At 41.3% G+C, this 72,089-nt stretch overlaps 1 protein-coding gene across 2 annotated transcripts; it reads right to left on the minus strand.

Moving 5' to 3' along the window:
- Positions 1-28,651: 28,651 nt before the first annotated feature.
- Positions 28,652-50,754, minus strand: C1D (C1D nuclear receptor corepressor). Of its 2 annotated transcripts, none has more exons than XM_079792097.1 (5): positions 50,688-50,754; positions 37,275-37,418; positions 36,495-36,561; positions 36,132-36,187; positions 28,652-33,188 (listed from the first exon to the last, which is right to left on the minus strand). In XM_079792097.1, exons 2-5 carry the CDS (start codon positions 37,407-37,409, stop codon positions 33,024-33,026), a joined length of 423 nt encoding a protein of 140 aa, XP_079648223.1. In that variant the 5' UTR covers positions 37,410-37,418; positions 50,688-50,754; the 3' UTR covers positions 28,652-33,023. The 2 variants fall into 2 exon arrangements, with proteins under 2 accessions (XP_079648223.1, XP_079648224.1); XM_079792098.1 differs by having other exon boundaries at positions 37,275-37,415; positions 50,688-50,713.
- Between the last annotated feature and the right edge of the window lie 21,335 nt (positions 50,755-72,089).

Below are 72,089 nucleotides of genomic sequence, written 5' to 3' on the forward strand. Positions count from 1 at the left end.
CCTGCACGCCCCCTACTGGGGATCGAGCCTGCAACCCCAGCATGTGTCCTGACCTGGAATTGAAATGTGAACTCCTGGTTTAAAGGTCGACATTCAACCACTGAGCCATACCGGCTGGGCAAGAGCTCAGTTTTAAGTCCTTTCTTCCCAAATCTCACCTGGGATCCTTGCCTCTTCTTTAATAACTCCACTGATGGGGAACTCAGTACCAAAGACATGGCAACTCCATTCTGAGCAGCCTTAACTGCTGAGATGCTCTGCCTCCTTCTAATTTCGCATGTGGTTTCCAGGGGTACCTGACATAGGTGTAAGTCCTTTCAGAGGCCATTGTGTCTCCTACTTGAAGATGATTATCTTTCTCAAGTCACTTCTCCTCCCCATTTCCCAGTGTTGGTGAGGAGTCTCACTCTAAATGCTCATTGTCATTCAGAGTGAGACTTCTTCCTCAAGTGGGAGTGTCCTGTGTATTCCAGGATACTTAGCATCCCTGGCCCCCTGGGAACTAAATTCCAGTAGCCCCCATACTTGAGGACCACCTTGTGACAGCCTATTCACTGTGACAACAAAAGTTCCCTCCCCAGCCCCATATTTCTAAAAACCTTTGGAGAAGGGAAGGACACTGTCCCTGACTGAGAACCACTGCGCGTCTAGGCCAAGGCCCGCCCAGTGCCCTCAGTCATCTGCTGTAGTGGACAGGGCACAGTTGTAGCGCCTGGTAGCCCATGCGATTCTAAAGCAGCCCTGGATGGGAGGTGTGTGTCACTAGCCTAAGGTGATCAGACGTCCCGCTTTTGGCGGGACAGTCCCAATTTTTAACAATTTGTCCCGTGTCCCGTGGCGTTTTTAAAAAGTCCCGATTTTTGGAAAGAATGCACGACAAGCTAGGGAACGGCGGGAGAACGGGAAGGGAATATACGGCTTTCGGCAGCCATGTGGCTATTTAGTCAGGATATGAGTTTTATATTATTTTTGTTAATTTTATAATGTTAAACTTTAATAATAACAAATAATTGTTGAGAACTGATTATCGAGAACTGCTTCTCAAAGTTCGCATTGTTGATCAGTTGTTAGGATTCAACCACCATTGTTTGGACTTAATGAACAATGGCATTTTTTGGGATTGGCAACAACGAAAACATTTTGTAACTGTCTCTCAGACGATATACATCGTACTGCGTGCTAGTAAGCTAGTTAAACAAGTGATGTCATTACAAATCAGCTATTCAGATAATTTAGGTAATTTATTTATTTATTTCATAAATACATAAATTTTCTTGAATTTAGCAGACAGTACTCGTATTATTTATATTTTATAGTGGCGGCAAAAAGTCTAGCGCCGGCCTTGAAAGTGACACTTACGACTTACGTTACGGCAAATTCAGAGGAAAAATAATACAAGTTAGTATTGTTATCATTTAGAAAGAAATATAGGATTAAAATAATTTTTAAAATATAGTTGCTTTAGTACCCATGGTGTGGGGAAGGGGGTTTACGATATCTAAATCCAGCCTACCACCAGGAATGCTCAGGACCTACTCAAGAAGGCAAATAATCCCTTCCACCAATATTTACAGGGTAAAACAAGATTATTGTTAGAGTAATAAATTTGACAGTAAAATAGTAGTCAAGTTTTCAGGCAAATTTAAATTGGCTAGTTGGAACAAGTGAATATTCTAGAAAAATTAATTGTACCAGACAAAAAGGTGTTCCTAAAGAGTCAACTGAAATTTTTATTGGTACTTCATCTCATGATAAAAGTGTGCACCATATAATGAACCTAAAACAGTAATATTATAGTGCAAAAAATTAAAATTTAAAAGCCATCAAGAATACATTATAAAATTTTCAAAAGCCTCCTAACATTTAAATCAAAAAAGGAGGGGATAGTAGAGGAATATCATGTAAGGAAAAATATCCTGTAAGTAAATTACATCTAGAAAATTAATACTTTAGAAAATTAATTGTAAGGCTAAAAGCAAGACACCCATGAAAAACACACAAGGTGACAAAACAAGCCAGAGGAAAATCATTTGGGCAAAAATTGAAAAAGGATCCCCAGTCAAATTTATAGAAAATATTCCTTTATTAACCTTTGGTCGAGAATATGTTTGTATATTTTCAGAAAACAACTCCGAGACCATGTGGATTCCAGCAAGAGAGGAATCGACAGGACTACTTCAGCCATGAAGACAGAAGAGAAGCAGTCCAGAGACGGAAGACGCTGATGTGGCCTTCCCATACTAGCAGTTAGTAGCTGTGCATCACTGCAGATTGCCCAGGACCAAACCAGACAGAGTCGGACCTGCATTACCACCATTTGTCCACCATCCAGAACTGAAATGTCAGTGCTGACATGTACACATAAGGAACTGTTGGACATTGAAATTGGGTCTCAAAAGAACTGTTGGCCCAGAAAGAAACTCACTACACACTGATTCATTTGCCTGTCACCATAACCATTATTGCTTGTCTCATTTTCGGTTCTTATAAGTGTATTTCTAATAGCACACGATCTCACTCATCTAGGGGAAATAATGAACAACATAGACTGATGAACAAGAACAGACCCAGAAACAAGGAGGCATGGATCAGACTGTCGGGCCTCAGGGGGAGGGTAGGGAAGGGTGGGGGTAAAGGGGGAGATCAACCAAAGGACTTGCGTGCAGGCATATGAGCCTAACCAGCGGTTAAGGACAACAGGGGGGTGGGGGCATGTGTGGGGAGGGGTGTGGGATGGGAATGGGGGGATGAGGACAAATATGTGATACCTTAATCAATAAAGAAATTAAAAAAATAAATAAATATAGTTGCTTTAGCCCTGGCCAGCTTGGCTCAGTGGATAGAGCGTCGGCCTGCGGACTGAAGGGTCCCGGGTTCGATTCCAGCCAAGGGCACATGCCTGGGTTGCGGGCTCAATCCCCAGTCGGGGGCGTGCAGGAGGCAGCCGATCCATGATTCTCTCTCATCATGGATATTTCTCTCTCTCTCTCTCTCCTTCTTCCTTCCTCTCTGAAATCAATAAAGAATTATTAAAAATATATATATATATATATATATATATATACATATATATAGTTGCTTTATAACAATAAAATTAATTTAATTTATAAACTAACAATAAAATATGTTCATGTAATTATGTACCTTACTGTGTTTTTAAGCAATATGTATATAATAATTTATAATATAATTTTAAATTATTTTTTTTAGATTTTTAACATGAGTAAGAAAAGAGGATGCAAATTCAACGATGATCTAAGAAGTGAATTTTCTTTTATTAAAAAAACCAAAAGCGATTACAATATAGACCAAATTTTTAATCAAGACCCCCCCCCCCCCCGGGGCCGAAACCAGTTTGGCTCAGTGGATAGAGCGTCGGCCTGCAGACAGAAGGGTCCCAGGTTCGATTCCGGTCAAGGGCATATGCCTTGGTTGTGGGCACATCCCCAGTGGGAGGTGTGCAGGAGGCAGTTGATCAATGTTTCTCTCTCATCGATGTTTCTGACTCTCTATCCCTCTCCCTTCCTCTCTGTAAAAAAATCATTAAAATACATTTAAAAATAAAAATAAAATAAAAATAAAAACAAAGAATTAATGACAAGAATTTAACATTGAATAGAAGGAAACCTTTCCCTTTGCCATCTTGCACCCTCCCATATGTACCAGCCTAAAACATCACCCTCCCACCTCCTACGGTGATTAGAAAGCATGTGTTGCCAATTAAGTAATTTTGCTGAATTATAAATCCAAATTACATTGTTTTCCACTCAAATAGCTGTTTCTCAATTATTCTGCCAACAGAAGTGCCTTGTAGTTCTTTAGAAATATTTTACCTTTGGCCATTGTTTTCTTAGCTATTAACAGACTACAGTCAGATCTTTTGATTTTGATTAAAATTGCTCAAGTCAGAATAATTGTTAAGACAGAAAATAACTGAAATCCAAATTGCCCTTGAAATTGCTTTGAAGTCAGAGCACAACACTGGCAAGAGATTATGATGTCATCAAATGTTAGACCACCGCACAGGCCCTCCAATATCTTGTCCACTCATTCCCAGAATTCCCTTGATTGCACACACGATAGCTGTTGGATTTGGGGCAGCAGTGAGCACTATGCAGGATGGTGGTAGAAGCACGGGCTTCTTGCTTTGAATCTTGAGTCTGCTGCTCAACAGCTGTGTGACCACAGGCAAGATAGTTAACCTTTCTGTGCTTCAGGTTCCTCCTCTAAAAGTGGAGATGAAAATGTGCCTCCTGTAGCTGTTGTGAAGGCTGGACGAGCTAGGGCAATGTAGCAGGTACTGTCTACACTCCCCACACCCCCTTGGGCGTTTGCACAGTTTCTATGTACCTGCCCGCAGCTACTGTGTTAGGACTGGTTTGATTTTGTTGTTGTCGGTCTTCCTCTTTTGCTAATTGCCTGGAACTCTCATCAGAGGACTGTTTGAAGGCTACTGAAGATGCTTTGTGATGAGGCATAAAGAGCCAGAAATACCTGGGGGTATGCCTCCCAACATAAATTGAGATTATCACCATCACCGGCTGGTGTGGCCCTTAGCCAGAGATAGAAGTATGAAAGCTGGGAGTGGCCAAGAGGAGCACAAATGTCATGATGTAGTTTACACTCCTGAGCACCCCCTGCAGTCAGACTGATGCTAGGAACTTCACCGAAATTACACCCTTGCTCAGTTGCTTCCTCTCTGTTCTGCTTCTTCCAATTCCTGGGAGAAATCCCACACAAGTCCCCTGCATACAAATCTTCTTCTTCAGATCTGGAAATTGAACCTGAGACAAGCACTTGCTATAATTCACATCTAGGAAGCATTTAATAAACATTCGTTTTTATTATGTTTGCCTTAGTAGCCACTATGAATTCAATAACACTTTTAAATGAACCTTGCATTGTATGTCAACCACTTCTACATACATCTGAAAAATAATTGCAATTGTGCAACTCATTATGTATTCCTCTACAGCCTGCAGGGGAGTCCGGACTCACTGTGATCTTCCTGAATCCTCCATGGCCCAGGGAAACATGGCCTTAAAAGGACTCCCTGATGTCACCGAATATTCAACCAAGAACAAGATAGTCTTCAAGAATGGCCCCAGGCCCAGAGCTAGGGAGTGGCAAGCAGAATTAGAAGTAGAACCCAGGTCTCCTGCCTGGTTGAGTGTAATTTTCAACATACCCTTTACACGCTCACCAGCCAGTTATCAGAGAAAGCTAAACCGCGGGACTTCAGAAGCCTTCTCAGAGCACTGCTGGCAACAATACATCGAGGGTGACTGAGGGCCTTGTGTACGAACCCATGCTGGCTGTTTAACAAAAATCAAAGTATATAGACGTTCCCTGCCTTCTAGAACCTTCCAGAAGCACACGGAGCAGTGTGAACAAAATGCATGAGAAACGTAAGAAAATATCCAGAAAGCATCAGGAAGTTGAGATTACATGGAAGTGTGAAATAAAATGAGAGATGGGAGGAAGCTTAGCAGACCTGTCACCTGGTGATTGGTGGTATTTTGTAAGCAGTAGAATCTTTCACTCAAAGAAGTCATACACCAAAGTTCAGATTATAGACAATGCAAGCGCAGGGGTGCTCAAACTGAAGGGGAGTGGAAACCAGGGGCTCTGTGGCCCCTCCTCCTCCCCTCTTTATCCCCACTGAGCCAGTCTGACACTCCATTCACTTACAAGGAGAAGACTAAGGTCGCCCTCCCCTTCCCTGGCAGTCCCCACCAGCTCCCTCGCAGAGGTTCTTATTTCCTGGATAACAGCCCTCCCTCACTGGGCCCCATCTCCTCCCACTGCCTGTCCACACACCCCCTTCCCTCCCCTGAGCCTGACACACACAGCGCTCTGTCTGCAGGGTCCTTCTCTCTCTGCACCTCCCACATTCACACCAACTCTGGCCAGTCCGGTCAGCTTGCTACCCAACCTTCAAGGTCCCAGGCCCAACAGAAACAGCCCCTTCTCCAGGCAGCCTCCTGGGATCTTCGAGTCAAGGTGCTCCTGCCCTGTCTTCCCAGCCACAGCCCTCTGCCAAGGCCCCTCTGGCCGCTGCTTCTCTCTGCCCTGCGCTGGGGATACCTGGGTGTGCCGCATCAGCACGGCCAAGGGTGAACCTGAGTGGGGGCGGTGAAGGATTGAGAAAAGACAGACAAGAGAATGAAAGCTGGGTCTCAGTGGGACACTGTCCTCTCTGATGGAGAGCCTTCCTAATGGAGAGCTAGTGACAGGGCCACGGACTAGAAGCCGTGTCTTTATTTTATAGCCAGATGCCACGAGGCAAAGTAAGGGTGTGGTCAAGATGTTTACAACATTCTCGTGGGTTTCAATCCTACTCAATTGCGTGCACCTGAACTCAATCAAGCCCACATCACTCAGGCACATGGGGCCACGTGTTCGGACCATAGGTTCAAGCTTACAACTACAGCTGTTGGCTATAATTGTGCTGGGAGGGCTCTGCCCTCCAAGCTGGTACTTGCACGTGGCCATGAGAGGACTGCGCCCTCTCATTAGTCCGAGGCTTGAACCTGTCCAAACACTGTAGCTGCTCTCCACACCTGGGAACACCTCACCGGCCCATGCTGGGTGGTTTGATTGGCTTTGTTTTGCCCACACACACTCACGCCTTAGGGCAGCACCTCGCCCACAGCAGATGCTCCTCAAAAGGCTCTGGAAGTGTCTGCCCATCTCGCTCCTCGGCATTGTGGCATCATCACCAGAGGGGACGGAATACCTGGGTCCAGGTGGGAAGCATTTGGAAAGACTTCATGAACAGTCCGCACACTTCCTTTCTGAGATTTGTCATTGTCTGTAGGAAAAACCAGGACACGAGCCCACTTAAACCATGCAGGCTTAGAGCCTTGGGACACTCTGGGGAAGCCACATCCAAGGGGGAGGGAGGTGTATAAATTAGCAGGAGGTATTTATCAGGGGAGGGTGCAGGGGGGTTCAGGAACATGCTTTTGAAGTTCAACTTCACTGAGAACAAAACCATCTCACTCAGTATTTTTCCTCCAGTATTTTCTTCTCTGAGGATGAGCAAGTCAGAGTAGATCCTTGGAGAATAGTCCCTGGGAGGGCCTGCCTGCCTCAGAGGTTCCCAGGACCAGCCTGTCATAACTGAAGGGGGGGTGGGGGGGCACACGATTAGCACAAGTATCCCAGGGCCAGGCTGGTGAGGTTCTAGACCCACAAACACAAACAGGGCCTGGAAGCCAGAAGCTACCCCCTTGCTGCCAAGTGCTCTCTGTGGATCCCTCCCCGCAAACCGCCCCCTTTCAGGGCAGATGTCTGTGCCTTTTCTGCCTAGTTCAGCTCTTCAAAACCCACCCAGCATTGCGAAAAAAATGCAGAACTGCTGGCATTCTCTACAGGGAGGGCAGCAGGGCCCCCACGCTAGACAGAGGATTAAGGCTGTCTCATTCTCTCCCCATGGCTCAGTCACTGGCTTTGTTTCCAGCCCAGAAAGGAAGGAGAAGGGCAAGGAGGCCACAGGAAGTGGCCTCAGGCCAGGGGTCAGTCTCTGAGGGCCCCAGGCTACCCCCTTTGACACACCACCTCCCAGCCCGTCAAAGCCTGCTTTCAGGAGGGATCCCAAGAGCCATATTTATGCCCAAAGGTCCACGGTTTCCCAAAAGATATATCGAAAAAGGAAAAGGATGTTTGGCCCAAATGGGTTTGGGAAATCCAAACTTAAAAGACATTTTCTTGAGGACTTCTCAGAGCCTTTAGAATCTGATGAGTACTGGAAAATTCCAACAATGTGATACAGTGTATTGTCTTTCCCAGCATGACTTGATCACGGAACCCTTTACCCCAGTGGCATGTCCTAGAAACAGGGGGATTTAATTCAGTCTGTTCCCTCTCTACCTCCAGGCATTCTCAAAGTCCATGGACCCACTTTCAAGCAGCCACAAGGTCAAAACAGTGTTCATAAAAACAGTAAGCCATTACTAGCCTTCTTCACTGTGTTGACATTCACACTAATGATACAATAACATGGAGGGGGAGGGTCAATCTGCTGGTGCCTCAGCCTATGTCAAGGCAGTGGCCTCCAACTGTGCTAATTGTACCCTAATCGCTTTGCCTCCGTGGTTAAAACTTAGGCCCATGTACTGACGGGTCCCAGGTTCGATTCTGGTCAAGGGCACATACCTTGGTTGCAGGCTCGATCCCCAGTCCTGGGTGGGGCGCGTGCAGGAGGCAACCCATTGATGTGTCTCTCTCACATCGATATTTCTCTATCTATCTCTCCCCTTCCCTTCCACTCTCTCTAAAAATCAATGGAAAAAAAATATCCTCGGGTGAGGATTAACAACAACAGCAACAAAAATTGTGCTGATGGTCATTGTACCCTTTACTGTCATACACTTTCAAAAAAGAAAAGTCAGTTTTACTTAATGTCCTTGATGAAGCTGAAAAAGCATTAACTTGATTAAGTCACAACTTTTGAATAGGAATGTTTTAAACACGCTGTGTAAGTGAGAACTATGTGAGAGCAGGTCCCCTGGGCACTGAGGCTGTGGCTGTCGCTGGGGCGTGCTCCTGCGCAGTTGTTGGAGTTGCAGCTAGACGGGCCCTTTTCTCAATGGGGCGCCATTTTACTTGACTGACAGACAGACTCTGGTTATACAGATTTGGGTGCTTGGCAGGCCTTTTCTTAAAAATGAATGAAATGAGCGGATCTTGACAAGGAAAACAACCGACAGAGTTTGATGTCAATTATAAAACTTGAGCTTTCAAAGCAAGACTTAGAATTTTGGGAAACTTGTGGATGCACCGCCATGAGCTTGACAGCTTAAAGACTCTTAATGAGCTCAATGCTGATATTAACAAATGTGATATTTTGATATGATACAAAATGAAATATGTCAACACTTGGGAGAGCTGAATAGCTCAGTGAACTAATATTTTCCAAATAATTAATGCATGATGTTACAAAATCTTCCATGGGGATAAGATCCATCCAATGTACAATTTAGACCAGTGGAGTTTAATGTAACAGAGTATGAAATTTTCATTGCTATGGTTTCAGATTCTACATGCGACCTCCTAGAAATTACCACTTGTCAAGATTTGTTGTAGTGCCAAAGAAGAATATCCATAAATATCTGAGATGGCTATTGAAATTCTCCTCCCTTTTCTAACTGCATACCTCTATGGGGCTGCATTTTTCTTCACCTACTTCAAACAAAGCGACATACCACCACCGATTACATGCCGAAGCAGGGGAGAATCCAGCTGCTCCTATTAAGCGAGACATCAAAGGCATCTGCAAAAGTGTAAAGCAATGCCACTCCGAGTCTCACTAATATTTTTGTTGTTTGGGAAAGCATAGAAAAAATATTTTTTTGCAATTAAAGAATGCAATCTGTTTTCTTGTGCTGGCTTTATTATTGATATTTTTAATAAATTAATAGATATTTTAAACATTTTTCATTTTAATTTTTATATCTGGGATTGGCAAACTTTTCTGTAAAGGTACAGATAATAAATATTTTGGGCTTCACGGGTCATATGGTCTCTCCTAACTAGTTCTGCCATTGTAGCGTTCAAGTAGCCACAGACAGTACCTAAAAAATGGGCTCTGCTGCGTCCCAAACAACTTTATTTACGAAACCAAGTGGTGGGCTAGGTTTGGCCCATGGGCCATTGTTTGCCCACTTCTACCTAATACAATAAATATTGATGTAACCAACTGGAACAATAGCTCTTCGGAGTCCGCATTAATTTATACTAGTAACTCTAAATGGGACCTGCAACCAAAGAAGACTGAAAACCCCTGTTCTCCCTGCAGGATGAACACTTCATCATCTTCTCAGGGAATTTCAGACCTCGGGAAAGGCCAGGGGAGCTAGTCGGGGTGGGGACCCTTCACCCAGGGGCCATAACCCTGCTCTGGCTCACGGTGGGACAGGTCCCATAGTCAACTGGTGGTTTGGGAAGATGAGCACAACAGCACTCCACTTGGACACCCCCAGTCACCTACGGAATCCACTTCATCTAGAACCGTGGTCAGCAAACTGCGGCTCACTAGCCACATGCGCGGCTCTTTGGCCCCTTGAGTGTGGCTCTTCCACAAAATACCACGGCCTGGGCGAGTCTATTTTAAAGAAGTGGTGTTAGAAGAAGTTTAAGTTTAAAAAATTTGGCTCTCAAAAGAATTTCAATCGTTGTACTATTGATATTTGGCTCTGTTGACTAATGAGTTTGCCGACCACTGATCTAGAAAAAGACTCAGGGTTTGGCAGCCAAGGCCACTGCCACAGCCACGAGCCCAACCAGATGGACGAAAAAATGAAATCAACAAAATTCCCCTCTTCATAAAGACGGAAGTCACGCTGTGCGGAAGCACACCTGTAGAATGACCTCCAACTGGCCCAGGAAACCGCAGGAGGTTCCCTGCCCTGGGCTCAGGGGACGTGAGGGTGAGCGGTCTGGTCCTCACAGACAAAACAACACACTCAGGCCTAGGCAGCACACCGGAGATTCAAGTAGCCACAGGCAGTTCCTAAAGACTCTGGCTCTGCTGTGTTCCAAACAACTTTATTTACGAAACGTAGTGGTGGGCTAGGTGGGCTCGGAGCATGTCGGGTACAGGAGGCTCACTGGGCTTGGCAGAGGGCTGGCTCCTCAGCCCTGGCTCCTACTGTACACCTTAGAGCAGGAACTGAGTCACACCTGCAAACCCTATGACAAATGATGTGCTGTTAACTTCCAAGAGTGCCAGCTCACTTCCTGGGTTCTGAGCCAACCTGACATAATTGAGTCCTTTCAACAACCGCTGGAGAAAGTTGGTATAATGTCGAAAATATTTCAAGAAATAAACACTTCTTAATTTGTTAATAAGTTCTGTGTCAATCAGCTTTAATAGGGTAAAAGCCCATCATTAAAGACTCAAGGCAAACTCAGAGCGGCTGCCGTCACCCTATTGCCCGCTGGGCCTTTTCCCTTGACTGTTTTTTGGTGTGTGTGTTTTCTCTTCTAGCAATGCTCTCATGACAAGCAGAGTTTTCTGGGGCCTCTCCCACAGTCGGCTCTCCTGTCCACGGATCTGGGTATTTTTATGTCATTCCCATGATGATTTATTAGATCAGCACATCAAGCTGTGAGTTTTGCAAACAGGAACTGTCAACACAAACACAGATATGTCCCGAAAAGCAGCATTCCCTCTGCCCACAGCAGCCATCACCCTCCACACACACTCCCAGCCTTCCCTCACTCACAACGCTGTCCTTCTCCCCAGAATCCCGCTGCAGCCCCACTGAATGGCACTACTCAGGAGTTCTAGTGTTGTCCTTGCTCTTAAAGGGGACAAGCACACCAGAGAAGCAGGACGAACACGGGCTACACACATGCAAAGAACTGGCAGCCCACCTTTTAAGGGACCTACAGGTGGCCTCCGTCTTCATAGACTGAGTAAGAGCAGCCTCAAGGCTAGAGAGCGCATGGTCTTGAAAGGTAGAGAGAACTGCCTTCTTAGAGCAGGGTTTGCGATGTGGCGCCTGAGCGAGTCATGAGGAGAGTGGGTTCATGGGGCAGCAGCTAGAAAGAAGGAGGGAATGGAGGCTCGTGCAAGCTGAGCAGGGTAACATAGCTCCTCCCTAGATTGACGACTTTCTGAAGGCAGCATCCAGGAACATTGAGCCCTGGATCGTTTCACTAAGGTTCCAGCCCACAGCTGGGATTTAACCCCTCCGCCGCCCAGGAAATCTAAGGCCTGCAGGTAGACAAGGATAGAATCACACGGGCCATATCTACAGGCCACACCGACTCTGCAGCTCACTAGTTGGGTGGCCCAGGACAGGTTCTCTGGCCTTTCTGAGCCCGTTGACTCATTTATAAAATGGGATAATCATCGTACTAATTAGCTCTGGCTGCCGTCACAAAACACCATTGGCCAGTGGCTTAAGCAACAGAAATTGACTTCTCACAGTCTCGGAGGCTGGAGTCAGATCAGGTTGCCGGCAGCTCAGGTTCTGGTCCAGGACCTCTTCCTGGCACGTAGCCCCTGGCTTTGTCCTCACATAGTGGAGAGGGCGCTCCATCCAGTCTCTTCCTCTTCTTAGAGAGCAATAATCCCAGCCAGGGGCTCCCCGGCTGGTGACCAGCCTTCTTTAACCTAATCACCTCCCAAAGGCCCCCCTTCCAATGCCATCACACCGGGGCTTAGGGCTTCGGTGTATGAATTTGAGGGGGGCACAAACATCCAGACCATAACAGGTACTTACACAGACAGCTGTGATGAGTAAGTGAAATGGATCCCTGCTGGGCTTGTGGGGCAGGGTGCTGGGCACATCACTGGAACTCACCAGCGAGGGCCGTCATGCTTACTGGTTGTAGGGAGTGGGCAGAGGAAGCCTTTCCACAGGCCAGAACCACCCGGAGCTGTGCTTGGCAGGCAGTGGCAATATTTCCAACAAGGGAGTTTTTAGCTTTCACCGGGAGGTAGCTGGGGCCTTGCTCCCTGGTCTCAGGAACCCGCGCTCAGAGGTCTAGGGTACTTCGAGGGGCATTCTTCCTCCAGGCCTGGCATCAGGGCCTCTCTGGCAACCAGGGAAAGATTAGGGCCCTCTCTGGTGCAAGAATCCAGGCAGGAGCCTGTGACTAGACGTCACATCCTCATTTGTCTTTTCTTCTGTAACATGGAGAACTTGAGTATAATCCAGAATCACCTGGAGGGCTTGTTAAAACACAGGTTGCAGGGTCCACCTCCAGAGTCAAGGGTTCAGCCAGGCTGGGATGGGCCCAAGAATTTGCATTTCTAACTAGCTTCCAGCTGCTGCTGCTGGATTTGGAACCACATGCTAAGAATCGCTAGTGTAGACCATGAAGCAGAGGCTGCAGTAGCTTATTTCCATGACAGTCCAATAATTTTATAAAAGATTGATATTCTGTCCAGCCGGTGTTGCTCAAAGGTTGAGCGTTGACCCATGCACTGGTTCAATTCCCAGTCAGGGCACATACCCGGGTTGCGAGCTCGATCCCTAGTGTGGGATATTTTTGTTTCTCCCTCTCCCTTCCTCTCTGAAATCAATAAAAGTATATTTTATTTAACTAACAACTTGTTTCAATTGCATTAACTAAAACAAGTTGAATTGATTGAATTGATTTAAATTACAGCACTATTCAGGAAAATGTCATATCCATCTAGGATTAATTGTAGCATCTTTCTTATCAAAAGGAAGTTTTCAGTTATTCTAAACGTAATAAAAAAAAACTTAAATTCAATTTAAAGAAATTTTTCAGATTTCAAAAGTACCTCAGAAAATAATATTTATTGATGTATCTATTTGTTTATTTTCTATTTAGCCTCAATTTAAAAGATGAAAAATAAATAAATAAAAGATGAATCATGAAGATCTGAGAAGGAGAAAATATGGAGTTTTTTGTGATGCCAGATAAGGATGGTAGTCCTAAAATTCAAAATAATACTTTAAGCACACACCCACACATCTTTTTAAATTAATAAATACATTTCAGACACTTTCATTCAGCATAAAATATGTATCATTTTAACTAGAAACACACATCCTTTTGAAATATTAACTATTCAATAATTCATGGAAGCTAAATAATAAAATGTGCTCTATTGAAAAATAGAACACGCATATATTATTTCTACATCAACTGGAGAACTTAAAATTCTGGGTATGTCATTACAAAGTAAAGCAGATTTCAGCAAAATCAAGCTTCATAGGACAATTTGGAAGCACTCTACCTGCCTCTGCTTGTTCCCAACACCAGATGTACAGGTCACCCCATCCAAGAATCTATGGGCATTACCTGGAGAGTCTTTCAAGCCAAAACGTAAAGAAAGCAAAATAACTGTGAGAGGAGCTAACTCACATTGTAGAATGAGAACGATACACATCTTCTCCAGCTGACCTGGGGAGAAAGGCACACAGCCAGCATGGAGTTCTGACCGCCAGTTCCTCCTCCGCTGTGGTCAAGATCACAGCCCGACCCTATCTGGGCACTTAGTCTCCTTACATGTGTCTCATGATCATGAAACTTTTGTCCTTTGTCATCATCACTGAAATGTCAGTTTGTTTAAAACGTCTTACAAATAGATGATTATTTCAAAAACTAGAAGCCAGGTGCATGAAGATTTGTGTAAGAATGGGCCTTCCTTACCCTGGCTGCCAGCACCACCTTCGCTCTGGCTGAAGCCGCCTTTCCACCTTCCCACACTGCCCAGAGGCCCAGAGCAGCTGGGGTGGTGTAGAACGCCCCCGGCCACTCAGCACCTGCATATGCAAACTAACCCGCCATCTTTGTTGTGTTAATTTGCATACTCACTCCTGATTGGCTGGTGGGTGTCGCTAAGGCATGGTCAATTAGCATCTTACTCTTTTATTAGTGTAGATTCTTTTAGCCTTTTCATTCAAGGTGGTACAGTGAGGCAATGCTTTGACTCAACACCCTGCCCCATAAAGAAAGCAATAGTAAAGCTAAAGACAGAAAAGCAAAAATAAAAGCTTGGGCTCAAAAACCAGATAAAAATCTCCATAGACCAGAAAAGAACATAAATGAGAAGCAGTGAACTGGACTGCAGCTGCAGATCCATTGGGGTGGTGTCAGAAGTAATGCCCCCAACAACTTGAAAAGGCCCCCACTGGCCAAAGATGGGACAATTCCCACCTATGAAGTGTTCTTGCCAAAAACAAAAAATCAAACCCAAATCTCGGAAAATCATATCAAATCTATCCCCATTTTACAGATAATAAAGGAGGTGAAAAAACATATTAAACCGTATCATGGAGAAAAAGAGAAGCTTTTCAGTACATCAGTTTTCTTGATAAACAAATTATAAGAAAACAGGAAAGGAAATGTCAAAACTTTTAATATATTTGATGGTTTTGAGATGTAGTGTTTATGCTTGAAAAAGGTCCCTACTAAAGTATTTACTGATGAAATTGTGCAATGTCTAATTTTACTTCAAAATAATCCATTGGGAGGGAGAAGGGGTAATAGAGGAAATGAGACAGATCAGATGCTGAGAATTGCAGAAGTTACATCACTAGTTGATATAGAGAGATGGGGGAGGAGGAAGTCTGCTCCAACACAAGGGGGATTTCATTGAATCTGTCCACCTTAGGTAGTCAGTGTAGTTCAAGGACAAGCAGCATCAGGATCACCTGCCTGCTTGTTACAAATGTGGAATCTCAGGCCACACACCAAACCTCCTCAATTCAGAAACTGCACTGAACAAGACCCCTTGGTAATTTGTGTACAAAGTAAAGTTTAAGAAGTACTTTTGTAGATCACTTTGACAGAAATTATTATCCTTCAATCCATGAACTTTTGTGCTACTCCATTTATTTAGGTCTACCCTAAAGGCTGTCATTCAGTTGAAAATATTTTCCGATTTTTATTGTTATTTCTTCCTTGTCTCATGGATTATTTAGAAATACATTTCTTAATTTCCAAATATATGGGAATTTTCTGGTAATCTCTGTAGTTAATTATCTGGTAATCTCTGTAGTTGTGATAAGAGAATATCTTCTGTTTCATTTCAAGTACCTGAAATTAGCTTTTATGGCCCACTATTAATTTTAAAAAAATATTTTCTCATATGTGGTTGAAAAGAATTCCACAGGCATTTGGTGCAGAATTCTATGTCAATTATGTCAAGTTTATTAATTATGTTACTCAAAATTACAACCACCTTTGCAATTGTTTTTCTGCTTGTTCTATCACTTACTGAGAGAGGTGTGTCAATAGCAACTAAGAGTGTCCATTTCTCTATTACTTTTAATTTCTGTCAATTTTGCTTTATACATTTGAGATTATGTTATTACATACAAAAGTAGAATTGTCACATCTTCCTGTGTATCAAACCCTTTATCATCCTTTTACTGTCAACTTTTCTGTATCCTTATGTTTTAGATGAATCTCATGAAATTTTCATACAATTGACCATTTTAGTCCATTTATAGTTTACCTAATGCCTGATTTTTTTTAAAGTCTACTGTCATACTCAGTACGCTTTACCTGTCCTGCCTATGCTATGGTTCTTTTCTTTCCTACCTTTCTGATTTGATTGAAACACCATTTATGTTTCTCTCCCATTAGAAGTTATGTACTCTTTTAGCAATGACTTTGGATAGCAACACCTATCAAAATTATTCTCTGATGAACAAAAGGCCTTAAAATACTTTTCTTAAATGTTTTTATTAGTTTTAGAGAGAGAAGATGGGAGAGGAAACATTGATGAGCGAGAAACATTGACCAGCAGCCTCCCGCACACCCTTTATGGGGGATCAAGCCTGCAACCCGGTCATGTGCTCTGACCCAGGAATCAAACTGGGGACCTCTTGGAACATGAAATGATGCTCAGCCAACTACTGGCTGGGCAGAACAGTTTAACTGCATGTATCTGTCCCTAACAATTTATGTGACATTCTGTCATGTATTTTACATATTTTATTCATTCATTCACTCATTTATTCATTCATTTAAAACCTCACAAGACAGCTCTGGCTATTATGGCTCAGTTCGTTGGGTATTGTCCCATGCACCGAGGGGATGACAGTTCAATTCCTGGGGGGGCATATGCCCAGGTTTTGAGTTCAGTCCTGGTTGGGGGCAGCTGATCAATGTTTTGCTCTCACATCAGTGTTTCTCTCTCCCTCTCCCTTTCTTTCTCTCTAAAAATTAAAAACTATTTTTAAAAAACCTCACAATGCATTATTGTTATTATTGGTGTTTTACATAATGAATATTAACTTACATTTACTCATATAGTTTCTTTGGGGATGGGGAGAAGGTCTTTGTTCTTCCCTTCATCTCCAGACTTACATCTGGATTCATTTTCCTTTTGTGTAAAGAAAATCCTTTAGAATTTCGTTCTGTGGGAGTCTGCTAATGACAAATTTTCTAAATTTAGTGCTTGCCCAAAATGTCTTTATCTTCATTCCTGAAGGGTATTTCAACAAGCTTAGAATTCTAGGTTGGTAATGATCTTTATTCAGGACTTTAAAATATGATTCCATTGCTTTCTAGTTATAACATTTCTGTCAGTTGTCAGTTTAATTGTTACTTCTTTGAAGGCAATCTATCATTTTTTTAAGCCTGGTTTTTTTTAACCTTAATTTCAGTAATATTGCCATAATGTGCCTAAATATAATCCTATATAATAAAAGCCTAATATGCTAAGTGTCTGGTGGTCCGTTCAAACAATCAAAGCATAATATGCTAATGATATGCTAAGGTCCCTCAACTGCCAGCTGTGATGTGCACTGATCACCAGGGGGCAGACAGTTGACCAGTCGACCAGTCGGTATGATGTGCACTGACCACCAGGGGGCAGACACTCTGACCAATAGGTTAGCTTGCTGCTGGGGTCCAGCCAGTCAGGACTGAGCAAGATAGGCCGGACATGCTCTGGAGCCCTCCCACGGTCCCTCCCCATCTGGCCAGCCCAATCATGCACCAGTGGGCCTGTGCCCTCTTGCAATCTGGGACCCCCTTGGGGGATGTCGGAGAGCCAGTTTCGGCCCAATCCCACAGCATAAAAGGCTAATATGCAAGTCAACTGAACGGTGGAATGTCCAGTTGCTATCATGTGCACTGACCACCAGGGGGCAGATGCTCAATGCAGGAGCTGCCCCCTGATGGTCAGTGCACTCCCACAGGGGGAGTGCCACTCAGCCAGAAGCTGGGCTCATGGTTGGCAAGCGCAGCGGCGTCCCGCCTCCACGGCAGCACTAAGGATGTCCGACTGCTGGCTTAGGCCTGGGGAGCAGGCCTAAGCTGTCAGTCGGACATCCCCTGAGGGCTCCCAGACTGCAAGAGGGTGCAGGCTGGGCTGAGGGACACCCCCTCCCCTCCCCCTGAGGGCACGAATTTCATGCACTGGGCCTCTAATTTTATTTATATTTATCTTGTTTCAGATTTGTAGGTATTCTTTGGGACTTGATGAATTTCATTCTTTCTTCTCTCCTTATAGAACTTCAATTACACATCAGTTAGAGCTTTTCACTTCACCTTTCCTGTCTTTTGCCCTCTATTCTGATTATCCTTTTTGTTTCTCCATGTTTCATTCTGGATATTTTCTTTAACCCAGAAGGCAGTTTACTAATTCTCACAACAGCTGTGTCAATCTGCCGTTAAACCCAACTACTGAGATCTTCCAATGTCATCATTAAATGTCCTGTTCCAGATTTCTATTTGGTTTTTGTTTTAGTTTCCACATTGGCCAAATTTCTCTATCTTGCCCTTTACCACCTTTACCAAAGTAAATATGTTTGCTTTGAATTCTACAGCTGATAATTCTAACATCTGGAGCCCTGTGAGTCTATTTCCAATGTGTTGTTTCTGTTGGCTTTCATTCATGTCTCCTGTCTGGATATTTTTTATTATGCCCTAAATATTATATTTGCAAAATTCCTTGTAGAGGTAATTTGAGGCCTTGCATAATGATGTTTCTATAGAGGGGATTTATGTTTTTTTTCACTGGGTGCCTAGAAATACCAGCACTCTGGATCCACTTCCCATCCACCTTTCTCTGCGCCCAGACTGCAACCCTTTGGAGTCCCAACTCAAAGTGGGGGAGTGAAGTACTAGAACTCTTCTCCACCGTGGTGGGCCCTGGACAACAATCCCTGTTGTGTTAGTTTCATGAAGCATCAAAACTATTGCATGAGCCCTAACCGGTCTGGTTCAGTGGATAGAGCGTCGGCCTGTGGACTCAAGGGTCCCAGGTGCAATTCTGGTCAAGGGCGTGTACCTTGGTTGCAGGCACATACCCAGTAGGAAGTGTGCAGGAGGCAGCTGATCGATGTTTCTCTCTCACTGATGTTTCTGACTCTCTATCCCTCTCCATTTCTCCCGGTAAAAAATCAATAAAATATATATATTTTTAAAAAAAATATTGCATGAGGTCCTGGCGGGTAGCTCAGTGGGTTAGAGCATCATCCAAATACACTAAGGTTGTGGGTTCGATCCCCAGTCAGGGCACATACAAAAATCAACCAATGAATGCATGATCACTTGACACCCCAGACTTTATCTCCAAGAAAAGGAAAAAGCAACCTCAGATCCAGGATCACCTCTCTGAGCCTTGCTTTATCTATAAATCCTAGCCTTGGAGTTCATTACTACTTTGTTCACTTTCTAGAATCTTTAAAGCATTCTTGACTATTTGTTTGCTAGTTTTGGTTCAGCTCTTCAAGTTGGACTCAGCAAGAGGGACAGTCCAAGTGACTCTGTCTACCATTATTAAAAGCAGAAGACAAATATAATTTCCTCCTTTCTTTTCAATCTTAAATAAGAAAAACTAAGAAAACAAAAAGTTTTCTAATTCCTTCGATTTCCAAGTGGTTTCTCAATTTATAATTAACTAATCTAAAGTAACAAAATACTCATTTGACCAAAATAGTGTCTTTTAAAAATGTTGATTTGGGTACTACTAAATGGTTATATCAGACTATAACTTCCATATTCTTCAAAATCTTAAAACTGTGTTTCATAGCCACAAAGATTATCATAGTTGCTATAACTATAGATGTACACCCTTGTAGTTTTTTCATTGAGATTATGATTTTTTTTAAATGGGTTAAAGAGTTTTTAAAAATGGGTTAAAAATATTTCAAAGCTTGCTATAACTTTTTTAAACTTTTCAAAATGATTATGTAAATTTATCAGCCTAAGCACTATCTAAATAAAAATTGTCATTTTTCTCCCATGATAATTTTTCCATTTTTACTGGACTCAAATTTTAAACATTTAAAGAAATTCAATCTAAATAAAAAATATATTAAAAAAACACACAAAATAAATGAAATATATATATATATTGACCAAAAAAAAATACTGCTTTTTTGAACCTCTTTAAATTAGCATTTGAGACTGAGAAACTGCTTTTGAACCTTTTAAATCTATTCACCGTTTAACAAACTTTTGTTGAGCACCAACTATATGTCAAACACATAAGTATATTGCTAGGTTCCTTTTAATATGACAGACTCTTGTTCATGCAGTTTGCTGAATTATATGTCATATTAAACATTAGTGTCTACAACATAATCAGTGAAAAGGATATTTCCCAGCTCTCCGTGTAATGTGTCTTTCTAAGACATCCTTGAGCCCTGGCCGGTTTGGCTCAGTGGATAGAGCATTGGCCTGCTTACTCAAGGGTCCCAGGTTCGATTCCGGTCAAGGGCATGTACCTTGGTTGTGGGCACATACCCAGTAGGGAGTGTGCAGGAGGCAGCTGATCGATGTTTCTCTCTCATCGATGTTTCGAACTCTATCCCTCTCCCTTTCTCTCTGTAAAAAATTAATAAAATATGTTTTTAAAAAAAGACATCCTTGAAATTTCACTCAATATCTGCATTATCTTCTTCATAAAAAACGGATAATGCAATTGATAGTAAATGACATCAACATTCGTTTTTACTCACCCAGTAAAAATTATCACCTGAGGCCAGAATTTTTCTAAAGCAGGTCTAGGACTAATTGGAACTTCAAATCTCTACAGCAGGAATAATACTGGATGAGGATCATAGTATTAAAGTCAGAGATGCAACCCCTTTTTATAAATGAGGAAACTAAAGTTGACTGAGAATAAAAGAAATGTTTAAGGTTCATAGGTTGATGCTCAACCGTTGAGCCATGCTGGCTACATAGTTTTAAAGAAGAAACTAAATACATCTCACACAAATCTCCCTTGCATTAGAACAACAAAAACGCTTCCCCTCACCCCCAAAAAAATGTTTCAAAGGGAAGGAATAGTGGAAATAATTTCTCTCCCCTTGTTCTTCATTTACAGCAGACACTGGCAGCCAGAGCCCACGCCCAGGAAGGTTATCAGCCGTGTTCCAGGTCTCAGTTCCTATCCGTACTGCTGGCACATCTTATTTGCGTGCTGTTAAAGGAAGCTGGCCATACACCTCGTTATGAGCAAAAAAACTTCCCTATTTCCAAAACATTCATTTCCACTAAGAGTCAAGTAACGTAAGGTTCACACATATATCTAAAAGCAATGATAATGTTGCCAACAAGAAATAAAATCAAGCCTGGCTGGTGTGGCTCAGTGGTTGAGCATCGACCTATGAACCAGGAGGTCACGGGTCAATTCTCGTGGATCCCCAGTAGGGAGCATGCAGGAGGCAGCCGATCAGTGATTCTCTCTCATGAGTGATGCTTCTATGTCTCTTTCCCTCTCACTTCCTCTCTGAAATCCATAAAAATATTAAAAATAAATAAATAAAATCAAGAAGGGCTGAGGCTCCAAGTACAACTGGGAGGTCCCCAGCTCAACAGGGAAAGAAACACAATTACGGTTCTTCCATAAGAATAACCCTCCAGGAATAAGAACAAGATCCTGGCTTTGCCTAACACTCCGCACGCTGGGCAAAAGCAACCTTCCCAGTGTGGTTCAGTGGGTAGGGCGTCGTCCAGAACACAGAAAGATTGCCAGTCATCAATGTCTCTCTCTCTCCCTCTCCCTTCCTCAATCCAGAAAAAAAAAAATCTAAAAAAAAAACACACAGCAACCTTTAGAAGTTTCCAGATAGGCTAAATATATTTTTGTCTAAAAATCAAAAGAAAATATTTTTAACTATTATGTTGAAACATATTTGAGAGAAAGGGGAAACTGTATTTTCTCCTAAACAGATTTCAAATATCTGTACAAAATAATAAAGTAACAAATTTTTGTTACCAAATCACTACCTCGTGATTATTTCACATTTTTAGTTGGAGCTGTATATCACATAAAGTATGCAGCTTGGAACTAAGCCATTGTAACTTTATAGGAATGGGATGAAATCTTCAAAGAGACTCACATTACTTAAAATCTGCTTGCAAGTGATCTTTTAAAAGAAAAGGGAAAACAAACTCTTGTCTATGAACAAGATCTCCAAACTCAATTTTTCCCTAAGAATGCTCTTTGAAACAGGCCATCAAAAGGACGACTCCTTTCCATTGTTCCATGACATTTAAAATCTCTGTTCACACGTTTCTTACTAAACAAGGTTTTCTTAGTATCTGTCTTGGGTCCTTTTTTTTTTAACCTTTATAAATAGGAAATAATTGATAGGAATCTTGACTAAAGAAACTGAACTAAAAGAAACTGTGACTAAAAGAAACTGAAAGCGAACTTTACAATATGGTTTTGGTAATAGTAAAGCATAAATTTAATTTTTACACTAGGGTAACATACACTTAGTGATGAGTTGTGTTGGGGTCTCATCTGCTTTAGTTAAATGTCAAGCTTTAATCGCTATCTTTTTTTTTTCTCTCCCCATCACCCATTAAATCTAGAATAGCTTTCACTTTTTTGTATACACAAAAGCAAACCTAGAAAAGCTTCTATGTTCTTTTGCTGCCACCCAGTGGTTCAAATTAGTAAATGCAATAGTGACAAATCTAACATGGAAGAGACATGAGCATACCTTTAAGAAAATCCACTGTATGAAAATTCAAACTATTAAAAGTGACCGATTTTAAGGGAGTAGTTATACTGTAAAGGTTTACTTCGTTTTGGTAAATACTGAACAAAGATGCCCATTCGCCCACCCCCACCACAAAACATAATTCAAGCAAGAATGGGAGCACCACACTTCACTTCTCATAGTCTCAGAGGCTGGCTGGGGATCAGCACACAGTAGGCACTCAGTAAACACTTGTTTATTTCAACCAGCTCTATCTTCAAACTGCTTCATTAAAATGTCTATTATAACCAAGAGAAGCAATACAAACAATGTATTTGCTGTTGAGCATGTAAGTGGGTCGATCCTAGGCTAAAAGAGCATATTTTAAATATTAGTGAGCTATCCCCAGGTGGGGAGAGTTTCTTCTCCTCATTTCCTAGAAAGAGCGTGTTTTACATGGCCAGGAGGAAGAGGAATCGATAAGTTCAATCACGTAACTGGAGGAAAGAATTCTTTTTGAGGAATATACCGAGGTGTGTCAACAGCAGGCTTCTTAAAGAGTTTTAAGATGGTCCGAGCTGCAGGGTCACTTGTCCCACCTGATCCGAGTGGCCAGGACGCCTTGCCCACGGCCGGCCCCAGCAATAGAGCAGCCCATCGGGAATGGGATGTGACTCCAAACCGTGCTTCAGCGTCGGTGCGCACAGTTACCACTGACACCACACAAACCAAAACTGAACGCAGCTGCAGGATGTGCGAGTTCAGGGCAGGTTGGCCCATGGCACACAGCATCCGGGCTGCCCCATCCTCCCCTTCTGCGAAGCCTCCTCCGTCTCTGGGCGGGAGAGAGGCTGAGCGCGAAGCCGGCGATGAAGGAGCGGTCTCCAGGACGGACTCGGATCATCCCAGCCTCCCTGTGTCACCCCCACGAGGCCTAACCTCCCTGAGCCACGGTAACCTTAAAACGAAAACAGTAAGTGCCCACCTCCCTCCGCTCATGTAGATCACAACTGAGGTTGCACGAGGCCTGGATCAGTCCCGGTTAGGACTTGGTGTCAGCGGCCGTAAATGCACACACCCTCACACACAGACAATGCCTGACATTAATACACACACACAAAAGCAACTGCCATGCGGAGAGGGAGGGATGACTGAAGAATCTTTTTATTCAGCAGTAAATGATATTTTAAATAGAATCATCTAGGCTCGAAAATACTAGTACAAGGGGATAAAAAGAGTAACATTAAGCCTGGATTCCAGCTATAAAAATGACAATCCAGTGGGACTATTAAGATATTACTTATTCCACTTTAGTCACTTTATCTTGCGAAAAGGCAAACACATTTAAAACAATTGGGAAGGAGAGCGTTAAGACAATGCCTTAATACATTCAATTGTGCTTCTCAACTCACATATGCACAAACATTTCTTATTTATCTCTGACAAAAATATATATTTGTGAAAATGATTCCAATACTTGGCCTTGTAGAAATGTGAATGTATTGAAGATGTCTTCCAATGTGCATGGGAATCTAAGGAATGTGAAGATGCATTTTCAATGGAAGCCCTTGTCTTATTCTGAATCAAGTGTTCGAGTTGCTAGTTTCTCAGGTGCAGTTCCTAGTTCCACACCAATTTTATCACTAAGAAATTCTTTCTGTATCTCCTTTGGTCACTTAACTCATTTTTACTTTAAACTTCTATGAAAAACATATGGCAGAACTACAAATAAAAGCTTTTAAAATAAATCATATTACCACCAAATGCTGGCAAGAATGTAAAACAAGAACTCTCACCCGTTGCTGGTGAAGATACAAACGGGTACAGCCGCTTTGGAAAACAGTTTGGTGGTTCCTTATAAAACTAAGTATTCTCTATCCAGCAATCACACCCCTTGGTATTTATCCAAATGAACTGAAAATGTACGCCCACACAAAAACCTGCACACAGATGTGTATAGCAGATGTATCCATAACTACCCAAACTTGGAAGTAACTAAGATGCCCTTCGGTAGGTGAGTGGATAAATAAACTGTGGTACATCCAGACAATGGAAGATTATTCAGCGCTAAAAAGAAATGAGCTAGCAAAGCCGTGAAAAGTCATGAAGGAACCTTAAATGCATACTGCTAAAGGAACAAACGCCAATCTGAAAAGGCTATATGCACATTCTGGAAAAGGCAAAACTCTGGAGACGGTGGTTGCCAGGGGTTGGAGGCAGGAGGGATGAACAGGCATAAGAAAGAGGATTTGGGGGTTAGTGAAACTATTCTGTATGACACTGTAATGATGGTGAAATTTGTCCAAACCCATAGAGTGTACAACAAACACCAAGAGTGAACCCTACATCAATTATACTTCAACTTAAAAAAAAAAGTGTAAACTATGGACTCTGGGCGATAATGATGTCAATGCAGGTCCATCAATTGTGCATGTTACTCTGGAGAGTGATGTTGATAGTGGCAGAGGTTATGTGTGTGTCGGGGGGACAGGGGGGTGCGGGGGGGGCAGGGGCCTGTGCAGGAACTCTGTACTTTCTACTGGGAATCTAAAACTGCTCTTTAAAAATGTATATTAATTTATTTAAAATTACATGTAAGGGGCCCACCTGGAGTAGCTCAGTTGGTTGAATGTCATCCTGTGCACCACAAGGTTGCTGGTTCCATTCCCAGTCAGGGCACATACAGAAGGCAACTGATTTCCAATGATATGCATTTAGGCAACAGAGTGCAGCTGGGTAACCTCAAATAACAACTTGCGTTAAAATAAAAATTTTAGTGTCCATAATTAAGAAAACACCATTAGTTTAGTCTTTACTAGTGTTCTCTACAAATTAAAAAGCTGATAGATAAAAATCTAGGAATTCCAACACCTTAAACCCTAATTTGAATTGTTCTCAGGACAAATTCTAAAGATTTTACATTTTGCTACACTTCTGAAGTATATAATTTCTGATACTGAAACATCAATTTCCATTATAGTCTAGTCAGATAGCAGTGAGAAAACTGATCTTGAAAAAATATATAAGCATGTTTGCTATGAACGAGCCTCTTTTTGTGAAAAGTGGGTACAATAAAATCCCTCCTCCAATTCAGTTTTAAGACATTCAAGCAAAGATCACACACACTATCACTTACATATAACCCTATTGCAATGTCTAACCTTATCTTAAATAACATTAGAAGTTAAAAAAATTTTTTTATTGATTTAGAGAGGGAAAGGAAGGAGAGAGAGATTTGTTATTCCACTTATTTATGCATTCACTGCTTGCTTCTTGTATGTGCCCTGACCTGAGATGGAACCTGAAACCTTGGTGTCAGGATGACGCTCTAGCCAACTGATGAGCTGCCCAGCCAGAGCTAAAAAGCATGGAAAGATTAGAAAGAGAGCCACTTCCAAATAAGAATTCTTATTTTCTGGCGATCTCTGGAATGTAACTTGTCTAAAATTAAAATGAAAAAGTAAACTGGGCCCAAATTTAGGAAAATGATTAAATGCCTACAGACATTTTTACATAATATTTTTAGACAATGACATATTTGCTACTACACTTAGCATTTTTATGTTATTTCCCCATCACTGAAGTATTTTATTACCTAGCATTTCAAAAACTAAATAACTGGCATTCACTGGGTTATCTGGGTGTCATACTGTTGCTTTGAACAAATATTTTAAAAATATATATATTTTATTGATTTTTTACAGAGAGGAAAGGAGAGGGATAGAGTTAGAAACATCGATCAGCTGCCTCCTGCACACCCCCTACTGGGGATGTGCTCGCAACCAAGGTACATGCCTTTGACTGGAATCGAACCTGGGACCTTTCAGTCCGCAGGCCAACGCTCCGTCCACTGAGCCAAACCGGTTAGGGCTGAACAAATTTCTTATTTTTTACTAAAGAAATTACATGCATGACAAAACAAAAATCCGGTGATCCCATTTAACCACTGCTCATGTGAGGGATTATCACTTTTACATCATTTCTGTCTTTAATTCTGATGGTTACTTCAACGCATACTGACATTGATATTTCACTGTGACTCCTCACCCTAAAAATGAGGGTTTGATTTATACTAATCCCCCTTCCAGCTTTTGATGGAAGATTTAAAAAGAATAATATAGCTATTACCTTTACAACTTAACTTATGACGATATCCATCCACCAATGTTGTGTGGTGTCTGCATTTTTCGCCCTCTGAGGATGCCCCTGCTCTTTACATTGTCAAGGTTAATTTTGTTTACATTCTCATATTCAGTGTAATCCACTGGTGGATTCTAAAAGCCAAAAACCAATAAGCAACCTTTAGAAGAGAAAATTACACTGGGCCTAAATCATTAACAGTGAGAAACCCACTTCTGAGTTCTCTGATACCTAACTTTAAAAGAAGGAAACTGGCCCAGCTGGTGTTGCTCAGTGGTTGAGCATCCACCTGTGAACCAGGAGGTCATGGTTCGATTTCCAGTCAGGGCACATGCCTGGGTTGCAGGCTCAATCCCGTGTGGGGTGTGCAGGAGGCAGCCAGCCAATCAATGATTCTCTCTCATCATTGATATTTCCATCTCTCCCTTCCTCTCTGTAATCAATAAAAACATTTTTAAAAATAAATAAAAGAAAACTGAATAGCACACTATAAAGAATTTGAAAAAAATAAGATATTTTTTAAATCTATCCAGATGAATTCAATATGAGATTTTTTAAAGTGGTATGGCCTCATCCAAGAGCATAAATTACATAGAACTTATGTCAAATACTTTACGTATTTATTTCCATTATTTGAACTTGACTGCTGCATTTTATTAGGAAAAGAACTCATAGCACATAATATAGGCTTGGGGAAAAGCTACTCTTCTTGGAAACTTGACAGGGTTTTCTTTCTTTCAGGGAAATTAGTTTCTTCAAACCCAGAAAACGAAGCTTAAAATGGGCACCCTCCATCGTCACTGACAATGTCTGCTAGAGGTCCAAATGTTTCATCTTAAAAAGAACAGACCCTTGCCGAAACTGGTTTGGCTCAGTGGATAGAGCGTCGGCCTGCAGACTCAAGGGTCCCAGGTTCGATTCCGGTCAAGGGCATGTACCTTGGTTGCGGGCACATCCCCAGTAGGGGGTGTGCAAGAGGCAGCTGATCGATGTTTCTAACTCTCTATCCCTCTCCCTTCCTCTCTGTAAAAAAATCAATAAAATATATTTAAAAATCAATAAAATATATTATAAAAAAAAAAAAAAGAAGAACAGACCCTTGACATCTCAAGGTCTAAGTCTTGAGATCTTTGCCCAAATCCAAAACTACTCCTGGATAAGTTCACACAAGTTTCTGGTTTTCTTTAGAATTCCATTCTTATCTTGTGTCGTCAAGTTTCTTATACATACTTCCACACCCAAGTTATTCTTCTTTTTAGCTCCTCTCATTTAATGGCCACTGGATCAGCCAAAACGAAGTACCCCAAAACGGGTGGCTTACACAATGGAAAGGTGTTGTCTCCCAGTTCTGGAGAGCAGAAGGCTGACATCACAGTGCTGGCAGGGTTGGTTCCTCCTTGAGGGCTGTGAGACCGAATCTGTTCCATGCCTTTCCCCTAGCTTAATCTTCGGCATCCCTTGGCTTAAAGAAGCATCACCAATCTGTCTTCACCTTCATATAATGTTCTCCCTCTGTGCTTGTCTATGTTCAGATGCCCTCTTTTTATAAGGGACACACGTCATATTGGATTAGGGCCCACCCTAAAGATCTCACCTTCATGAACTACATCTGCCAAGACCCTACTTCTAAATAGGGTTACATTACAAGGCATTGAGTGTTAGGACTTCAACATATGTATTTTTGGAGAGGGGAACAATTCAACCCATAGCGGCCATTTTTCACATGATAAAGCTTGGTATTTTCCAATCACTGCATATTGTTTGAATAAGCTGGATTTGCCATGCCTCCTGGAATACAGGAGGAGCTCAATAAACACTTTTTGACTGAATGAGTGAATAAATGAGACTGCAAGTGAGAGAAAAAACGACTGTGGATGCTCAGAGTTGAGCTCAGCTAACTCATGAGCTGAGTAATGCCGTCCGGCATGGAATTTAGCAGGAATTAACATGTGCCATGGCAAAATTGCAAAACACTATATGCCCCATGAATCTCTAAGGTCCATGTGATAACTCATAAATGTGATAACTCACAAATGTCAGCTCAGAAACTATTATACAGGTATATTCTTTTAATAATAATTTATTTCTTAAGAGAAAAATAATACAGTATCAGAAATAGGGTATCAAATGAATTCAGTTTAGGTAAGTTAAGAAATGCATTATTGAGAGAGCCAAGATCACTAAATGAGACAATATTAGCCAGATACATTACGACATGATCTATAGGTAGTCCACACTATAGCACTACATCAGAGGTGATTCCTTGTTATAGTATACTATATCGAATTGTGTACTATAACAAGCCTCTATTCTTTTAACCCAACATTTTTCAACATAGCCTCAACAGATGATCCCTACATAACAAGGAACTGAAGGTATTCTTCTCTATTTCTCCTAAACATCTCATTCAGATCTTATCACCATGAATTTCCTGGGTGCTTGGCTTTAAAATACTGTATTACTATCAACTTTAAATTCAAGCCCTGGGTAGGTCTACATTCATTTCAGCAGAAGCATCTTGAAATGTTGAATTATCATCTCCAATTTCCCTCAGTCATTTATTGTAGCTGCCAAACTGAAATGGTATGCCTTAAAGGCAACACTAAACTGAAAGCAAGTAATAAAGAGTCTCTTAAATGTTTCATTTATAAAAGCTTATTTTTCCCACCATCAAATTTTGTATACTGTCTGAAATATATCACTTTACAAAATAGACAACTTGCATGCGGTTATTCTGCCGTGGTACATTTGCTCAATTCAAGGATGGGGGAGGTGGGTGGCGGGAACTGGCATTTTTTCAACCCTTTGTGAACAGAGGAGTAATACAGTCAGGATAGTTTGGGTTTGGGCCTTTGTGAAGAGGAATTAAAATTAAGCCTCAATTGGTAATAGATATCACTATAACGGTCTCCTTTTCTGGATAGCTGTACTATCTTCCAGGTTATATTAAAAATTATGCAATAAAATAAACACTTTAAAAAGGCACATGGAGTGGCAGGTCTCTGACAGCTCACTCTGGTAAGAGAACAAATCTGCAAACTGAACACATTCTAAGCATTTCCTTGAACTACTGCTCACAAGCAATATATAGCGAATTAATGAAGAACAAGTCTGCAGAATTCTATAATAAAACCTGTACACCTTTCCCCATAATTGTGAAAGACAACTGTGAAATATTAATATAAACAAAATATGGTTTGTATTTCTAAAATGAAAGACTTTTAGACGAGGATATAGGGGAAAGGAAATGTTTTTATTAGGAAAGCACATTTATATAAATGAGACTGCAAGTGAGGAAAAAAACAACTGTGGATGCTATCAAGCTCATTTGGTCCAAGAGCCACTGAATTTATCTGAACAAGTTTAGTAAGTATGCTAAGGAGGGGGAAAATGAGATGACAGTGCTTTTTTCCTTCCCTTTACACATTAAACTTAGCTATTACATAAGGATCAGAATCACTGTTCAAATCTTAGTTAATATCACTTTGTAAAACCAAAATTTGATAATTTTTGCATAAAATTACAGTTTAACTGTATCATAACTGAGTGATTCCTAAAACATCTTTTATTCCAATGACCTACTTAAGAAAACAGTATCTGGTCCAGCCAGCAAGGCTCAGTGGTTGAGCATCAACCCACGAACCAGGAGGTCACAGTTCGATTCCCAGTCAGGATACATGTCTGAGTTGTGGGCTCAGTCCACTGTGGGGTGTGCAGGAGGCAACCAATCAATGATTCTCTCTCATCATTGATGTTCCTTTATCTCTCCCCCTCTCCCTTCCTCTCTGAAATCAATAAAAATATATTTTTTAAAAAAGGAAACAGTATCTGTCTTCAATGCATGGTTGTTTTGAAGCATTTCCTGGCTACATTTGTAGCTAATTTTCAAAGTCTTATTTAGAAATAATGCCAACCCACTCCTAACAGCTAAGTAGAACAATTTTTTAATCTATAGGGTATTTTAAAAACCAATCAATTTGCCATAACCTCCTAATTCCAGGAATGTAAACCATAATTCAAGCTTCGATTTTCCTCTTAACATATTCTACTTTACTAAAATGAATTCTCATCCTGCAACTATGAACAAGAAAATTGTACTTAAAATAATATTAAAAGACAAAATCTCATTATTTAGTATTAGATTAATAGTCTATAATTCTAGCCTTAAAAATATCTATAGCTATAACCTCCCCAACTTATTAATTCCCAAAGAGATTAATAAAAGGTGTAATTAACATCTAAACTTAGAGCAGACTGCCATTTGGAACAAACCGTGTTAACAGTAACAGTACCAGAGTCAAAGAGATCAACCCCTCACCCTTTATGGTTCTGACTAAGGTTAATGAGCACAATTTGTCATTATTTTCCAGTAACTGAAAATCTGAATTGAACAAAAAGACTACTTTTTTCAAACACTTTATAAAAATAGAACAAAGGCTGAAATCGTCTTATTTAGAACCCAGCAGTGTTTGGCAATGGAAATATCATTACGTATATGTGAAATGAATAAACAAATAAGCAACCCAATGCACTCCTACCATTCAGCTCCTTTTTATGTGTGAAGTATTTAAAATTATATAAAATAAAGTGAGATACACTCAAACTGTTTTTCTTTAATCCTCACCTGAGGATGTTTTTATTGGTTTTAGAGAAGGGGGGAAGGAGAGGGAGAGAAATATTGATGTAAAAGAAAAAACCATGGATCAGTTACCTCCCATACACACTCTCGTAAGCACCCTGACCAAGGATCAAACCTGATACCTAGGTATGTGCCCTGACCTGAAATTGAACCCCGTGACCTTTTGTGTATGGAACAATGCTCCAACCAACTGAGCCACACTGGGCAAAACTCAAACTGTTTTTTATTTCTACTAGTAAACACTGAAAAAATTATTCACCTAAGAATCTCCAATTTAACAGAATATAAAGTTGGACATTTACAAACCTATAATTTGGCTAATGATTTTCTACAATTGTGTATTTTTTTCTTTATGAAATTAGAAACATACAGAAATGCAAGTTATAAGTTTCTTTGCAATAAATAAGGCATGTACACTGCACTTAATTTTAATAACACATATCTTTCATAAAGCATTTTAAAAATAAGCCAAAAATGTGAATGAAAGAGGAAAAAATGAAATAACTATAAATGTTCTCCCACTTCAAAAACTGTCTGACATCTGAGCCAGAAGACTCTCTGTACCTATCAGAGACTTCCTCTTCATGTCACAGAAAGAGTTCAACATGCTTTACAAAATCCATTAGTTTTTAAGACCATTTCCAATATCTGCTACCATAAATCAAGAAATCCATTTATTCAAGGTTACTTATGGAAAATTAATCACACAGAAAATTTTAACAACTTCTTTTTCAAAAATTAAAGTACTTTACTGTATTTGGCATTCCTACACATGATGTGGATTCAAAGACTGAAAACATTAAAGGAATATAATTAAAATTCATAGGCTTAGCCATAAAAATAATTTTAATATTAGAATTATCTATAACAAATATTTCAATAAATCAGAATATAAACACAATAAAATATCATTTTAGCTTTCTCCTCTGCTTAAGTGGAAGTTAACATAGAAAGTTGTTCCAAAATGCTTGTATGTACTTGACATGGCCTCAAAAACATGTAATCAAACATGAAAAGTGAGACCGATAGAACTGTGGGCACTATACATCAGGAACAAAACTCATGAATCTCTCTATTCCTAATGATTTCTAAAACCTATTTTCCCACTTTCAAGGGCAAATTTACTCAAAAGAGAAGAATAAACAGGTCAGCTACACAACACTTACAGCCTTTATTGATAGGATGTAGCCATTATGCCCAAATTCAGCCATCAATTACAACTTCATTTCCCATCCACAATTAATGAGAATATATTTTACTTCAAATGGGACATATAGGCAGAGTGCCAAAAGTTAAAATATAACCTTAAAGTCTTAAATTCACACTTCAAATATCAAAAGAAGCAATTCCCATAATCATGAAAACATGATGAAATAACTACACATAAAAAAAAACACATTTAAGTCATTTCACTTTTTCTTGTATATAGTGAAAACAGATGTATTTATAACTTCAGACTTCAGAAAGCATACTTCATAAAGTCATTATTCATTTAAAATAGACAAATGTTTACAGAGAACATTTAACTTAAATTTCATAGTTGCTTATAAAATAGTACTTGAAAGGTTGACCTGTATAAGGAAACAAGAGTCCTGTCAAGAGAGATGGTAAACTATAAATATACAATATACCACAATGTTAAAAACCTCACAGTACGCTATAGGAAAATCAATAAAGATAACTTCATCTTTCTGGGGGGAAATGTATTTAGCATTACAAATTCAAATGTAAATTTTATATATGAATTCAATAAGGAATACATTAAAACCTTGCATTGCCACATAATCACCATCTATTTTGTGTTAAACAATAAAAATGATGTACTTTTTGAACATGTGTACATCAAAACCAGAAGGTTATTTTTTACTTTTTCCTTTACTGGCAACTTTGGATGCATTTTTAGGTTTTGGTTCCCAGAGGGCATTTTTCACAAATCTTGAAGCTGCACCTTTGTCCAGCTTGGCAGCCTTCTTCTTGTCAGTTATTTCCTTGACTCTGTTCATGTATACTCTGATTCTTTCCTTAAAGATAAAAAAAGAGAGAGAAAGGCAACAGATTTACTAAGCTGTTCACTACCAGTAGGTTTTTATACTGCACCTCAGTTACATTCAATAGACATGTATTTATCGCCTATGAGGTGGAGCTAGCAAGTGCATGTGAACAGGATAAACATGCCCGTGCTCTCCTGGAGTTCACAGTCTAGGGAAACATAGGCATTACAAAGTCGTTTCAAAAGGAGAAACTATACTGACATCACTCCAGAAATAAACACCGAAGTGTTTATATGTAGTTATACGTCTTAGATTTAGCATTAACCTAAGTCCACATATTAGATCTTATTTACCTGAAGTCTATAATCTAAAATAGAGACCTCATATACTTGCAACATACAAACTAAACTCTCCTAAAATTTTTCCAAGCAGAAAATGGGTAAGGCAGGATTGATTTCTTTTTTTAATGTTTCCTTGGAGTGTCACAATTAAAATAAGCAGAATGAAAATACAAGATCTTTTATTCAATTTCATAGTTTTGATTGATAAGCACATATTTTCTAATGACATATATAGTTCTAATCAGACTTAACAAGGTGAGAAACACAATACGTTGCCATAGCATTAAAATATTCTGAGATCATTAATCAGAATGAAGGTCTATTCTATATTTCAAATGGAGAAATGAAGGTACAAGAGTCATAAAATAGCAGAGGTAATGATTAATCACTGCTTAAAAGCACGTTTCATGAAAATAATCAAAACAGTGACATAAGTTGAAGTTCTTTTTTCTGACACAGAAAAATGCAGAACCATGGAATTTTTTGAAAAAGACTGACAACTCTGCTCACAACCCTCTCATGGCCCCTATTTCTCTCAGAATAAAAGACAAAGTCTAGCCTGGTGCTATTTTTAATTTCTTCCCATTATATATCCCCTAACATACCATGTATTAACATAGATTTAATAAGCTCTTTTTTTTTTCAAAAATACTTGTTTGTGTTATTATGTTAATTGTTTGTCTCTTTCCACTCCATAGGCTGACATCTGCCACAAGATAAGGATATTCACGCCGAAACCGGTTTGGCTCAGTGGATAGAGCGTCGGCCTGCGGACTCAAGGGTCCCAGGTTTGATTCCGGTCAAGGGCATGTACCTTGGTTGCGGGCACATCCCCAGTAGGGGGTGTGCAGGAGGCAGCTGATCGATGTTTCTAACTCTCTATCCCTCTCTCTTCCTCTCTGTAAAAAATCAATAAAATATATTTTTTTTTAAAAAAAAGGATATTCATGAGCTTTATTCACTGGGGAATCACCTCACTCGAAAATAATACCTGGCTCCTCCCAGGCACTCAAATATTTGTTGAATGAACAAATTCACCAGCTTCAATGCCTTTCCCATTCATGATATAACTCACACACACTAACTCTATGATCATTAGTCTGTCACAAGGCCATAGGAAAAAAGGTTATATATTTTCTATTTGTCAGCCCTTGTCCAGAATATGAATGTACTCCTCCAAAAAGTGGGTTCTGAGAGAGAAAGAAGACAGATGATTTTATACTTTTCCAATGACAGAACCAAGTATTAAAATACTCCAAATAACTTTGTGTTAAAAAAAAAAGAGAAATTTTATAAAGGTGCAATCCATTGTAGAGGGTTGAAAACAGATGGTAAAATGCATACTTTTTAAAAATATATATATTTTATTGATTTTTTTACAGAGAGGAAGGGAGAGGGATAAAGAGTTAGAAACATCGACGAGAGAGAAACATTGATCAGCTGCCTCCTGCACACTCCCTACTGGGTATGTGCCCGCAACCAAGGTACATGCCCTTGACCGGAACCGAACCTGGGACCCTTCAATCCGCAGGCCGACACTCTATCCACTGAGCCAAACCGGTTAGGGCCATACTTCTTTTTAAAGCCAATAATATCACTGCTCAGATCAAGATCTGTGTATCATATTGCTTTATATTTTGCTTTAAGTTTTTAACAATTTCTGTATTTAAAAATAAATTTATTTTCCCTCAAGAACTTGAAAAGAAGAAAATATCTTAGTCCACACATTAACAAAATGAAGACAACAGATCTGGTTTATTCATTTTTTAAAAGTAAATGACCATGTACTTTACTGTTATATATGCTTTACTAAGTTGTATATAACATATATATCAACTACCATAAGAAATAAGGACAATCATATAGTGTCAAGTGTATTCACATTTATATTTACCTTATATTTTATAAACACAAAGAATAAATTAATATTCTTATTCATAAAACGAAGTCAAGAAGGTAACCATAGTTTGATTTCTGATTTTTCTCTTTTAAATTGAATGATTTAATTTTTGAAGTCAGCAAAACCTCTAAGATACCAGACCTTATATACAGTACTTATACATCTAAATGGAATACAAAGACAAACCTAGAAGATTTATTACAGGTTGTAAATATGTCACTAATGCAGAATTACTGGACAGTACACATACAACTGGTGCCAAAAAAGCTTTTAGCTTTGTTGCTGAACTGGATTCTTTACTGCTGAGAAAATGAATTAATGGAAGAATTGAAAAGGTGGGGGAGAAACTTTCCCGTCTTTGCTAGTAAATCAACTAGAATATACTTTTAAGAATTGTGTAAGAGTTTAAAAAAAAAAAAAGGCAGTTGTAGAGATGAACAAGATTTCAAGAATTTATAGGCAAAATAATACGAAGTTATAAATAATTACTAGAATCATAACATATTTTTCTCATCCAGAGATATATATAATATATATAGAGCACCAATTCCCTGACAAAGGTAAGAAAAGGAAAAACTAAAGACATGCTGAAATCTGGACTAACTTTCATAATTTCAACTCTGAATAATTTTATTCTCTGCAATTAGTGTGATAAAGGTACTATGACTTTAACTTCAGGAATACTACAACAAACAGCCATGTAAAGAAAAAAGAAATCCTCTGCAATCTTACCAATTCCTGCTTTACTGGGTGTTCCTTAGGATTAACTCCCTGAGTTGCCAAATAAACTGCAAGAGAAAGATTTCATGAAATAACATGGTGTATATATTAATGAAGAGCATTAATTAAAGAAACAAAGAAATGTCACACAAATGACTGACTAAATCTTAAATTATTCAACCTCTATGTAATAATAAATATGTGTGTGGCTCACGAGCATATGGCATTTTTATTTAAAGGAAATAAATACTGTATCTGACTATTAAAATTGTCATAAAGTATAATTACATATAAAGTGCTAGCATTTAAAAAATAAATCACCCTTGACTCAATAAATAATTTGTCTTGTAATTAACTCCAAAGTAATATACATACCCCAAAACATTGAATTTAATGTGTAAGCAGAAACTAAATCCACTTTTGCTTGTTCAAGTGGGTCCAACTATTAGAAAGAGAGAGAAAATAAATTCAAACTTTGAGAACCATCACATATTTTAAATTTTTGCCTAGCACAATGTTTCAAAGAAATATTTTTTTCACGTTTTATAATCCAATAACCAAATGATCTGGAAATAATTTGTAAAAAGAAAAAGGTTTGTTAACCAGAGATTTTTTGCCCAAAAATTTTCAATTCAGAGTATCATCTTTAGTTAGACAAAGAATGTGTATAATCCAAGAAAAATTCTTTTGAATTATTTTAATTTCAGGAGTTACGATCTGGGCTTTGTATGTCAAAAGTAATTTATCAATATAAACATAGTACATGATGCATTTATGTATAAGAAGCAGGCTAAAATGCTTAGGCAATACCAAAGACAGAAGAAACATAATGAGATTTGTTTTAGACTGTCAAAGTCAATTTACTCTTTTTGTCCTATAGGGTTTCCAGAAACCCTGATAACATCATTGTAATACTTAAAAGGTCAAAGATGGAGTCTGTGGAAAAGAATGCTGTGAGTGTTCCTTTTGGTTTCCAAAACCAAGTCAAAATAAAAATATAGTTAAGAGGTATTTCCTAAGGTTGGAGTTTTGTTTTTATCCCCTAAAAACATCCAAACACTTATAAAATTGAAATAAAGGAGGGAAGGAGCATGCATATATCATTAATCTATTTCTTAGCACAACACTGTTTTCTGAATTACATTTTTAAAGTACCTTCTGCAACAACTCATTTCTAGAAACAGACATCATGGTCTTCAGCATGTCATCTACAGCACCAATGGAATTCTCAAATGCTGATAAATACTCATGGATTTCTGCTGGATAGTCTTCATTAATTTCTTCTGCCATTATGACCTACTGAAAAAAAAAAGTAAATTCTTAGAATTCACAGTAGAGACAGAGATTGTTCTTTAGGTTAAAAAAAAAAATCAATAGGTCATACCATGTACTTCAAAAGTGCTAAGAGTTAAAACCTGAAGATAATTAAACAAATCTTAGAATATAATTCTAGAGCAACTACAAACTTCCCCTCTTCTTAGGTTGGTTGGGAAGGGGGATGGAGTGGAGAGCAGGGGACAGACCCACCCAAGTTCACTAATGCTACACATCAAACTCTGAATGCTTTTCAAGAACTAAAGACATGACTACCAAACACAGAATATCAATAATCAAAATCCTACATTTAAAAAATTTCCTGTTGAAGTTAAAGACCAAGCAATGAAAGTGTGATAAGTATATCCCCTAACGCTTGCTAAAAAAAATAATAAGCTCTTTTTTTTTTCAAAAATACATATTTTAGTCCTTCCAAACCTAGGTGTTGATCTAGCAGCATGGTATATTAAACTAAAAAACGAGAAATGCTAAGTCTGAAATATCTTAAGATTATTTATCACTAAAACCATTTTCAAGCCTATATATATGTATATATTCCTTAAGCTTCTTTAAAATATTAAGAAGAAACTCAAAGAGCCCATAAATCACATAAAACAGAAAAGAGGAAACTTGAGAGAAATAAACTATATGGTTTTCATTTAGGCTAGAGCATACCTTGACAGCCCATTCTTTTAAAATTCACATTTATATCACAATACTTAATATCTATGTGAGAAAATGAAAAATCCACATCAATGTATTTCATATGGTTATCTAAGGCCAAATTTCGGAAGCAATTCTAAGCCATACATATCTCTTATGTTTTAAAACAATTTTTTATTGGCTGAAAATACCTCATTCATTACATAGCTAAAGAGAACAGCAAGAATGTGGTAAAATAGCACATAGCATTGAAGAATTGAAGTACAAAGACTTGGGCTTTCCATCTTGCTTGATCACTAACTCTGTCACCTTAGATAAATTACTGAATCTCTCTAGGCCTCAAATACCTCATCCATAAAATGGTCTAATGATCTGTAAAGGACCCTTATAGTTCTAAATGTTATGACTATGTCATTTAAGTTTAAAAAGTGCTATTTGAATATTTAGTCATAATATATCAACATTTCTATTCAACAAGTATACTAGTTTATGCTACTGAGATATCTGCATTCATTAAAAAAAAAAAGTGAAGTCCACCTGACTATCACTTCTTATGCTGTAAAGTTATTATCTAACTACTATGCAACCAGCAATTTAACAAAGAACTGCCCTGGCCAGTTTGGCTCAGTGGGTAGAGCATTGGCCAACAGACCAAAATGTCCCGGATTCGATTCCGGTCAAGGGCAAGTACCTTGGTTGCAGACTCCTCCCCAGCCTGGGTCCAGGTTTGTGCAGGAGGCAACCAATTGATGTTTCTCTCACATCGCTGTTTCTCTCTGTCTTTCCCTGTCTCTTCCACTCTCCCTAAAAAATCAATGGAAAAATATCCTCGGGTGAGGATTAACAAAATAAAATATATAAAATAAAAATAAACAAAGAACTATGGTAAAAGAAAAACACTGGGGAAAAACTTGTGACTTCCTATTTCAAAAGGCTAACTGAAAACACATACTTGCCTCTCACCCCTCCAAAAAATCCCTCCAAAATGAAGAAACATAAATGTAAGTCCACAGTAATGCTGGAAACCAAAAGAGGCACATGCCCATCAGCAAACCCAACAGTATAAATTTTTGAAGCTAAAGAGCAAATGGGATCAGACTGATAGGAAACAGAAAAAAAGAGCCTACAATCCCTTAGAAGCCAAATGGGAGAATCTAGGAATAACCTCAAGACGAAGGGCAGTAAGAGCTGGGCCACAGGGCTGAAAACAGCTACCCCAATCTCTAGCACTGTCCAAGTATGGCTCCAGCATCTGCTGTCCAAATAAAGATATAAGTACAAGGGATACACTGCAAATATAGGGAGGACTCAGTATTTCTTCTCTTCATGTAAAATCTTAAACCAATAAATTTGAAAATGTGAATAAAAAGAATGAGATGATAGGGGAAAAAATCAATTACCAAAACTAACCTAAAAGAAGTATATAAGCCGAAACCGGTTTGGCTCAGTGGATAGAGCGTCGGCCTGCAGACTCAAGGGTCCCAGGTTCGATTCCGGTCAAGGGCATGTACCTTGGTTGCGGGCACATCCCCAGTAGGGGGTGTGCAAGAGGCAGCTGATCAATGTTTCTCTCTCATCGATGTTTCTAACTCTCTATCCCTCTCTCTTCCTCTCTGTAAAAAATCAATAAAATATATTTTTTTAAAAAAGGTATATAAACAAACAGATCATGAACCTTACAGGAAAAATTTACAGGAAGTCAAAGACCTGCCCTCCAAAAAGGATACAAGCCTACAAGATATTACAGGTAAGTTCTTCTAAACTTTCAAGAAATAGTTAATTCTTCTAGTATTTAACTGGTTAGAATGTAGAAAAAGATGGAAAACTTACACACCTTTTTCATAACATACACAAAATGGAAAACTTACACACCTTTTTCATAACATACACAAAAATAAATTCTACATGAATCTAAAGGTAAATGAATAAACATATTATAAGATTATATAAAATATGTATGTACTCCAAATGAAACCCAAACGCTATAAAAGGAAAAGGATGATGGATTTACTAGTAACTACATAAAAACTAAAAAGAAAAAAAAATCTTTATGGTAAAAGTACAGCATAAGCAATATTAAAAGAAACAACCTGGGAGAAAATATCTGTCAAAATATAACCAAGAATTAATTAGATTACATTGAGTTCCTACAAAGCATTAAAACAAATTAAAATAATGAAGATATCTTATCACCTATTAGATTGGTAATAATTTTAAAGATTATGGAAGGTCAATGTTAGCAAGGGTATATATGGAAAGTAAAATATAAATTGGCACAGATTTTTTAAGCACATACTCTTTTTTAAAAACACTTTTTTTATTGATTTCAGAGAAAGGAAAGGAGAGAGAGAAACATGTTACTCCACCTATCAATGCATTCGTTGGTTGACTCCTGTGCGTGCCCTGACTGGGATCCAACCCACAACTTTGGCACACTGAATTTTGATTCAGGAAATCCTCTTAAGAATCTAGCCTAGAGAAATCCTTGTATACATACATACAAATTTAGCAAAACAGACTCTTCAAACTCTTCTCTGAATTTCCCCACTTTTTCTTGCATCACTTTTTCCCTCTGCTGGATCATTAACCATAAATCTTAAAATACTTTATTTCTCCATACAAGAAACAAAACATTTTGACTTCATATCCCACTCCAGCTAAGATTCCATTTTCTATCTCCCTTTTAGGGCTCCTCAAAAGAGCTGCTTATATTAACAGTCTAATTCCTCTCCTTCCATGCTTTCTTGAATCTACTACAAACAGGCACTCTACTTCTCACTCAAAATTGCTCATCAAGATCACCCACAGAGCCACATTGTTAAGTTCAATGGTCAAGTCTCAGTGCTCATCGTTTGACTTCATTGACTCCCTTCATTTGGTTTCCAAGGGCATCACATTTTCTTGGTTTCCCCCTACCTTACCGGCTGCTTTCTTAGTGTCCTTTGCAGTATCCTTCTCATATCCTCAGCCTCTTAACCTTGAAGTGTCCCAAGGACTGTCCTTGATTGAATTGCATTAATAAACTGATGACTCCCAGGTCAGTTTGTATCTCCAGCCCTGACCTCCCTATTGAACTCTAAATCCACATTTCCAGCTTCTTACTCAGTATCCCTGGTTGGATATTAATAGATTCTTATGTACCCAAAGCCAAATTCCTAATCTTGCCTACTATAATCTTCCCTGCCTCATTTCATGGTAACTCCACCTTTTCAACTGTTCAGCCCTAAATTTTAGAAGTCCTGGACTCTTTCCTCTCTCACCCTACCTTTAAAGCACATTCAGAATCTAACCTCATCCTCCCACCTCTACTGCTACCAACCTGGTCCAAGCCAGTCTAAGCCATCGTTATGCCTTGTCTAGACTGCTGCAATAACCTCTTAAATGGCTTCTTTATTTGCAGCCCGGTAGTTTATTATCAAGAAAAAGCAGAGTGGTCAATTCCAAATCTGAGTGGCCATTCCAAATCTATGTCATACCTCTGCTTGGAAACTTCCAAAGGCTTACCACCTCACTCACAGTAAAAGACAAAGTCCGTACAAGGCCCTAAAAAGCCCAACACAATCTCCCTCTCTGCAGCCTTCTGTGACCTCGGCTTCTCCCACTCTAGCCCTGGCTCCTCCCACTCTAGCCAGGAGGGCATCACTGCTCTTCCCATCACAGCAGGCCTGGCCCTACCTTAGGGCCTTTGTGCTTCTTCCCCCCTTCCTAGAAGGTCCGGTTCCTCCTCTCCTCCCCCACCAACAGCTTCAGAGCTTATTACTTTACCTGCCAGATCTTTACGAAAATGTCACCTATTGGTAAGCCTTTCTTGAACACCCTCTTTAAAACGCATGCCCTGCCCACTACACCCCACCCCTTGTGCCCTACACTCCCTATCTCCTCTACCTTAGTCCTCTATTAACATCTGACATATTTAATTCATTTATTGTCGGTCCATCTCAAAGAAAGGTAATTACATGAGAACAGAATGGGGGCGGGGGGTTGTTCACTAGCACAGCCTGACAGTCAATAAACATGTGTTCAATAAATAACCTATAACAAAATCCTGGAAATAATCTAACTATTCATCAATACAGAAACAGCTAACTAAATTGTAGCACATCCATCCAAGAGAATATTATAATTAAGCAAGTTCATTTGGATAAAGCCCAGCAGAACAATGTGAAGCACAAGGTTGAAACTTTTTCTGATGTCTATATGAATATCACAGGCAAGGATGTTAATTTTGAATTCCCATTGCTTCAGTTGTAAACAAAAATGACTAAAAACAATATTGTTCACAGTAAAAAAAAGAAAGAAGTAAATCTCTATGTAGTAACACAATGAGAAGTGGTGAAAAAATGTCATAGAACACACTATATAACACATAACGTATGTGCCATTTGTTTTTCAAAACCTGTATCTGTAGTTATGTAGGAAAAGATTTGAAGGAGAAACAAAAAAAAAGACATTCTCTCAGAGAAAGGGCAGGGATTAGGGAGTAGGATCAAGGCAAGCTCATTCTTTTAACTCTTCATTCTTCATTATTTAAGTTTTGTTATTTCAAAAAGCATATTAAATTTGTAATAAAAACAATCATTACATTTAAATAAAGGCATATTCTAATAAAGTATTTTGGCTTTTAACAAATACTGCAAGTATATATTTTTAAAGCCTTTATTTAAATGTACATTTTTCACCCAATTTTTCTATTACAAAATATTTTCCCTCTCTAGAATAATGGAGATTTTTCCTGTAATTATTCCGTCCCTAAGCCCCAATAAACATGTAGTTATTTATTGTTAAAATGGGTTAGGGTGAACACTGAAAGCAAGGCAGTAAGTAAGAATAATTACCCTCATTAAATCTGAACTGAACCACTTACCTTTTACCTAACCAAAAAAAAAAAAAAAAAAAGGCAAGACAGTCTTTAAAAAAAAAAAAGTAATTTTACTATTAGAATTTTCCGCCAATTCAAATGATTTCTTCTAACATCCTATATAATCCTATATAATAATATAATAAAGAGGTAATATGCAAATTGACCATCACTCCAAAACATGAGATGGCCGCCCCCATGTGGACACAAGATGGTCGCCACAAGATGGCCAGCAGCGGAGGGCAGTTGGGGGCAATCAGGCCTGCAGGGGAGGGCAGTTGGGGGCAACCAGGCCTGCAGGGGAGGGCAGTTGGGGGCGATTGGGCCTGCAGGAGAGGGAAGTTAGAGGTGACTAGGCGGGCAGAGGAGGGCAGTTGGGGGCAACCAGGCCTGCAAGGAAGGGCAGTTGGGGGCAATTAGGCCTGCAGGGGAGGGCAGTTAGGGGTGACCAGGCCGGCAGAGGAGGGCAGTTGGGGGCAACCAGGCCTGCAGGGGAGGGCAGTTGGGGGGGACCAGGCCTGCAGGGGAGGGTAGTTGGGGGTGACCAGGCCAGCAGGGAAGGGTAGTTGGGGGCGACCAGGCCTGCAGGGGAGGGCAGTTTGGGGGCGACCAGGCCAGTAGGGGAGGGCAGTTAGGGGCGACCAGGCCGGTAGGGGAGGGCAGTTAGAGGCAACCAGGCCTGCAGGGGAGGGCAGTTGGGGGGAACCAAGCCTGCAGGGGAGGGAAGTTAGGGGCGACCAGGCCTGCAGGGGAGGGCAGTTGGGGGTGACCACGCCTGCAGGGGAAGACAGTTAGGGGCAACCAGGCAAGCAGGGGAGGGCAGTTAGGGGCAATCAGGCCAGCAGGGGAGCAGTTAGGCGTCGATCAGGCTGGCAGGGGAGTGGTTAGAGGGTGATCAGGCTGGCAGGCAGAAGTGGTTAGGGGCAATCAGGCAGGCAGGCAAGCGAGTGGTTGGGAGCCAGCAGTCCTGGATTGTGCAAGGGATGTCCCAGACTGGAGAGGGTGCAAGCTGGGCTGAGGGACACACACACCCCCATGCACGAATTTTGTGCACCAGGCCTCTAGTCTTATATAGATCATTCCTGAGTACTAAAATGCTGTTTCTCCTTCCCTCCTGTCACTGGTTATGGAAGCCCTAGCACCCACGGGAGAAAAGGAGGGGCGCATAGCATCACACACAGAACTGAAGTCACCCACCTCCCTTTCCCTTGACTCTCTACTTCAGGGAGGTCAGTCCAGCCTGCCATATGCTCAGCTCCCCATCTCTGTCTCAAAGGTCCCAATCTGAGCAATTCATTATATGGTAACCCTAAATAGACCCTCTGATTCTTACCACCCCATTTTATCAGAGAACAAAAATCTGGAGAGTTGCTGATATGAGGCAGGGTTCAACCAGAGCAGCAGAACCAGTTGGAGATATACTAGTATATGAAGAGATCTATTACAAAAAAACTGTTTTATGTAATTGTGGGGGCTGGCTAAGTAAGTCAAAATCTGTAGGACAGGCCTTCAAGGTAGGGCATGCTGGAACTCTCAGCTACAAGCTGGAGCTGCTGTCCACAGGTGGAATTTCTCTTCTGTCAGGAAGTCTCAGCTCTGCTTCGAAAGCCTTTCAACAATTCAGTTTAATTATCTAGAACAATCTTCCCTAATGTAAAGTCAACTGATTGTGGATTTTAATCACATCTACAAATACCTAGATTGGTGTTTTACTGAATACCTGGGGACGGCTGCCCAGCCACGCTAACACAGCAAGACCAGCATACTCCTTTAAGCCACCAGAAGTACGGCAAAGAAAGGCATACTCCTGGCATCTCAAGGTGCTGTTCTGACAGCATTTCCCCACAGCACCTTTGTTATTCTTGATTGTCAGGCTCCTGGGTAATAAAACTAGATTTCAAATTCCGGCTAACAAATGTGAAAGAAATGACAACTTTTTTTTTTTCAAAATACCATTTTGCAACCCCTAATGAAATGATAGATTCAGGCAAAGATCACCAACAAATAAAAGGATGATGAGGAAGTTTACAACAGAGGGGTGAGACTAACACTACCGAAACACATAGATCGAGCCTCACTTTACTAAAAGTTTGACAAACACATATTATGAACCTCCTGATGTGACTATGATGTACACAGCATCATCTATGTTTCGTTTCCAACTCCCCAAAAGAGTTGAATCTGAATTTAATTGAGCCTTTAGAGCTAACTTCCATTTACAGGAAATATGGAGGACAGAAAAATAATTTACCACCAGAAAGCAAAAAGACAAATCTGAAATGAGAAATGCACTGTAGAATAATTGACCTGGTTTCTGTAACAAGTAAATGGCATGAAGAAAAAAATAAAGAAAGAAAAGGGAAGAGTGGTAGATAAAGAAGAGATAAAAGAAACTTGGGAGATACAACAACCAAATGGAATTTATAGATATTGTTTGGATCTTGATTCAAATAAACCAAGTGCAAAAGTTATTTTTGAGAGAAAGAAATATGAACATAGATTAGGCATTAGATGACACCAAGAAATTACTGATAATTTTGTCATCTATGAAAATAGCATTATAGTTTGTCAGAAAAATGTCCCTGGGTTGCTCAGCCGGTGGTGCTCAGTGGTTGAGCATCGACCTATGAACCAGGCGGTCACGGTTCGATTCCCAGTAGGGACACATGCCCAGGTTATGGGCTCGATCCCCAGTAGGGGGTGTGCAGGAGGCAGCCAATCTATGATTCTCTCTCATCATTGATGTTTCTTTCTTTCTCTCCCTCTCCATTCCTCTCTGAAATCAATAATATATATAAATGTCCCTGGGTAAAATAGCATAACATCTTGAATTTGCTTAAAAAATAATTTTTTAAAAAGCTAGTCTTCATGGAGTAATTACACTTTGAGAACAAGAATAACAAACCTATGTACATTATATCTATAGTGAAATTAGATAGCTAACTCACAAATTAAGTTTTAGAATACAATTCAGTTCAGAAATTGGGGGAAACCTAAATCTGAAGTATACTCTAGAACAGCGGTCGCCAACCAGTGGTCCGCGGACCACCTGTGGTCCGTGAGGTCCGAAAGATTGGTGACCGCTGCTCTAGAATACTAAGCAGCTCTGTTACATCTCATCTCAATTCCAAATATAACTGAAGGCGAGGGGAAGGTGGGTTACTACCAGATCTGTAACAGTTGATAAATAAAACTCATTAAAACAAGACAGAGCCTGTGGCTTCAAATGAGGTTTGTGTTGCCAACATTCCCAACAAAAGCTGACATTTCAGAGTGTCTATAATTATTTTAAGAATGTCACAAATTTCCTCCTAAAAGAAATCCTAGTGTCTTATATCTTTACCTAGCTCTTATAAAAATGTATGCATTAGAAAATAAATAGACCAAGGAAGTTTAGTCAAATGAAAAACTAGGGGAAAATATTTGCAGCATAGAGATAAAAGGAGCCTCTACAAATCAATTTAACAAACACACATACACACACACATACCCCTACAACCCAAAAGAAAAATGAACAAAGAAAACCTGCAGTTCACAAATAAAGGAATCCAGATGACTAATAAGCATGAAGTTATTCAATCTCACTCCTAATTAAAGAAGCATAAATCAACAAAACAAGATGCTATTTTTCATGTCAAACAAGCAAAAATTAAAAAGATTGATAGTACCTAGTATGGGCAGAGGTGAGGAGAAACAGCCACTTGTTCACTATTAATTGGAGTGTAAAATGAGCATTTCTGTGAGGCAATTTGGCACTATGCTTCAAAATTATATATATACAAATTCTTTGACCCCCACAATTTTACTTCTCAAAATATATATTTTCACACAAGATAATGTCCAAGGACATCCACTGCAACACTTTTTAAAAGACTTTAAAGCGGGGAACAACCTATGTGCCCATTAACAAGAACTAGCTGAATAAATTATGATATATTCATTCAATAGAAACTCTGCAGCACTGAAAAAGTATGAAGTAGAGCTCAGCGTCCTGAGATATATTGAAGTGAACAAAAATTGAAGAAATAAGATATATATTTATCTTAAGAAAAAAAATATAGGAGTGTGGAAGCATACTTGAATATGCATGTAAGTTTTCTCAATGCTCCAACTCCTGGGGACCCTATGAATGCGTGATGTCCACAATGTCCTGTCCTCAATTGCCCTTCTCAGTTCCTATCGACTCATGCCTATGGCTTCTTTTATGGAGTCAATCCATCACATGTTTGATCTTCCTCTTTTCCTGCTACCTCCTATTTTTCCAACATTATTGTCTTTTCCAAAGAATCTTGCCTTCTCAAGACGTGTTCAAAGTAGGACAGTTTCAATTTTGTCATTTTTGGCTCCAGCCATGTTTCAGGCTTAATTTGCGCTAGGACCGGCTTGTCTTTCTAATGATCCAAGGTATTTGTAGAACTCTCTTCCAATCCCATATTTCAAATGAAGCAATTTTTTTGCTATCAGCCTTCTTCACAGATAGAAAAGAACAGGGGTAAATAAAGGAATTGTCAGGAAACTGAGAGAGGACCCAGGTGAGGTCAGGCAACTGAGATGACTCAGTTAAGGCTAAACAGTATCAATTGTGAATTTCTTTAACCATGTTCAATAGGCCTAGAAGAAGAATGGTTGCCCAGAATGAGGAGTTGGATAGTAGGCACAGAGGAAAGCTAAGGAAGTACAAAAGAACCTTTAAAACAGCTGACTGGGAGGTAATGGTCTTGAAGGGAGAGAAGTGAGGCTTTTCCTCTGCTTGGAATATCCCCGCCCCTATCTTCTGGGCTTAGTAAAACCTTTTAATCCTTTAAAACCCAATCAAATGCATGCTCCTCTATAAAGGTTTCCTTATCTCCCAAAGAAAAGTAGTCTCACCTAACCAGCAAAGCTCAGTGGTTAAGCGTCAACCTATGAACCAGGAGGTCACAGTTCGATCCAGTCAGGGCATATGCCCAGGATGCGGCTCAATCCTCATTGTGGGGCGTGCAGGAGGCAACCGATCAATGATTCTCTCTCATCATTGATGTTTCTATCTCCCTCTCCCTTTTCCTTCCGCTCTGAAATCAGTAAAAGTAGTCTCTTCTTCCTCTTTGCTCCCAAGGTTATCCAGATTTAGTTATCATATAGATCCATAAACAATACTCATGTTTCTTGATAAACCCAGATTCTTATTTCACTTGATCCATCAGCTGAACTTGACAAACTAAACAAAACACTTCACCCTGAATTCCACAACATTGGACTCTCAAAATGGTCCTTGTCCCTCACTAGCTGTTCATTATGTCTCATTTGCTAGTTCATATCAAACCTATGGAGTCTAAAATACCTAAGGACTCGGGTCTTCTACTACTTCTCTTTTCTATTTACATTCATGCCTTTGGTGATTGTCTCCAGTTTCACAATTTTAAATACTAATAACTCCCAATGTTCTTTTCTGGCAATGACCTCCCCACTGGACTCCAGACTTGACTTAACTACCTACTTAACATCTCCACTTGGATGACTAACAAACATCTCAAACTTAATATGCCATAACTGAACTCCTAATCTTTCCCCCACAAACCTGATGCTCCCATAGTTTTCCACTTCCCAATTAATGGCAATTCCACCCTTCTAGTTGCTGAAGCCCAAACTCTTGACAATCATCTTACTCTTACAACCCACATTCAAACTATAAGCAAATCTGTTCGTTTTACCTACAAACACATCCAAAATTGAACTGCCACTCACCAGTCACTTCTTTCCACCTGTGAAGCCATTATCATCTCATCTGAATTATTAGATCTTCTTAATTAGTCTGGCTTTCACCTATCCTACTCTCTAACAATCTGTTAAGACAGCCAGAGTGATCCTGTTAAAAACCTGAGTCAGATCCTATCACCCTGCTCAGAACTTTCCACTGGATATTTCCCCGCTAGCCTATTCCTTCAAGGCAGGATTCATGTGGCATGGTATTTGTATCTCCACATGACTAATATAATGTCTTGCCACACCTTAGGTATTTAGTAACTATTTGTTAACTGACTAAAACCAATGAAAGTAAACTGGAACCAAATTTTGGAGAATCTTAGTATCATATTTGAATTTGGACTTATAAATATTAGCAAGTTACCACATGGATCAAAAAGAAAAAAATATAATGTACATTCTGGGTCTGTTTCCATCCCTTTGCCAAGCAGAGTTACACATAATTATGAACTAAGTGAGAGACCAAAGCCAATATCTAAATTTTTTTTGGAACTAGAGAGAATTCTGCAGATGTTGCACCAGAATTCTATTACTGTAATGATTTTGTTGCACTGCATTATCTTAGAAAATAATAGTGCAATGTACATACAACAATCTCTCAATAAATACTGCTATCTTTGGCAGTCGGTCCATGTTAGTGTTAACTGTAATTCTCCTGGCAAGATTTTACTGCAAAAAAATAGGCTTCGTCTTTTTTAAATATGTTAACCTCTAAAAAATTTATCACAAAGCCTGACAACAGAATAAGAAATAAATTATAAAGAGGTTGCTGGAGATTGAGATGAATAATCACATCAGATTACAATGAAGTTACTTATATTGTTTAATTCTAATGTTTAATTTGAAGTGTTTTCAAAATTATAAAGCAGCAAAATTGCCTTCTAAAACCATGAAATTTGCTTATTACATTTTCTCATCTCTAAAATAATCATGCCCTGGCCGTGTGGCTCAGTTGGTTGAGCGTCCTCCAGGGCACTGAAAGGTTGCCTGTTTGATTCCTGGGTTGCAGGCTCCATCCCTGGTTCGGGTGCAAGCGGAAAGCTACCAATCCATGTTTCCCTCACATTCATGTTTCTCTCTCTCTCTTCCTCTCTGAAATCAATAAAGATATATATTTTTTAAAAGAGCCATGTAAAAGGTCATGAGAAGCCATCACTTCTCAACTGTAACACAACACAGCTATTTAAAATCAGCTATAACATCTTTTTACTGAGAATTGTTTTATTTTGAAAAAACCATTTTCCACACTGTCGTTATTTTATCTTTCAACAAAACAATGAGATCTGTCATTTCAAGCAATCACAAACGCTTCTCTGAATTTCAATAGGGGTTATCTAATTCTTTTTCAGATCCAGCCTCAACATACGGTCAAGTCTCGGTTCAATCTACTATCAGACGGTCCCAACAGGTTACACTGTGGGTAGCAAACACCTCACTGGGAGATACATCTTCATCAAACCAAACTGAACATCCGTCAACAAACAGGACGACGTTAAAGGTCTTTTCGAACGTTCCTGGGCCACGAAGTACAACTATTTTCTCGAGAGTACCCACTACAGATTTCAACTGAAGGTCGAAGTTAGCCTATCTTCTCAGGAAAGCTACTCTCCTACAGCTCTCCCTTTTGCCTTCTTTCCTGAAACCAGGATCGAAGGCCGCCGAAAATCAACGGTGAAGTCCTGTGTTCTGAAATTCTCCACCTTCCAATACCTGGGAGGCGGGGCTAAGAAGCGTGTAAAAAGCGAAAGGCTGGACCGCAAGAGACGCGAGGGAGCCCGGTAGGCCAGCACCTGCCAGGAGCCCCAGGACCGGCGACGTGGGAGTCCCGCAACAACACTGTCCCCCACGCTCCGGAGGGCGAGCTCGCCTTCGCGGGGGGCTGCGAGGCCCAGCCTCGCTCCTCACAGCCCGCGGGAGGGTGACATCCAGGACAAGAGAGGAGGGCTTAAGCAGAGCACGAGAAAAACGCAAACCCCCGCTTTCAATAATACCTCACTGGCCTTCCACTGCGTCTTCCGGAAAGCTGGCGGGCGGCGATGACGTCAACGCGGCGCCGGCTCTGCCTGCGGCGCCAGCGGCGCTCTACGATGACCTCACGCTGCGTGCCCCGCCCCCCGTCCCTTTCCCGGCGCTCCCAAAGGAGGGGTGCCGGAGTGCTACTGGCCAACCTTGTGGAAGGGATTTGGGGTGAGGTGCTGGGCACCTTTTTCTAGATTTGTAATCGGCCAGGAACTCTAATAGAAGTTGAGCGTATTGAACTAGAAAAAACGTTCGTTACCAAAGCTTTGTTTATTTTTTTTTGCTTTTCACTGAAACTCATTCCAGGGCCGGGATTCCTACTACACTCCCATTGATCCCGCAAAAAATGAGTCTCGAGAAAGCAGCTTCCTAAATTATCCATGGTGAAGGACAAGTTCTTTATTTTTTTTCAATACATCGCTAGGAGGTACTTTTGTAAAATACAGGAAAAAATGAGCCGGTTCCCTTTCCCATCGGATCGGAACACCTGTCTTGGTGGTCATTACAAAATGTATATATGGCCCTAGCTGGTTTGGCTCAGTGGGGATAGAGCGTCAGCCTGAGGACTGAAGGGTTCCAGGTTCCATTATGATCATGGACACGTGCCTGAGTTGAGTCTCAATCCTCAGTAGGGGGCAAGCAGGAGGCAACTTATCAATGATTCTCATCATTGATATTTCTCTCTTTCCCTTCTCTGAAATCAATAAAAATGTACTTTAAAAAATGTACATATGAATGACTTGAAAGACAGGGGAAAGAAACAAAATACAAGCCCATATTTTTAATTATTAGCTTCATAAAATTTCATTTCAGTAAACACAATTAGAACAAACAAAAGGAAAAAGGTAATTACAAAATCTGCACATATTGTTCATTGAAAGTGTTGTATAAGCTGCTAAGCATTCTTTTTACAATCCTAACTCTTTATTCCACAATCATAATTGAATAGGAAGCTTTGAACAAACACCCCATATTTCAATAACTGAAGTTTTAAAGTTGCAAATGAATTTCCTCCTGGTTCATTATTATAATCTAGCTGAAATAAAGAGGGTAATGTATCTGAACTGTTCCTCTGTTTTGCTTTTATACCTATAATAGAGAAAACAGTCTCACAGAGATAAATTGATGCGAATGAAAGAAGAGTTTGGGGATTTTTTTCAATTACAGTTGAAATACAATATTTGGAAGAAGAGTAACTAAAGTAATTTCAGCAAACTAAGAATATTCATTTTCAACTTTTATCTAAAATGAAACAAATGATATATTTTCACAATTCATTTTTTTTTTAATTTCTTTATTGATTAAGGTGTCACATATTTGTCCTCATCCCCCCATTCCCATCCCACACCCCTCCCCTTGGATGCCCCAACCCTCTGTTGAACTTAAGCATTGGTTAGGCTCATATGCATGCACACAAGACCTTTGGTTGATCTCTCCCCCCTCCCCCCACCCTCCCCTATCCTCCCTCTGAGGCCCGATAGTCCGATCGATGCCTCCTTGTTTCTGGTTCTGTTCTTGTTCATCAGTCTATGTTGTTCATCATTTCCCCTAGATGAGCGAAATCATGTGTCACTAGAGATATACTTATAAGAATTGAATGTGCGACGAGCAATAATAGTTATGCTGACAGGCAAATGAATCAGTCTGTAGTGAGTTTCTTTCTGGACCAACAGTTCTTTTGAGACCCAATATCAATGTCCACCAGTTCCCTATGAGTACATGTCGGCACTGACCCCTCAGCTCTGGATGGTGGGCAAATGGTGGTAATGCAGGTCCGACTCCCTCTGGTTTGGTCTCGGCCGGACCCAGGGGCACTGATTCACCCGGATCCAGGGGCCCACAGCCTCACCCGGACCCGGGGCCAGGCTCACCCGGATCCAGGGGCCCACGGCCTCACCCGGACCCAGGGCCAGGCTCACCCGGATCCAGGGACCCACGGCCCCCCCCAGACCCGGGGCCAGGCCCACCCGGATCCAGGGGCCCGCGGCCCCCCCCGGACCCGGGGCCAGGCCCACCCGGATCCAGGGGCCCGCGGCCCCCCCCGGACCCGGGGCCAGGCCCACCCGGATCCAGGGGCCCGCGGCCCCCCCCGGACCCGGGGCCAGGCCCACCCGGATCCAGGGGCCCGCGGCCCCACCCGGACCCGAGGCCAGGCCCACCCGGATCCAGGGGCCCGCGGCCTCACCCGGACCCGGGACCCAGGCCCACCCGGATCCAGGGGCCCGCGGCCTCACCCGGACCCGGGACCCAGGCCCACCCGGATCCAGGGGCCCGCGGCCTCACCCGGACCCGGGACCCAGGCCCACCCGGATCCAGGGGCCCGCGGCCTCACCCGGACCCGGGGCCCAGGCCCACCCGGATCCAGGGGCCCGCGGCCTCACCCGGACCCGGGGCCCAGGCTCACCCGGATCCAGGGGCCCGCGGCCTCACCCGGACCCGGGGCCCAGGCTCACCCGGATCCAGGGGCCCGCGGCCTCACCCGGACCCGGGGCCCAGGCTCACCCGGATCCAGGGGCCCGCGGCCTCACCCGCACAATTCATTTTCAATCCTTCATCAGTTGCCAATTTCAACAATTATACTTTAAAGTTACCTTTAAAATTAAATCGTCTGCCGAAACCGGTTTGGCTCCATGGATAGAGCGTCGGCCTTTGGACTCAAGGGTCCCAGGTTTGATTCCGGTCAAGGGCATGTACCTTGGTTGCGGGCACATCCCCAGTAGGGGGTGTGCAAGAGGCAGCTGATCGATGTTTCTAACTCTCTATTCCTCTCTCTTCCTCTCTGTAAAAAATATATTAAAAAAAAAAGAACACCCCCCCTCCCCCCCGTCAATGGTGTCCCGCTAAAAATAAGTAAATAAAATTAAATCGTCTTTTGATGAAAACAATGAATTCAAGATTCTATACATTGCTAGTGTCACAATCAAACTTATTTATTTTTTTTAATATATTTTATTGATTTTTTTTTACAGAGAGGAAGGGAGAGGGATAGAGAGTTAGAAACATCGATGAGAGACAAACATCGATCAGCTGCCTCCTGCACACCCCCTACTGGGGATGTGCCCGAAACCAAGGTACATGCCCTTGACTGGAATCAAACCTGGGACCCTTCAGTCCGCAGGCCCACGCTCTATCCACTGAGCCAAACCGGTTAGGGCAGTGGTCGGCAAACCACGGCTCTCGAGCCACATGTGGCTCTTTGGCCCCTTGAGTGTGTCTCTTCCACAAAATACCACATGCAGACACGCACGTACAGTGCGATTGAAACTTCGTGGCCCATGCGCAGAAGTCGGTTTTCGGCCTGGGCGAGTCTATTTTAAAGAAGTGGCGTTAGAACACTCAAGGGGCCAAAGAGCCGCATGTGACTCACGAGCCGAGGTTTGCCGACCACTGGGTTAGGGCAATCAAACTAATTTTAAAATATTACAAGGTGCATGACTAGAACGGTTCACACCACGTGGGACTCACTATGAGCTATGAAGGCAAAGATCGTATCTTACAATGGTACCTGTATGGTCGGTGCGGGCCCTCTTCCGATTGCAGGCTTCTGACTTCTTGCGTTCTCACTTGGAGAAGGTGGCAGGCAGCTCTCTCAGGGCTCCTTTATAAGGGCACAAATCTCATCATGAGGGCTCCACCCCCAGTACTTAATCCCCTCCCAAAGCTCCAGCTCCTAATTCCATTAGCTGGAACAATAGGATTTCAATTAATGAATTTGGGGGATGGTGGGAGTCACAAGCATTCAGACCACAGCACTCATCTTCACTTCACTGTGGGTTAGAAATAAAATCATTTACATTTTTTTAAAAAATGGGCTCTAGCCACTTTGGATAGAGTGTCAGCCTTCGCACCAAAGTGTCCTGGGTTTGATTCTGGTCAAGGGCACGTACCTTGGTTGCAGGCTCTTCCCAGGCCTGGACCCTGGTCACAGCTCCTGCAGAAGGCAACCAACCGATGTGTTTCTCTCATATTGATGTTTCTCTCTGTATTTTCTTCTCTCTTCCACTCTCTCTAAAAATCAATGGAAAAATATCCTTGGGTGAGGATTAAAGCAAAAAATGGAATAAAGATAGAATTTGAAAACCTTCCTAGAATTAGCCATTTGGAAAAATAATTGTGATGAAGCAATGCTTATTTAAGAAATTCAATCCTGTCATATTCCTTTCAAATCCCCTAAAACCTTGCCACATAATAATATCCATCCCCCAAAATTTAATGTTTATAGGCATAATTAAAATAAATACATTTAGATGAACCCCCCCTCCACTCATGCCCTCACCCCCCTGGTGTTTGTGTCCATTGATTAGGTTTATAGGCATGCATATCAACCTAACCAATGGACACAAACACCAGGGGGGTGAGGGCATGAGTGAAGGGGGGGGGGGGGGTTGGGGGTTAATGGAGGGATGAGGACACATATGTAATACCTTAATCAATAAAGAAATTTTTTTTAAAATATGCATATGGAAAAAAATTTTAAAAAATACATTTATTTATTACTCAGAATGAATCCTTCCTATGAACTGCATGTAGCTCTGTGCTGTGATTTTAACACTGCCTCCTGCCATTCCCAAGAATAACCTGAGTTTTCTGGACTAATGCTCAAGGTGTAATGGGAAGAGACGTTGGTCCAAGACTCAGAGATGAGTCCTCGTCAAAGGTATGGACATATGTGATTCAGTTAAGGGCACTGAACCTAACGTGTAGAATCTGTAAAATTATGAGTCCCAAACTATTAATTATTTTTCTAAATCTAAGGATAGAAATTGGGTGTTATAATGTGCATTTTAAGGCTTTGAGATTGCTCCTATATGTAATCCTTAAAAGGCCAGGCCCTACTGAATTTTCAGCATTGTAAGACAGTCTGCTGTTATGAGAAGGCTAAATAGTTTTTGGGGTTTTTAAAAAATATGTTTTTGTTTATTTTTAGAGAGAGAGGAAGGGAGAGAGCTAGAGAGATAGAAACATGGATAAGAGAGGAACATCATCTATCGGCTGATTGCCTCTCACATGCCCCCTACTGGGGATCTTCACAACCCAGACACATGACCTGACTGTGTTGGGAATGGAACCGGCAACCTCTTGGTTCCTGGGTTAATGCTCACCTGCTGAGCCACACCAGCCCACGAGGCTAAATAGTTTCAACAGCTCCATGAGTCTCCAGCCCTCTCTGTGCCTGTGCCTTTTGCCATGTGACTTTGCTGTTCCTCCCATCAGGAAGCAGAGTACACCTTCCAACCCCTTGATTCTGAGTGTGGCCATTTGCTTTGTTTTAGCCGATGGGATAATTATGGATGTGATGCAAGAGGAGGCTTGAAAACCTGGGCTTGCTCTGTTGTGCTTCTGCCATCACCGGGAGGATGGGTCCAGCTAGCCCACTGTCCCAGGAGGAAGAGGAGGGTCACCCAGAGAGAGCCCAGTCACCCAGCCAGCCCAGCCTAAACCAGCTGCCTCAAAGCCTATCCACTCCCCACCTCCCCCCTCCCCCGCCCTAACTGGTTTGGCTCAGTGGATAGAGCGTCGGCCTGTGGACTGAAGGGTCCCAGGTTCGATTCCAGTCAAGGGCATGTACCTTGGTTGTGGGCACATCCCCAGTAGGGGGTGTGCAGGAGGCAGCTGATCAATGTTTCTCTCTCATCGAAGTTTCTAACTCTCTCTCCCTCTCCCTTCCACTCTGTAAAAAAATCAATAAAATATATATTAAAAAAAAAAAAAAAGCCTATCCCCCAGACCTGTGAGTAAGCCCAGTCAAGATCACAAGTCGGCCAACCTAGCCCAAGCCTTCAGGCACCTGAGAAATAAATGTGCAATGTTGGTGCCACATCGTAATTTTGTGACACTAGCTAACTACCACAGCTCAGTAAAAATATATGAAGAAAAGAGTGAGTTTGGCTTCTTGGAAAATGTTAATTCTCCTAGATATTAAGAGAGTTATTTGTTGAACCAAATAATGTAAAGGTGATTTACCCCCAATATATAAGCTACATAGCCACTGGGGCTCATTTCTTAACATTATAAAAGTGATATTGGTGAAATATAATACTCCTAAAATGAATGAAAATCTTTTTTTACTACAGTGCTGCATATCTATTTGAAAGTATACATTTGTGCAACAAGAGGCAGGCAGAGAGAATAATTAACATTTGACAGTGCTTTACTGTCAGGGTATCCATCTGTGGGTTCCACACTGTATCAAAACTAGTCTTGCTTTATTCATTTATTATTAACTTGTAGCTCAAAGGATCAATATGCATATTAATAACACACAGTTCCACTGGTTGTACAGACATCAAATTTACTTATTTTTTATCCACAGATCCTAATAACATTATTTTGCGTATTTTCAGGAAGCCTCACTAACCATCTATTGTAGTTGTCTAAGCATAGTTAGAAGCATATTAAAAAAATGGTTAAAGTTAAATTTCTACAGATGGGAAGTAAATTTGATAGTAAATTGTGTAAGAAATGGTTTGATTGGTTCTCCAGTTTGAAAATTGAAAGAAAACAATAGGATTCATTTTTTTTATCATATAGTAACATAATTCTAATTATAACTGCAGCACACTAATTCTTAGAATGAATCCAAACAGAATCAAATTTTGGTTGGGATTTTTGTTAACTATATTTTCTGACAAAATTACTAGATGTTAAGTGCAGTGTGGTATCCTAAATTGGATCCAGGAACATAAAAGTGCATTATAACAAAAAAATTGGTGAAATCTGAATAAAATTTGCAGTTTAGTTAATAATAATATGCAAACATCAATGTCTTCGTTTTGACAAATGTTCCATGTTAATGTAACATTAGGGAAAACTGGTGAGGGGTAGACAAGAATTCTCCATATTATAGTTGGAAAGTTTCTACAAATCTAGCATTATTCCAAAATTCAAAGTACATTTCAAAATTATTTGATGGCATAACATTCTTCATTTACTTTAACAACACAACCACAAAGAGATTTATTTTATATATGTGAAAGCTGTACAAGTTTTCCCAAGGGCCTCTCTTAGTCCTTTGAGATAAATCTTTCTCTTTTGAATCATCAGTCTGCCCTAATCCTTGCAGATTTCCTCCTCTTTAGTAATACCTGGTTTAACTCTGCCCTATCCCCATTTTCCCCCATCACTTTGCTCAACTAAATAAAATACAGCATCTTTTGCAACATTTTCAATTGCACTTTGCAGTAATGCTGCGTTTTCCCCCAGGGCATAGGGAAGGAAGGTGATAGAATCTAGAGTTAAGAAGGGAGGGATATTTGAGAGGAGACTGATTTTATATGTGGTCAGTTTTTTATAAAATGACCTGTGCCACCTCATAACTGTAGGAACACAGATAATAGATTAATATGTGGAAGGCAGGGAACCCTGTGTCTCCACTTTCCCTACACTTTAAATTCATAAAGAACTGAGGAAATAAAACAGCTGATGAAAATTGACAGCCAATTAAAAAAGGGGGGTGGGAGGAAAGGGCCCAGGAGAGAAGTAAACAAGGAGTACAAGCTAGATTCAGAGTTTGTCTTCAGTCCATGGAGAATTAGGGCATGAGACTCTCAGAAGCAAATGACGACAATAACCAAATCCCTGTCTCTCCAAGGCTATGGCTCCACAGAAGGCAGGAATTCACACTGGCAAATAGAAATTCAACACAGGCCCATACCCAGGTATAATTCGATCCCCCAAACAGGCTTGTGTTCGTGTTTTTGTTTTGTTTTCAGATTATCCCAAAAGGTAAAAGCTCGCCAAGTGCTAATTCCCAAGATGAGAAAGATTGCTTAAAGAGGTAGCAGAGGAAAAGGCAGTATAGTATAGTGGCACAAAGCACAGCTATACAATCAGAATTCCTGGCTTGTAACCCTGGCACGGAACTTAATAGCTGTGTGACCTTCTGAAAATTACTTTCCCTCTCTGTGTCTCAGTTTCCTCCTCTGTAAAAGGGGATGGAAATGGCATCTTCCTCATGGGTTGTTAGCAGGATTAAATGAGACAACCTAAGAGAGGAAGGTACTACTGACTCCTAAGTGCTCCATACTCAGCCAGTCTGTGCTAAGGAGGGGACGCCGATGAAAGGGTCACAGGGCTAAGATTCCTTCCCATTGGACAGCATTCGCTTGCACTTACTTTGTTACTTTCTTCCTCAAAGGTGGAAAGGAGCTCTGATAACACTGTTTTTTGCCTTTTCCTTCTGTAGTCAGCAGCCCTTTTCCTCTCCACACGATTTCTTCTGTTTCTCGGAGGAAGTTGTGGTGTTGGCCGATAAACGTGCCAGTTCATTTCTGGTCTGGTTCGATCACCATCATATTGTCAGCTTTCAAGCTGTTCATTAAGGAATGAAGGACAACTGGGTGTGTTTTACGAGGCTGTTATGACATGCTATGCCTAGTTTGCCAGGTGAGTGAGTCCAGAGGCTGAAATGTGTTTCTTTTGCTCCTTGCTATGGGTTAGTGGCTCAGTTGTGGCTCAACCCTTAAAGCAGAGTTTCTTCTTGTTTCCAGGAGTGGGTGGTTAGGAATAGTTTCGTTTGGGGATTTTGCCCCAGAGCAGGTCCTCTGAGGCTGAGGGAATTCTACGGCTCTATTTCCAAACACGTTCCGTGGTTCCTCAGGCTCACCCCTGCAGTCTGTGGCCATGACTCCAGAACCACCAAGAAGCTGGGTCTTTTTTATTATTATTTACTTTAGGTAACATCGGTTAATAACATTATATACATTTCAGGTGCACAACTTTATGACACAACATCTGCATACTCCATTGTGTGCTCACCGCCCAAAGTCTAGTCTCCTTCCGTCACCATGTATTTGACGCCTTTTACCCTCTTGATCCTCCCCCCACCTCTGGTAACCACCATTCTGTTGTCTCTTATCTATGTGTTTGCTTGTTGCTTTTTGTTTTACATCCCACATATGAGTGAAATCATACTGTTCTGTCCTTTTCCATCTGGTGTATTTCACTTAGCATGATACCCTCATGATCCATCCATATTGTTGCCAATGGTAATATTTCATCTTTTTATGGCTGACTAGGACACCATTACATCTTTTTTTTTTTTTAATATATTTTATTGATTTTTTACAGAGAGGAAGAGAGAGGGATAGAGAGTTAGAAACATCGATGAGAGAGAAACATCGATCAGTTGCCTCTTGCACACCCCCTACTGGGGATGTGCCCACAACCAAGTTACATGCCCTTGACCGGAATGGAACCTGGGACCCTTGAGTCCGCAGGCCGACGCTCTATCCACTGAGCCAAACCGGTTTCGGCGACACCATTACATCTTGATCACATCTTTTTTACCAATCATCTGTCAAAGGACATTAGATTGTTCCCATGCCTTGGCTATTTGAATAATGCTGCAATGAACATAGAAGTACATACATCTTTACCAATAAGTGTTTGGGAGAAGATATCTGCAAACGATAATATGTATTAAAAACTCTCCTTAGTTTTAGCAACAGTGATAGGACAACAAGACCAGGACCTGGCCTGGCTCAGTAATTCATGATTACAAAGTACTTCTGGTCCTCAAAATAAATGGAAAAACGGGTATGTTGCTAATTATGACTGTGATTCAGTAACTGGGCTAATGTGGAAGTGAGGGTTGGGTTATTTGCCAGTTTCCACAAAAACAGAAAGCCTCTTAGCGGGACAAAGCTCACACACCCCAAAACTTGGGCATGGGGAATAAGCAGGGGAAAACTGCAGGTCAACACAAATGTCTTCAATATATTGGGAACTTGGGGTGCCCTTGCTGGAAACTCAAGCCCCAGTAGCCCTTATCAAGCAAATTAATTTATAGAATCATAAATTACTATGAATATTTGAAGAGGTGCTGAGTTGTGCCCTTTCCTAGAGAAAGGCTGGGACAGGACCAGCCAAGAAACTTTGAAGTTGAAAAATTATCCAGCCCTAACCGGTTTGGCTCAGTGGATAGAGCATCGTCAGTCTGCGGACTGAAGGGTCCCAGGTTCGATTCCCGTCAAGGGCATGTACCTTGGTTTCAGGCACATCCCCAATAGGGGGTGTGCTGGAGGCAGCTGATCGATGTTTCTCTTTCATCAATGTTTCTAACTATCTATCCCTCTCCCTTCCTCTCTATAAAAAATCAATAAAATATTTTAAAAAGAAAAGAAAAAAGAAAACATTATCCAGATAAACTCAAAAACCTGTTTATGCTAAAATAAACTAAAATGTAGAAATGATTATCCTGGTAACAAACAATGTTTGTTCTTAAGGACAATGGGTTCTTAAGGACAATGACCTCTTCCTGCCTCTCTAACATCTTTTTCAATACCTGATACATTACTATATAATCCCATGTAGTTGTTGATTGGTTAGTTGATCATTAGATTCATCCTTTCAGCTATTATACAAGGAAAAGACTAAGAAGTGTGTAAACTGGTTAGTATAAAGAAAGAAACCTGCCATCATTTTCCTCACCTTGGAAATGTTTGAGTAGAGGCATTTGAAGTAATTTGTACTATTTCAGACTTGCTCTAAGTCATGACTTTTGCTAATTAAAAAATAAATAGCTCTCCATGAAGAGGGCCTCGTTCTCTGATAGATCTTCTGTAAAATCCCTGTCCGTGGAGTAAAATGTTTGCATTTGGATACCAGAGATAATGGTTTTGAAAATTCTAATTACCAAAACTGGCTTAATCTTATCAACAAAATAATTAACTCTCCACATTCAGACACAAAGTATTTAATGCGAAAGACAGATAGGGTGTTGTGTAACTTTATTTGCTTGTTTTGCTTTGTTTTACAGAATGAGTAATGGACATTTCTCATTTTCACTAGCAAGCATCCTGCTTCTTTAATTCCAAATGGGGGTAGAATCTCTGTTTTGTGTTTTGTTTTTTTAATTGATTTCAGAGAAGAAGGGGGAGGAAAGGAGAGAGAGAAACATCAATGATGAGAGAGAATCATTGATCAGCTGCCTCCTGAATGCTCCCACTAGGAATCAAGCCCTCAACCTGGGCATGTGCCCTGACCAGGAATCAAACCATGACCTCCTGATTCATCATAGATCAACACTCAACCACTGAGCCACACTGGCCGGGCCAGTATATCTGCTTTTCTATCTTATGTCAAGAGCATTTTTCCCTTTCATATCAAGTAATAAGATGGTATCTTACTACTTTATAATACTATTTTCACTACATTCCCCCAAGTGCCTGTTAGTCTCCAGAGAAAAAATCTTGACAAGGTCAAGTGGCACTGACTCTCTCCTACGGTAGCCTGCTCCCCACCGCAGGCTGACTCCTTGATTGCTTCCTTCTCACTCTCATTTTCCTCCGTGTCTTTGGCCATCACTGCAACCATCTAATAGCAACTGAGAGCAGGTGGCATAAAAGTATAATGTGCAGATAAACGCAGGAGGGAATTCGATCTGCGCTCAGATCTGGCGCTTCATTTGTAAACTCCTCACCTAGATTTGGGGTTCTTAAGGACAGTGACCTCTTTCTGCCTCTTTTTTTCAGTACCTGATACATTGCTATAATCCCATCTGGTTGTTGACCAGTTAGTTGACCATTAGATTTTGATCCTTTTAGCTATTATACAAAGAAAAGACTAAGAAAGGTATAAACTGGTTAGTATAAAAAAAGAAACCTGGCATCATTTTCCTCACCTTGAACAAAAATAGAGTGGAAATGTTATACTAATAAAGTTGTTAGCAGGAAGAAGTACATCCACATTATGAAGGAAAAGAATATGTTTTGTTCAATAAGTACATATAAATGTAATGTGCAAAGAACTTTAGAAAAAATATCTAGTTCTATAATGTAATGACATTTAGGTGAATTTTTTATTCTATTTCCCAAATATTCTGTGAGAGTTTTCTATTACGTTGAAACTAAGAAATATAAAGGGCCCTAGCCAGTTTGGCTCAGTGGATAGAGCGTCAGCCTGTGGACTGAAGGGTCCCAGGTTTGATTCCAGTCAAGGGCACATGCCTGGGTTGCAGGCTCAATCCCCAGTGGGGGGCGTGCAGGATATTACAGCTTCAGAGGTCTCAAAAATAGACTTGGTAATGGCAACTGCAGCTGCAGCCAGACTATTTCAGATAAAGCTAGTTTTCTGACTAGGTGGTATTTACTTTAAGCCCTAATGTAAACCACTCAATGAATGAACAGTATAGTTGAGCATTGAGTACCTATGTTTACCTTTTCTCTGTTTAAATGTTTGCCTCAAACCGAATCAATTCAATTATGCTAACATTGTAGAACCTGGCCTAGATCAAGATAACATCATAGCCAGAAAAGACAGTCAAAGATTCCAAAGACTGTGGCTTAAGGGAAAGTGAACTAGTTGACATGACCAGTCATAAGGCCACATCCCATATCTCTACATTAATTTTTAAACAGTTGGTACAGGTTGAATTGTGCCCTGCTACCCCCCACCCCCCAAAGTATGTTGAAGTCCTAACCCCCCAGTGCCTGTGAATGTGACCTTATCTGATAATAAGATTTTTTTAAAGATGATCAAGCTAAGGTGAGGTCATTGGGGTGGACCCTGATCCACTATGACTGGTGTCCTTATAAAATGGGGGGAAATGGACACAGAGACAGCCAGGGGCGAGGCAGAAATCAGAGTGATGGGCCTGAAGCCAAGGAACATTGAAGACTGCCAGAAAGTCACCAGAGGGCAGGGGAGAGGATGGACGGGATTCGCCCCCACAGCCTCAGAAGCAGCCAACCCCGCCAACATCTGGTTCTCGGACGTCTGGCCCCAGAAGTTGAGACAGATTTCTGTTGTTTAAGCCACCCAGTTTGTGGTACGTTGCTAGCACAGCCCTGGGAAATGAATACGATAAGTTTGCTCCGTAGGCTACACAGGTGGCCCAAACAGGAAGTCTAGGCTTAAAACCAGTGTATGCCTGCCCACACACAGAAATGTATCAAAAGCTGAGAACATATTATGAGCACCTAAGGGGGAAAGTACTTTAGGTCACAAGATTTTTTTTTTCCAATTAACTTTATCGAGGTATAATTTAAATACAGTGAAATGTATTCTTTGTAACGGTGCAATTCAGTCAGTACTGGCAAATGTGAGACCATTCCAATCAAGCTATAAAGCATTTCTTGGAAAGTTCACTCTTGTCCCTTTCCAGTTAATCGCCCTACTGGTGTCCTAGGCAACCACTACTCTTCTATCACTTGTAGATTGAGAGTGGAGAGTCAAAAGTTATACGTGGAGCCCTAGCCGGTGACTGAGTTGGTTGGAGCATCATTCCAGAAGGTTGTGAGTTCGATTCCTGGTCAGGGCATATACCTAGGTTACAGGTTCAATCCCTGGTCGGGGTGTGTACAGGAAGTAACTGATCGATGATTCTCTCTCATCTCTCTCCCTCTCCCTCTCCCTCTCCCTCTCCCTCTCCCTATTCCTCTCCCTCTCCTTCTCCCCCTCTCTCTCTCCCTCTCCCTCTCCCTCCATCTCTCTCTAAAATTCATAAAAACATATCCTCAGTTGAGGGGGAAAAAATTATACATGGATTTTCTACTGTGGGGGACACAGCACTTCTAACCCCCTGTGTCATTTAAGGGACAACCGAAGTTCTAGGATTCTGTTAAAAATGTTGTATGATACTCTCTTATCAGTAGTGGTTAGCACGAACCACAGTAAGAAACACATATTACTTTATGATCCACACTTTATGTATAACCAAGACCACAGTTTGATGAAAGAATACTTACTATTTGCAAGGAACTCTGATTTACTCACTTGCTCCTTTATTTATTCAGTCTATATTTATACGATTGTATAAAATGGTGGAGTAACATCTGTTTAGAGGACAGGAATATAGAAAACAAGAACAAACACCCAATTTGTCTTTTTTTTTTATCTTTCTGAAAATCTCACTAAAATTCTCCAGGGGTTATAGTTTCTTTCCTGCCACGGAACAGTAGGCAGCCCACAAACCTAATATTCACGTAGACAGTTTATTATAGAAGAACCTTTAAGCATTTTCATCACCATTTTGTGAATACGAAATATAATTTAGATCCTATAACGTGTCCTTAGTCAAAATGCATTATCCTCAAGGAACTTCTGCCCAAAGTCTTTCCACTCAGTACTCTGCACTGCCCTCTCCTGGTGCAGTCAAGGGCACATCCAAGTAGCTCAGAGTCGCAAATCCTAGGCAATTACATGCAACCTTTGCTCAAGCAGTAAGTGGGCAGACATACATGAACTTCCATTCACCTCTGGACTGAGAAGAAAAAGGAAAATTAATAAGGAAAAAGGAGAAGAAATCATTTGGATATGTCTAGCTTTGGTAATTCAAATTAAATTAGAATTATTCTTTACCCACCCATCTACCACTTAGTTCCTTAGTTCCTTTTTCTTTTCTTTCTTCTCTTTTTTTTCTTTTTTAAGAAGATATAAACACAAAATAGCTCATCAAAATAGCAATGACTAAGAGGTTGGGAAGAAGGAGCCCAAGTTTGATGTTGCCTTGTTTCTAACAGGATTTAAAAAAAATCCTAAACCCAAACCCTATAATTTAACCCAACTTGTCACTACCCTCTGATTAAAGCATTTTTAAAAATAACAGATAGAAAGCTGAGATCTGCATTGAGATAAAGATGGTTAGCATAGATCAAAAAGAATTGTATGTATGTCAGATTAAGTGGCAGGATGTGGGGAAGTGGTGGGTCCCATATCCAGTTACTTTATGCACAAGTGCATTTGCTGAATAAATGCAGGTCCTCTAACGGGCTAGCCTTGCATAGACGGAAACCGGGAAATTAATGGAGGGCGATCTATAATAGCTAGAGTGTTTGTTCTGATATGGATCCAAGACCACATTTCTCCTAATTAGTAATATTGCTATAATTTTTTATAACTGTCTATCTTGCCCTGCCCTGGATAGTAAATTATTTTTGAATCTTTCATCTGACATTTCTGAAGGGGTCAGCATTATGCTGTAAGTACTCTGTATTCCACATGCATAAACCTAGTAATTAGATATAGACAGACAATTTCCCTAACCCTATTAGAAGAAAAAATATTTAACATACCTCCCTTGAAGGCATTTGGGGGGCAAATGGGGCAAGTCATGTGGAATAATGTCAATATCAACGAAGTGGGACTAGTTTACTTGCGAAGTAAAGTGGAAAAGTCACACCGTGGTTCTTTTTCTGGAAGTATGAGTTACAATAGAAGAGTGCTGTGAAGACCACAGTTAAAGCCACATATTTCTTGGGGAAGCCATTCATATATTACCCTTCACAATGAAGATGTTATTGGCTAATCAAGTCAGGCTATAAATCAGAGAAGTTAAAAATCCATGTTAGGGAAATTCTATGCAGTTAACACGAGGGTCACGTCCTTAACACAGTCACAGAAATCTGAAAGTCTAGCGCTGGAAAAGACCTTCTCATTTGCCTTCACTAGGTTTAATTACCCCCAGTTTAGTAATAATCACATGAAATCACCTTTTAGCTAAAACGATTCCATACTTCATCCTCCAACAGGCCAGGACTAGGGTGAGTGGATGGAGGCACTTGCTTCTGGCACAAAATGTAGGGGGGAGGTGGAGGGGAGATATCCCAAACCTTAGTAATCAAGATAAAGAATATTTTAACTTTCTCTACCCAAACCCCATCTCTGTGGATGCTGTCTTTACCTAAAATTTTGATATGTTGTTCATAAGGGATTTTTTGCATTGATTTTGATTTTTTTAAGTATCATTTATCTGGAATCCTAAAGTTCAGGGCACTCTTAAATTTTGCACCCTGAGTCAAGTGCTTTCCTCGCCTCACCTTAGCCCTGGACCTGTAAACCCATTTCGATATTTATATAACTCCAGATTCAGAAATTTCTTACTTGCATGTAACCTGAGGTTTCTCAACCTTGGCACTACTGACATTTTGGATGCCAGATAACTTTTTGTTGTGGGGGTTTGTCCCCTGTAGGATGTTTAGTGCCCTCCCTTTCCACCCCACACCGTCACTGCCAAATCACCCCTGGTTGGGAGCCATTGATCTAACCAAAAATTTCTTATGCTGCAAACCACCCCATTCCTTCTCGCCGTGTCCTCAACAGAGATAGAAAGCAGCTTGTCATCATTTTCTAAATAACAACCTCATGAGATTCTTTGCTTTGTAGAGTGTGTGTGTTTACTTCATAATCTGATTAGGGTGATGATAATCAGGTTAGCATGTCTAGACTTACCAAGGTCAAACTCCTGGCTTCTGTAAGGTTTATTCCTATCTATTATCTGACATCTCAGTAGACCACTTGGCCATCTGATTCAGGAGCTTCTTCCAGAAGTTTAGAGATGCCTTGTAATTATAAACCTTTGGTCAAACCGTAAACTTGATTCCCTCATTGCATTAGGCCACAGAGATTAGTTACCCCGCTGACCACATTTCATTCTCTTCAAAGTGAATTTCATCTTGGAATTGATCGATAACCTTTACTTAAGCTATCATATCTTTTCCATCTCAGAAGCCAAGGCTCTAATGAGTCAGATTATATTACATAACTCAGCAATTCAACTGTCTCTGTGATCTTAGTATTTTAAATACTACAATTTGGGGAAGCCATTTTGCCTATAATGAGCAGGCAAGATTTAGTAAAGTAAAAGCCAAATTCATTACAAAAATGTCAAAGCCCAGAGCTAGACTTGGAGATCAAATTCCACTTGGAAGGTGAAAATCCATGTCTGGATAGTAGTTTTGCAACATATTGAAAAGTCTCATAATCATCCATGCAAACAGCAATATAAATCATAAATAGGTAGTCACATAGATGAGCTAGAAGGCGTTCCCAGTGATACACAATCTGCCACCTTCACCCTCCACTCTGTTGAACTTTGATAAAATTCTGGGTATATATGTGTTTTCTCTTCGAGGTAGGAATGATGTATGTGAGGGTCAACCTGTATTCAACATTATAGCAGCCGGGGTTGTTAGCTGCAAGCACCAGAAACTAACTCCTGCTGAGTAAGCAGAAAAAAAGTGTTTGTTGTTGAATAGTTCAGCATTCTTGGGACCAGGCTAGGAAAGAGAGCTTAGAAGGAAAGCTGGGCAGCAGGTGGAACCCAGCCAAAAGCATACCACCTAACCCCTCTAGTGAGGGAAGCACCACCACTGCCCCTACCACTGAACAATGGATGCTGCAGGTTGCCCAGCAAACACAGGCACTGAACTTGGGGTGATGCTGCTCCTGTTGCCATCACCTTGGTTCCTCTGGATGCCCCACTGGCTCTGCCTCTTTATGTCACCAGCTCCCAAGCCAAAGTCTCTAGCAGGTACATCTGTTTAGTCAAGCCTGAGCCACGTGCCTACTCCCTAGCTGCAAGGGAAGCTGTGACAATGTCTGGATTTTCCAGCTTCTAAAGTAGTAGATAGGCAGCTAAGAAAATGACAGCTGCCCATTACAGGTGTGATTAAGGGAGGTAATTAATAACAGATTAAGTCTTGGGCTCTGGAGCCAGACTCTCTGAACTTGAATTTATATCTATCACTGTCTATATAACTTTGGTCAAATTACTTAGATCCTTACTGGTTTTATTTCCTCACCTCTAAAATAGAGGCAGTACCATTTCCTGCCTTGTGAGGATTAAATAAAAATATCCCTGTAAAATTACTTAGCACATACATGGTACATAATAAATATCTCTATACATCTATATATGTGTGTGTACACACAAATATTTTTAAATTAGTATGTGTGTATGCCAACATGCAACCTTGATAGCAGAGATAGAGTTTCTCTACCCCCCTTCTCTCCTTCCTGCCAAATACTGAGAGAGCACTTGCATATCTCAGACTGTTTATTTAATTTAATGAAGGACAAGGTAACTCAGTTTAACTTTGGTCTCCATGGTTAAAGCATACGTGATCTAGCAGAACAATAGCAATGAAGAATAATTATAGTTCTGCATATGCTAAAGTAGCATAAAAATGAAAGTTCAGAGAAGGATTGGATTCATTTTGTCTGGGGAGTTAGAAAAATCATGATAGAAGGACCTCGATGGGGAACATGAAGAATAGATAATAAGAAATTTCCAGAGAAGAGAGAGGGACTTGTCTTAGGCACAACAATGCCCTCAGCACAGCAGTGCGAGTGCAGGTGTGCATGGGAACCAGGAAGAGTTCGGAAGGACAAGAACAAGGGGTTGTCCTGCTGGCGTGGCTCAGTGGTTGAGCATCAACCTATGAACCAGGAGGTCACGGTTCAATTCCAGGTCAGGGCACATGTCCAGGTTGTAGGCTCCATCCCAGGCTGGGGCTGTGCAGGAGGCAGCCAATCAATGATTCTTTCTTGTCGTTGATGTTTCTATCTCTATCCCTCTCCCTTCCTCTATGAAATCAATAAAAAACAATTAAAAAAAAAAAAGAACAAGGGGTTGATGGGAAGGTGGGAAAGATGAACTGGGGCCCTAACCGGTTTGGCTCAGTGGATAGAGCGTCAGCCTGCGGACTGAAAGGTCCCAGGTTCGATTCCGGTCAAGGGCATGTACCTTGGGTGCGGGCACATCCCCAGTGGGGGGTGTGCAGGAGTTGGCTGATCAATGTTTCTCTCTCATTGATGTTTCTGACTCTCTGTCCCTCTCCCTTCCTCTCTGTAAAAAAATCAATAAAATATATATATTTTTTAAAAAGATGGACTGGGGCCATATTGTCAAACCCTTTGGGGCACACCACAGTGGTATCTTTTCATCTTTGAGCACACCTGCCAGTAAGACTGCTGAGAACTGACCAGTGGCCCTAGCAACGTGTCACATCATCGGTATCAAAGTCTGAGGTCATTTGTTTCTGGTAAGAGTTTTAATTCATTAAAACTCTTAAAAGTTAAACCCAGGGGTTAAGGATGACTTAAGCAAAACAGTGGAACAGGCACTGCTTGTCCCAGTCCTTCCTTTAGCTGGGTCTCCCTTTCCTCTAAACCTCTGTCCCAGGCCCCTAGGCCCCCGGGAGAGCCTCTGCCTGTGAATTGCCCCCATGCAATGCTACCAGAGGCTCGTGGCCCTAGTAGTGCTCCCAGCTCCACATCCTGCCGTGCTTCATCCCAATGTCTGTGTAATTGCCGAGACTGAGAAGGGGCTAAACACATAGTGCTGTCCCAGCCCGCAGCCCTTCTTAGTCACCCAGTGACCTAACCGTTGCCTTGGACTCCCCAGGCACACTATGAACTGCGACCTCGATTTCTGTGAGCTCCTAGACCTGCATCTTTCCCAACCTCTCCACCCAACCCCAGCCACAGTTAGAACACGTGCCCTATTAAAGGCAGGAGAACCTTCAGAGATCCCAAAATGCTCGAAACAGGATCGCTCCGGGAAGTCTGAGATGGGAGGTTGCTCTCCGGAAACCGGCGGCTTTGGGCTGGGCCTGAACCTGCTCTTTCCTTCTGGATGTAGACTTTGGCCTCCTGTTCGCCAGGACCACGAGCTCAGGATTCTGGGCCTGTGGCTCCAGCAGCCCCATGCCCGGAGGAGAGGAGGTGGGGCTTTCAGCACTGAGCAGAGAGCGGAGTGGATTTCTCTGAGGAGCCCAGGGGCTGGAGCCGGGGGAGAACCTCAGGGGAGGTCAGGGGATTGAGGGGAGACCCAGGGAGCCTGCGCTGGGGAGCCTGGGCGAGAGCGAGGAGGCCGGGATGGGCCCACGGAAGGGCGGCTGCTGGGAGGGCTTCCCACCGCAGGGCCAGCTCTTCAGTCACCCACTCCGGTCGGACCCCACGGATGGGTAAAAAGGAGCAATTACAGCGGAGCCAGATCCATCCCTGCGGGGCAGCGGATTTTCCTCGCACGCTCTCCGCACAGCAAGGAGAGCGGCGGCTGTGCAGCGGCCACGTTGCATTGACTCCGCTCTTCTCAAGTCTGCAGGCGTGAGGCGTGGCCAACCTCCGAGGGTGCACGGGGCACAGAAAGGAAGGGAAGAGCCTCCGGGGCGAGGCCCAGGGAAAAGCCGGTGAAAGGAAAGCGGCAGGAGAAAGCGACACAATTTCTAATCCGAATCTCCCGAAATGCCGCTGCCTTTAAAGCTGCACCGGGCGCATTGCTGAGCGGGGGCCCGGCGAAGCTCCGAGCCCCATCGCGGTATCACCGGCTCCGTATCCGGTGCGATAGCTTCCGAGGGCCCGCGATCCCCGTGCGCGGCAGGGAAGGTCACGGCAGAGACCTGCACACCTGACCCGCACGGACAAGCGCCCGCACTGCTCCTGCGGCTGCTCCTGCGGCCGCTGGCCGAGGGGAAAGCGGTGCTCTCCCTCCCAGGGACCCCGTCTAAGCCAGCTGCAATCACTCCCTCAGGCGGACAGCGCAGGGGATGAGACTGAGGATGGACTGAACAGATAAACCAGTCTGGACTGGTTTACACTCTCTGGCCCTAGCCGGTTGGCTCAGTGGATAGCGCGCCCACCTGCGGACTGAAGAGTCCCGGGTCTGATTCCTGTCCAGGGCACTCGCTTGGTGTTCGGCTTTGGGCTGGGCCTGAACCTGCTCTTTCCTTCTGGATGTAGAGTTTGGCCTTCTCTTCGCCAGGACCATGAGCTCAGGATTCTGGGCCTGTGGCTCCAGCAGCCCCATGTGTGGGGCATGCAGGAAGCAGCCGATCCATGATTCTCTCTCATCATTGATGTTTCTGTCCCCCTCCCTCTCCCTTCCTCTCTGAAATCAATAAAAAATATATTTAAGAAGAATATTACACTCTCTGCTTCTGTCCAGTACAATGCATGGCCAAGTTAGAATGCCCCTACCTTTTTTACAAGTGAAAACTAACAGACAAGACCCCATCTGTGAGGGAGACCTTTTGGGTGCCCCCTCCTCTGTCACCCTCCTGGGGCACCCCTAACCCATCACCAGAGATGGCCTGGCGTTCTGGGCCCTGGCTGGCTGGTGGGGTGAGGACAGTGCCTGGGGGCTGGGGAACATCACCAGAAACCAGAAACCAGAATAGCTGTGGGGAGAGAGTGTCATCTGCATGGGAAGGGGGGGAGGGACAACTCACTTGGTCTCCTCCTCTGCCCACCCGAGGCACTCCGACTGCCTGAGGCTTCAACAGGAAGAGGCTTGGAGGGGGGAGGGGGTGGATAAACTCAGAACAGCATCCCCAGGACCACGGGTCACAAACGCAGATGTCCGCTGAGCCAGGCAGCAGCTGTCAGGGAGTGAAATGGGCCAGGTGTAAGGCAATACAGGGTTGGGGGTCTAAAAAAAAGCACGGGGGAAAAGACGTCTACAATATTATCTATTTGTTTGTTAAATAAAGAAAGCTTTCTTCTTAAAATACAGACAATAGTCTGAAACAAAAACAAAAGTAGTTGCTCGCGACAAAGCAATATGTTTTCTTGTATTAGGCATGAGGTCTATTGTTCCCTGTTTCCTTTGACTGTCAAGAGTCTCAAAGCTATATTTTGTGTTTCCCTTTGAT

Source organism: Cnephaeus nilssonii (genome assembly GCF_951640355.1).
Source record: "Cnephaeus nilssonii genome assembly, chromosome: 15".
NCBI lineage: Eukaryota > Metazoa > Chordata > Mammalia > Chiroptera > Vespertilionidae > Cnephaeus > Cnephaeus nilssonii.

Excerpts from the sequence above, each read along its gene's own strand:
- C1D (XM_079792097.1), bottom strand. The coding sequence starts at position 37,409 with ATGGCAGAAGAAATTAATGAAGACTATCCAGCAGAAATCCATGAGTAT. Across the intron at positions 36,562-37,274 it reads GAAATGAGTTGTTGCAGAAG|TTGGACCCACTTGAACAAGC; the intron begins GTACTTTAAAAA and ends TCTTTCTAATAG. Across the intron at positions 33,189-36,131 it reads ACCCAGTAAAGCAGGAATTG|GAAAGAATCAGAGTATACAT; the intron begins GTAAGATTGCAG and ends TTTATCTTTAAG.